The sequence below is a fragment of the Triticum aestivum genome, chromosome 5D (assembly GCF_018294505.1).
Source record: "Triticum aestivum cultivar Chinese Spring chromosome 5D, IWGSC CS RefSeq v2.1, whole genome shotgun sequence".
NCBI lineage: Eukaryota > Viridiplantae > Streptophyta > Magnoliopsida > Poales > Poaceae > Triticum > Triticum aestivum.
Genome location: NC_057808.1, coordinates 185694260 through 185766348, shown reverse-complemented (window position 1 = coordinate 185766348; position 72089 = coordinate 185694260). Strand labels below are relative to the sequence as shown.

Below are 72089 nucleotides of genomic sequence, written 5' to 3'. Positions count from 1 at the left end.
AGTTCACCCTATAAGTCCATACAGAGCTTAAAGAAGATGTTTGATGCTACAGTTGCCGTCTTAAGAGGTATAGCAAGTGACCATTTAGTCTCAAAATAGTCTCATGGAGATGCCGTTGGATCCCTTAAAATTTTCATATCATTTGATTTCGTGTTCATTCTACATCTCATCAAAAAGATTATGAAGATCACTGATGTGTTGTGTCAGAAACTCCAATACAAATCTTTGGATATTTTAAATGCAATGGATTCTGTTTCTAACACAAAGGTCCTACTTGGTGAGCTAAGGTAACATGGTTGGGACTCTCTTTTAGAGGAGGTCAAATCTTTTTGTGTGAAGCACGAGATTGATATCCCAGATTTGGACCGCAAGTATGTTTTTCTACTTTCTAATTTACTTAACTTATATTAAGTTACATCTTGGTTGCTTTTTATCTTGAGAATTTAGCTGACTTTGTAATCAAATTAATAGGTATGTTGATGTTACCAAATCTCGAAATAAGCACGACAACACAACAACGCTCCACCACTACAAAGAGGATGTTTTCAGTGTTGCAATTGATCAACAACTGAGTGAACTGAATGATCGATTCAGTACACAAGCAACTGAGCTCCTTACTCTCTGTTCATCACTGGATCCAAGGCATGGATCTTTTGATATCCCAAAGATAAGCACTCTTGCAGAAAAATTCTATCCTGCTGATTTTTCAAGTCAAGAATTAGCTCAGTTGGAAAGTCAGGTACCTCATTTTCAGCTAGATGTGTGCAACCATCCAGAACTGATGACCTTGCCATCTATTGCTTGTTTAACAAAAGGGCTAGTTAAAACTGCAAAAGCTTCTTCATATCCAATGGTTGAAAGGTTGCCGCGACTAGTTATCACTCTCCCAGTCTCAACGGCAACTGCAGAGTGGGCTTTTTCGGCTATGAAAATTGTCAAGACACATCTTCGAAGTAAAATGGGAGATGATTTGCTTTGCCATTGCATGATAATTTACATAGAAAAATTAGCAGCTAAGATATCTTCTAAAATTATTAATATTTTTGATCTTATTGGCAATCGTAGAGGCCACTTTAAATTAATAGGAATGTAATGATATTTTTATGTCACTTCAGCAAAACCTTGTTCCATATGATTATTTTTGTACTGGATATTTTTTTCTTTGCTTGGGGGGCTGGCCCCCACCCCCATATCCAAATCCTGGCTCCGCCCCTGCGTGGAGTGTAATCCGTGTTTCAACTATTACTAGAATTGTAGTACTAGCACTTGCATCACCAATTTTCACGTGACGAAGGGTAGACAATCCCATCACATGTGGGATTCCTTTGAACTGCTCCACTCATCGTGAGAGCTTTGGTTGGGCCTGCCAGCGTCCACACGTGTGCCTCCTGCCGCCCGCGACCAATGCATGCACATATCAAATCGACCTAGGCGAGGCGTCTTTGGACAGCTGCATGCTGCTAATCCCGATATATTGACTTCGGTTCTTTCTGTCGGTTTCAATCTAGAACACATCTGCGAAGAAAATTACGCAAACTAACAAAGAATAATTTACAAAGAATTTGATATATACAAAACAGATCTAGCTGGAAAATATCACCTGTTCATCCCATTGATCCGTGATGAACACCGAGCAGGCTCTCAATGGAAGCACTAATGTCGGTTCTAGATCCAGCATATCTAGTAGTAGGGGTCCTAACCTAGGCGTCTTGGAGAGATGGTAACATGGACACATGATTTTACCCAGGTTCGGGCTCTCTCGAAGAGATAATACCCTACGTCCTGCTTTTGACTGTATCCATATGGGGGATAATACAGAGTACATGTATCTACCACGAGATTGTTCTAATGAATATGAGTTGATCTATTGACTAGCCTGGCCTCGGTTTATATAATGCACCGGAGGCCTGGGATAACAGGAGACCTCATCTTGTGCGCCAACTTTTATGGAGTCTTCCTTGTATATGTCATGGGCTGCCCGAAGAAGCCCATTATTGAAACGCCATGGGGGTCCTCGGCTCGACCCACCTGGTCGGGAGACGACGTGGTGAGTACCCTCTACTCTAGGACACCATCAGGCCTTTAATGGGTCCAAAACCATTTACTAATCTTGATGGGCCAGAAGCACCATGAGCCGTTAAGGGGCCAAGAGATACAAAAGGCCTTATATGGGCCGAAAGATGTCACAACCACACATGGGCCAAAAGTATCACCAGTCCGGAACCATATTGGATGGCCCACATGACCTTAATGGTCTGAATTCACACAGGCCATAAGGGGTCGTATGTACCCGGACCGTAAATGGGCTATATGCAAACAAGCTGTTAACATGCTTTCAATGGGTCGACCCGCTAAGTTTTGACCAATTGGGCCTTAAGTAGGCTTTAGAGTGGGCCTTTCATAGGCGCATCTCGTCCATTGGTGTCACATCCCTAGTTCTGGTATGCACTAGGCTAGCCCTTCATGTGTGCATCATGTTTAAATTTCTCAGAAACTTGAAATGGGGATGACAGAACCCCCAGCACCCCCTAAAACAACTAGGGTTTACTAAAATCATTTTCAATGAACCTGAAATGCCCTTCTAAAATGTCCATCATTTTTGTCTTGGGTTAGAACCTCTGACAAAATTGGTTCACAATTTTCTAGGTCATCTTAAGGTCACTGAATTAAATCATATGCTATTTGCATTTGGGCATTTAAATGCTATATAATATTTTAAATGTCAAAATATTCATGAACTAAAATGTTTACTGTTGGACTTATTCCAAACAGTAGCCTTGAGCAGTTTCATGAATTTTGAGATTGTTTTGGTATTTTTAATAAAGCCCTAAAGTTACAGAATAATAGAAAACAGAAACAAATAAAAGAAGAGAGAGAGAGAGAGAGAGACCCACCTGACTTACCTGGCAGCCCACCTGGCCCACCTCCTCCAGCCGGCCCAGCCCACTGGCAACTGCCAGTCGTCTCCCACCTCTGCCAGAAGGCAGAGGCGTGTCGCCCGCGCGCGCACCGGACGCCACCTCCTGCTTCCACCTCCTGCTTCCTCCCCCGCCCTCGACCGAGCGCCTGGAGGCGCCACGCAGCCCCCTGGTCCCTCTCGCTCACTCCCTCGAGTTCATCCCCCTCCTCTGTTCTCTCTCCCGCACGCACCCGAGAGCGACCGCCGCTGCCGTTCGCTGCCACCGTGCCCAGAGCCACCCCCTCACCCTTCCGCCATGCCCAAAGGCTCCGCCTCGACGCCAAGGAGCTCCAAGACGAAGCACGCGCCCGCGGGATGCCCGAAGCGACTCCATCATCTTCATCTTCGTCGTCGGCCGCCGGAGATCCTCCTCGCCCCTCGCTCAGCTCCGACCCCCTCCAAGCCCGCCGTCTGCTTCACTGCATCCGCCGTGAGCCACTGACCATCTTCCCCCTCTATGTTCCCTCTACCACTCGCCGTAGACGCCGCACCAAGCACACCCGCACGCGCCGCTGTCTGAGCTCGCCGCCGACGTGGCTCCGGCCACGCAACGGCCCAGCCGTCCTGTCCACTGACCTCGCCGCATCGCGTAGGGCCCGTAGATGCCTCGCACGCGCTGACTCGTCCGCCGTAGCCTCGACCCCGAGCTCACCCGAGCTCCAGCAACCGCTGAGGTCATCTTCGGCGACAACTCCGGCCACCCCAAGCCCAACCGCCACCACTAATCGATGCGGACGTGTGTCCGCATCACGTAGATGCCCTCCGTCGACCGTTTGGTCGCCGTAGACGCAAACGCGCAGCTCTCCGCCGCGTCTGCCCTCGCCGGCGTCGAGTCGCCGGCAGGTTTTGACCCAGTTGGCCCAGGTTTGACCATCGTTTGACCCCACTGGGTACTGACGTGTGGGCCCGCCCTGCTAATTAACCTAGGATTAGGACTAACTAAAATTAGTTAGTCTAATGACACTGACACGCGGGACCCACTGGTCAGGTTTGACCTGGACCGTCCCCGTTGACTGCTGACGTCACCCTGACGCAATGAATCATTTACTAGATTTATTCTTATACAGGAAATTCCAGAAAATATTATAAACTTAAAAAATTCATAGAAATTAATCTGTAACTCCAAATGCAAAGATTTATATATGAAAATTGATCAGAAAAATCCAATCTTTCCACCTGTAATGGTTTCATGCATGTCAGAACATTTTAACCTTGCTGTTTAAGTGAAACAAGCTAATGCATTAATATGACTTCATATCATGGGCTTAGATTCAAATGGACTCAAACCAACCTGTTTTAGAATGCATTAGCCAAAACATACCCATATTGCCATGTCATAGCATGCATCATATTGTTGCATATTGCCATGTCATAGCATGCATCATATTGTTGCATATTGCCATGTGATGATTGTGTTCCGATGTGTCTTTCGTGGTAGGTTCTGCCTCCGAGGATACCCACGAATATCCGACTGAAGGGCAGTATCCTACTACCACTCCGTCAGGCAAGCAAAACCCCCCTTGTTCATTCCGATACAATCCCACTCTCTCGCTCCTGCTCTCTATTACTGCATTAGGACAACAACGATCCAACTGTTACATGCTGCGGTAGTTGAACCCCTTTCCTCTGCATGACCTGTCATTGCCACAGTAAATAGATGAAACCCACTAGCATGAGTAGGAGTTGTTTGAGCCCTGATGTGCCTACTAATTCATGCTTGTTTGTCATGCCTGCTACTGCTTAGACTTGAGTCGGGTCTGATTCATCGGGAATGAATTGGAATGGTGATGAACATCTCCTACTCTGTGTGAGCTAAGTGTGTGAACACGATTTGGTAAAGGTAGCGGTGAGAGGCCATGTAGGAGTACATGGTGGGTTGTCTCATTGAAACTGTCCTCAGGAACTGAGTTCTGTGTTTGTGATCCATGAACAATTACTACCACACATTGGGTTTTGGTAACTCGACCCCTCTCGGCTTCTTAACCACCCTTGTCCTCTGTCCAGGAGTTGCAAGTAGTTTCTGGTGTTTGTAGTATGCTGGAGGCCGTGCGCAGCGCTGATCGGAGGGGTGGGCTGTGACGCGGTACGCACGTGGCCGGGTATGCCGCGCGCCCGTTTGGTGTCGCGGAACCCTGTACACATCGTTCGGGGCCGTATGTGGAATCCTCGGTCGGACTCCCTGCGGATGGAACCTGAATAGGCGATAAACCTGGACTAGAGACTTGAGTGTTTAGGTAGGCCGTGGCCGATACCCTCGTTGGACTTCGTCTTGAAGGTTGCCGAGTACATGTCGTGTAAACGGCGGTAAGTGGTGAGAGCGTGTGTGAAGAAGTATACCCCAGCAGGGTTAACATCATCTATTCGAATAGCCGTGTCCGCGGTAAAGGACTTCTGGGTTGCCTCTACAGTTCATAGGCAAGTGAAAGTGGATACTCTAAAATCCGCAAGATAAGCGTGAGTGCTATGGATGGCATTCTCGTAGGGAGACGGGAGTGGATCCATAGTGGTGTATTGATATGGTGAATATGTGGACTCGTGTGCGCCACCTCAAAAGAGTTATTTGCAGTCGTAGTTCAGGATAGCCACCGAGTCAAAGCTGGCTTGCTGCAGTCAAACTCCACCACCCCTTTATTGATACCAATGCATATGTAGCTAGTTCTGATGTAAGTCTTGCTGGGTACATTTGTACTCACGTTTGCTTATTTTATGTTTTGCAGAGAGACTTCAGTCTCACTAGTAGTTCCGGGTGGACTTCGACGTTTAGCTTGATACCTCAGCTACGATCTTGTACCCTTGGGAGGGTCTTGTAGATAGTCAGGCTTCTCAGCCTTTTTCATTTGTAGTTGTCTGTACTCAGACATGGTTATGCTTCTGCTTGATGCTTGTATGCTCTGTATGTTGGGTCATGAGACCCATGTTTGTGATACTTGGCTCCTCGGAGCCTAATGAATAATACTCTGAGTCGTAGAGTCTTGTTGTGATGCCATGTTGTATTTGCACATATCGAGCATATTGTGTGTACGATTGAAATGCTTGGTATGTGTGGGATCCGACAATCTAGTTGTTTATCCTTGGTAGCCTCTCTTATGGGGAAATGTAGTCTGGTGCTTCCACTGAGTCTTGGTAGTCCGCTACGGCCCGGATTACCGGAGTCCTGCTAGCCCAGCACTACTGCTCCGGAACACCTAGACTGGCCGGCATGTGATACACTTCGTTCCTGTGTCTGTCCCTTCGGGGAAATGTCACACGGTGACATCCGGAGTCCTGCTAGCCTGCTACAGCCCGGGTTCCTGGAGTCCTGTTAGCCCAGTTGCTACAACCCGGATTCACACGCTGCTGACCGACATGCTCGATGTTGTTTCATGTATGCTTGCCCCGTAAGTTAATGCCACTTTGGGTTCACGACTAGTCATGTCGGCCCAGGTTCTCTGTCATATGGATGCTAGAGACACTATCATATACGTGAGCCAAAAGGCGCAAACGGTCCCGGGCCAGGTAAGGCAACACCAGTGGGAATACCATCCGTGAGGCCGCAAAGTGATATGAGGTGTTACATGCTAGATCGTTGTGACTTAGAATCGGGGTCCTGACAGCGTTGGTATCAGAGCCTGACTGCCTTTAGGATTACCAAGCCAAACTGGTCAAAGTCGAGTCTAGAAATGCTTTAGTTATATAAGGGAATTGATTGTGGAAGGGTGATACGTTGGAATAATTTTTGATTGCTCCATGCTATATTATCTTCTGTTTTGGACATTATTGGGCTTTATTATTCACTTTTATATTATTTTTGGGACTAACCTATTAACCGAAGGTCCAGCCCAGAATTGTTGTCTTTGCCTATTTCAGAGTTTCGCAGAAAAAGAATATCAAACGGAGTCCAAACGGAATGAAACCTTCGGGAACGTGATTTTTGGAACGAACGTGATCCAGAGGACTTGGACCCTACGTCAAGAAATCAACCAGGAAGGCACGAGGTAGGGGGGCGCGCCTACCCCCCCCCCAAGCGCGCCCTCCACCCTCGTGGGCCCCCTGTTGCTCCACCGACGTACTCCTTCCTCCTATATATACCTACGTACCCCCAAACGATCAGATACAGAGCCAAAAACCTAATTCCACCGCCGCAACCTTCTGTACCCACGAGATCCCATCTTGGGGCCTATTCCGGAGCTCTGCTGGAGGGGGCATCAATCACGGAGGGCTTCTACATCAACACCATAGCCTCTCCGATGAAGTGTGAGTAGTTTACCTCAGACCTTCGGGTCCATAGTTATTAGCTAGATGGCTTCTTCTCTCTTTTTGGATCTCAATACAATGTTCTCCCCCTCTCTTGTGGAGATCTATTCGATGTAATCTTCTTTTGCGGTGTGTTTGTTGAGACCGATGAATTGTGGGTTTATGATCAAGTTTATCTATGAACAATATTTGAATCTTCTGAATTCTTTTATGTATGATTGGTTATCTTTGCAAGTCTCTTCGAATTATCAGTTTGGTTTGGCCTACTAGATTGATCTTTCTTGCAATGGGAGAAGTGCTTAGCTTTGGGTTCAATCTTGCGGTGTCCTTTCCCAGTGACAGAAGGGGCAGCAAGGCATGTATTGTATTGCTGCCATCGAGGATAACAAGATGGGGCTTAGCAAAGGGAACGTAAGGCTTCTTTTACTTCTTATACCCTATGCCCTTCTGATCTGAGTCACCCTCTTCTTTTCTGCGGGGATTAAGAACTAGGCTTTCTCATCTTCTATCAGGATCACGTGTTACTAATCTGTAGATTTATATGATTGTTTGTTTCAAGCCCGAGTTCAGCTTCTCCTACTTCCGTGTGTTCATAGTTGGTCTCGGAACCTTGATATTGTGCTTCTGAGTAGTTATGCCACCATTTTTGCAGGATGTCTCAAATCTTTTTGAGCATTTCCAGCCATTATGCTGTCCGAGTCATCCCATATTTCTAAATAGTCTGATGCATTTGCAAATCCCTTCTTTCCGTTCCCGATGTTTCTTTGGGCCAGTTTAACCACACTAATCGGAGAGTTGAGGTACTCTGTTGCCTCGACATATATGTTGGAGCTATTATTATGACCCTAGGTGTCAGGATCACCTAGTAATCTACCATGTTTTGTGTTCCCCGTGTGATGATTCTGGCCCATTCTCGAAAGCATCCCGTGATGCCATTTAGTTAGTAGGCCTTCTATTTCTGGGTTCTTAAGCCCAAGATTCACTCTACTTACCTCGTGTTGATAGTGTTGCTCGTACCTTTAGGATATTAGTAACCTTTGCGATAGTCCTCAAGGTCCGTGGTATCTCATTCCTCCAATACCATGAACCATCATGGCAGAAGTTCTTTTGAACCAAAAGATCACAACCAGGGTGCTCTTGAGGAGTACTCCATTCATATTGTGACTCTGCCAGTCCTTCCTTTTTGCATGGGTTATCCGGAAGAATTATGTTTAACTTTGCTCGACATACTGATCTATGCATCCACAACTCAGAAAGTTATATGTTCCTTTGGGTTGTCCCTCTTTAGTTATTTTCTGGCCCTCGTCTGTCAATTGATAGTCAAGAGTATATGTGCATTCGTTCATCGATACCTATTACTCTTGTGGTCCGTCAAGCCATTCTATTTCAGAATGACTAGGAGAAACAAACTCCAGTACCTCATCCATATCTAGGATTGGCCAAAGCAATTGTATTCCGCAGATTAAGAATGCCAATCCAGCTTCTATTCTGTTCTACCTGGAGTATTACCCCCTTTATATCAGAATGTCATGGGAATTGCACCACCTCCTATGAACTTTTGATATAGTAATACCTCTCGCCGTCATTGTTCATTTCTTGGTCTCCGTGTTGTTGAAGCCGGAATGTCGACAAGTGAACCGTGATGTGTGAAATCGATACTCCTAGCAACTCCGTTGCTCGGTAGTTAATGGACAATAATTTCATTCTTAGCGTGTTGGTACTGAACCATCATTCTAAGATGGGTCGTGCTACCTAGTCCATATTTCCTGGTGCACTCATCGATCAATGAGTTAGGATTGTGACAATCCCTCGCTCATTGATCATATCGTCTTGCCCTGAAAGCAAGATTTTTCTCGAGCTTAGCAACATATCGGTGGTTCGTGATTTTCCAAATATCTTCTCGGAAGTATTACCAGGTTGTCACCTGACCGCTATGTTGAGTTCGTGATCAAGTTGGTTTTTCCATAAACCACTCCTTCTCTAAGAATCTGTGTTGGATACCCCTGAGCTAGTTTGATGAGAGCACGACCTCGAACGCGCCGCTAATTTGGCCCGATCTTTCACGATGCAACCACCTCGAGCAAATTCCACCGACGAAAACTCCCAATTATGCGAGCGATACACGCAACCTAAAGCTGTGGTAACAACAACTGACAAGCAATGACTCGGTTGACAAGGCACCTCCTGTCGGAGTAGAAGTAACCGGCACGTAATCCGTCGTCGCCGACGGACCTCAAGCCAATAGCTAGCAAATCCTCAATCACGAGGATCCTCTCGCCAAAGTGTAATCTTCTTAATAACAGAAAATTTCACAAAGATAAACAAGACGAACGCCCAGAGGGCCGCTTCATAGTCGATACACGACGTTGTCTAAACTCTAGAAAATAGTCTCATCTCTAAAAATCTCAATAGTAAATAATATATATATAGCCTAGGATACAAACCGACTCATACTTGGTCGGCCAAAAAAAAGGCACGCATGACATATTACGTAATTAAGTTAACCTCCGTTGCGTGATTTGTTGCACCGCAGCTGATCTCCTTGGCGTGTACGTTCTGATCTTCTATTTTTATTTTCCTTTTCCAAACGTACATAGTTGGTTGACTTGGAAACTTATCTGCTGCATGTACGTGAATACTGCTCCTCTTCCTATTTTTCCTCCATGGTTTCCACGTCCCATTATTTCTCCAAAGACATCCATGATATTCTTTTGCATGTTGGTCAGGAAACAAACTACTCTTTCCTACTTTTGTGCGTGCATGCACTTGCATGGACTCCTTTAAACTAGCGACGCTCTCACATTTAACATGCACTCTCTCTTTTTGTATAATTGGCATAAATCCTGGACCACATAGAATACACAAGGTTCCATCTTTTTCTTTGCTAAGATGTGTCATCTCCTTCATAATTTGTTCATCCTCGTTTCTATAAACTTTCTTTCCAACATCCGCCTCATCCACATGCATTGTAGCCGCCTCATCCATAATATCCTCTGTTTGCACCCCTTTGTCGACGACTGCCGAAGTCACCTGCAACCCTTTGTCCTTGACCGACGTACTCACCATGACCTATGTACTAGTCATGTTTGCGGTAGGGCATGCCACATCATCCTCCCTCTCTTGAAAGGAAACCGTCCCCGGTTTCGAGCTGTCCTTCAAAACTCTCTCTTTCTGTACTGCCAGCATGACATCTGAGCAAATCGATGTCTCTTCCATTGGCTTTAGTGTCATCTCTTTCCCACCATGAACAAAAGTACATCCTCCCAGCATGTGTTGCATTGCGGTCGTACTGCCATGGCCGTCCAAGCAATAAAACACAAACTTCTAATGGCAAAACGTCGCATTCCACCTCATCAACATACTGTCCAACTTTAAATGGACATGCACTTTATGTGCAATTTTGAGCTGCCCACAATTATTCAACCATTCCAAATGATGTGGTTCATCATATCGCCATGTGGACAAGCCAAGTTTCTCCACCAACATCTTGCTGATTCCATTGGTGCAACTACCTCCATCAATTATCAATTGACACGTTGTTCCCTTGATGTCGCACTGAGTCTGAAACAAACTCCAGCGCTGCCCTGTGTCCACCTTATTAGTGCTGCCATCAGGTAACCTCTTGAGTTGTACGTTCAGCTCACTCATTGGTGATGCCGCTTCCTCTTTTATTACCATGTCCACATGCGCCTCTGGAACCTTGTGAACACTAGGTACTGTTTGTTTCTTCTCATTTGGAGTAACCACCATTACAGTTGACTTGTTGACCCCCGTCACCACCACCTTATTGATTTTTGCATTGTGCTCCATGACCTTAATTTTCTGTGTACATGCCTCCACTGGAGCTGCCACCATGGTCGGCACACGGGGCACCACAATACTGTCATGACGAGAAGGTAAAAATTCTGCCCTTAAAAAGTTTCGGAAATCCTTCCAAATAGTCGTCGAGTAATGTAACTTTTTGTCACGTGTCTCCTTACGCCACAACTCATACAACTCATCATCCACACACTCCAGTGCAAGATCCAAAGCAATAAACTCATTAAAATTAGAATCCTGTGAAGCACGCTTGTCAAACGCATGTTCCATCCTATTTTCCCATGATTGGTACTCTCGTGATGTAGCATCACTGTCCAACCACCCTGTGATTTTTGGCGTCTTCAACTTTTCATTATGGGACTTGTAGCCATAATAGTCAGGGTCGCCGTACATCCTCAAACAAGAAAAACAAATAATGCACCGTGAGAAACCCAGTAATCTGATACCACCTGACAAGAGCACGACCTCAAACGCGCCGCTAATTTGGCCCGATCTTTCACGATGCAACCACCTCGAGCAAATTCCACCGACGAAAACTCCCAATTATGCGAGCGATACACGCAACCTAAAGCTGTGGTAACAACAACTGACAAGCAATGACTCGGTTGACAAGGCACCTCCTGTCGGAGTAGAAGTAACCGGCACGTAATCCGTCGTCGCCGACGGACCTCAAGCCAATAGCTAGCAAATCCTCAATCACGAGGATCCTCTCGCCAAAGTGTAATCTTCTTAATAACAGAAAATTTCACAAAGATAAACAAGACGAACGCCCAGAGGGCCGCTTCATAGTCGATACACGACATTGTCTAAACTCTAGAAAATAATCTCATCTCTAAAAATCTCAATAGTAAATAATATATATAGCCTAGGATACAAACTGACTCATACTTGGTCGGCCAAAAAAAAGGCACGCAGGACATATTACGTAATTAAGTTAACCTCCGTTGCGTCATTTGTTGCACCGTAGCTGATCTCCTTGGCGTGTACGTTCTGATCTTCTATTTTTATTTTCCTTTTCCAAACATACATAGTTGGTTGACTTGGAAACTTAACTGCTGCATGTACGTGAATATTGCTCCTCTTCCTATTTTTCCTCCATGGTTTCCACGTCCCATTATTTCTCCAAAGACATCCATGATATTCTTTTGCATGTTGGTCAGGAAACAAACTACTCTTTCCTACTTTTGTGCGTGCATGCACTTGCATGGACTCCTTTAAACTAGCAATTCTCTCACATTTAACATGCACTCTTTCTTTTTGTATAATTGGCATAAATCCTGGACCACATAGAATACGCAAGGTTCCATCTTTTCCTTTGCTAAGATGTGTCATCTCCTTCATAATTTGTTCATCCTCATTTCTATAAACTTTATTTCCAACATCCGCCTCATCCACATGCATTGTAGCCGCCTCATCCATAATATCCTCTGTTTGCACCCCATTGTCGACGACTGCCGAAGTCACCTGCAACCCTTTGTCCTTGACCGACGTACTCACCATGACCTGTGTACTAGTCATGTTTGCGGTAGAGCATGCCACATCATAGTTGGTTAAGCCAAACAACAACTAGGAGAGTTGGAAGATAAAAAGCTTTGCCGAATTTGGTTCTTTCTGAAGGGATATCTTTGTGTTTGTGTGTGTGTTGAAGAAAGATGATATCTTCACCAATTGGTCCTCGTGATCAATTGTTGGATCTATTGCGTTGTCAAAACTTTGACTTGAGTATGGGCTATCGTCAAGTCAAATCAGAACCAACGATGTTCGTAATGTTGTCTTACTCGTGGTAGATCCCTCGAGCATACACCATTACATCTTTTGGTCTGACCAATGCTATCATCGTGTTCACCTAATGGTGGGAGTCCAGTGATATGGAAATTCCGATGAGTTGCTATTGAGTCCATCAGCAGCATTTTGTCCCCTCCATGAATCATGTTGAACATTAAGCTAGTGTTGGAAACTTTTATAAGCATTATATTCATGTCCCGTTCATGAAGCATATGTTGGATGAAAGAAGTGACTCCCTCTCATTCATGTGCATTCGATGCAAGTTGCCGTCGTGAATTTCAGAAAGTTAGTTTTGCTTCCCCTGGAATCGTCCCAAGTCAGTCATGCATGTGCGAAGTATTCTGTGGTTTGGTAGATTAATTACCTCCACTCCATATGTGTTTCCTAGCACACCAAGCCACTGATTGACTTGTTCAAGGAAAAGAAGTCTATGCTTGGGATCTAATCCATGGACTTGCGTAAGACTTCAAAATCCTTGATGATGGATCCTAACCAGAATTCGATAGTGTTCTATTGTAAGACTACCATGTGGTCATGCTAGTCTGGGATAGCGTGTTCACATGTGTGTAGCAGAACCGGCTCATGTTTTGGAGCTTGCTATCGTAGTTCATCTCCCGAGAATCTCGCAATGTCATCTCATCGGTTGTGTTGCAAACTTTCCTTTTCAGGCACATGTATGTCTGAAATATCCCTTTACCAACCAGATCTGAATCTCAGGCAGATATGATGGTTGGAACATTTCCATCATTTGCATTTTGTTCCCAGCTTGCACCACCATTGTGCCATCCTTTCGTACCCCGCCAAACGATTGTTGGTGAATTGCCTCAGGTTGGTATGGAGAATTTCAATGATCTCTGAATCAAAAGTAATTCTTTTTGCCACCTCAGGTAATGATTCTACGAGTCACCTCCTCCAACATGTCTCGTTAGGGTATCATGGCAACTCAACTCCTCGCTACGTTGACAATCGTTCACCACCTTCTTAAGTGTGGAATTGTTGCCTACCTAGTGAACCTTCGTCATCCATTTCACTCCATTCCTTTGTATGTATGTTTCATGTCTCAGCTCGAGGGATGTTTCAATGTCTCACTCCATGAGCTGATCCTGAATTGTTCGATCCTCGAGAAGATCGATTCTTGTAGAGTTTTCCTTTTTCTCTTGTGTTGTGTTGGTTGAAGTTTCCGAAGCAAGACGTCGAGACAAAGATGGTGTCGAATCAACGTTCCTATGAAGTACAACCTGGATCGTGCAGATTGTGGAACCTAGTATCCCCTTGGTCTTCTTACCTCATGTCTTGAATCTCGGGACGAGATTCTTGTTTAGTAGGGGTGAGTTGTCACATCCCTAGTTCTGGTATGCACTAGGCTAGCCCTTCATGTGTGCATCATGTTTAAATTTCTCATAAACTTGAAATGGGGATGACAGAACCCCCAGCACCCCCCTAAAACAACTAGGGTTTACTAAAATCATTTTCAATGAACCTGAAATGCCCTTCTAAAATGTCCATCATTTTTGTCTTGGGTTAGAACCTCTGACAAAATTGGTTCACAATTTTCTAGGTCATCTTAAGGTCACTGAATTAAATCATATGCTATTTGCATTTGGGCATTTAAATGCTATATAATATTTTAAATGTCCAAATATTCATGAACTAAAATGTCTACTGTTGGAATTATTCCAAACAGTAGCCTTGAGCAGTTTTATGAATTTTGAGATTGTTTTGGTATTTTTAATAAAGCCCTAAAGTTATAGAATAATAGAAAACATAAACAAATAAAAGAAGAGAGAGACCCACCTGGCTTACCTGGCAGCCCACCTGGCCCAGCTCCTCCAGCCGGCCCAGCCCACTGGCAACTGCCAGTCGTCTCCCAGCTCTGCCAGAAGGCAGAGGCGTGTCGCCCACGCGCGCACCGGATGCCACCTCCTGCTTCCACCTCCTGCTTCCTCCCCCGCCCTCGACCGAGCGCTTGGAGGCGCCACCCAGCCCCCCTGGTCCCTCTCACTCACTCCCTCGAGTTCATCCCCCTCCTCTGTTCTCTCTCTCGCACGCACCAGAGAGCGACCGCCGCCGCCGTTCGCTGCCACCGTGCCCAGAGCCACCCCCTCACCCTTCCGCCATGCCCAAAGGCTCTGCCTCGACGCCACGGAGCTCCAAGACGAAGCACGCGCCCGCGGGACGCCTGAAGCGACTCCATCATCTTCATCTTCGTCGTCGGCCTCCAGAGATCCCCCTCGCCGCCTCGCTCAGCTCCGACCCCCTTCAAGCCCGCCTTCTGCTTCACTGCATCCGCCGTAAGCCACTGACCATCTTCCCCCTCTCCGTTCCCTCTGCCACTCGCCGTAGAGGCTGCACCAAGCACGCCCGCACGCGCCGCCGTCTGAGCTCGCCGCCGACGTGGCTCCGGCCACGCAACGGCCCAGCCGTCCTGTCCACTGACCTCGCCGCGTCTCGTAGGGCCCGTAGATGCCTCGCACGCGCCGACTCGTCCGCCGTAACCTCGACCCCGAGCTCACCCGGGCTCCGGCAACCGCTGTGGTCATCGCCGGCGACAACTCCAGCCACCCCAAGCCCAACCGCCACCACTAATCGATGCGGACGTGTGTCCGCATCACGTAGATGCCCTCCGCCGACCGTTTGGTCGCCAGAGATCCAAACCCGCAGCTCTCCGCCGCGCCTGACCTCGCCGGTGTCGAGTCGCCGGCAGGTTTTGACCCAGTTGACCCGGGTTTGACCACCGTTTGACCCCAGTGGGTACTGACGTGTGGGCCCGTCCTGCTAATTAACCTAGGATTGGGACTAACTAAAATTAGTTAGTCTAATGACACTGACATGCGGGACCCTCTAGTCAGGTTTGACCTGGACCGTCCCCATTGACTGCTGACGTCACCCTGACGCAATGCTGACGCAATAAATCATTTACTGGATTTATTCTTATATAGGAAATTCCAGAAAATATTACAAACTTCAAAATTCATAGAAATTAATCTGTAACTCCAAATGCAAAGATTTATATATGAAAATTCATCAAAAAAATCCAATCTTTCCATCTGTAATGGTTTCATGCATGTCAGAACACTTTAACCTTGCTGTTTAAGTGAAACAAGCTAATGCATTAATATGACTTCATATCATGGGCTTTCATTTGAATCTTTGATTCAAATGGACTCAAACCAACCTGTTTTAGAATGCATTAGCCAAAACACACCCATATTGCCATGTCATAGCATGCATCATATTGTTGCATATTGCCATGTGAGGATTGTGTTCCGGTGTGTCTTTCGTGGTAGGTTCTGCCTCCGAGGATACCCACGAATATCCGATTGAAGGGCAGTATCCTACTACCACTCCATCAGGCAAGCAAAACCCCCCTTGTCCATTCCGATACAATCTCACTCTCTCGCTCCTGCTATCTTTTACTGCATTAGGACAACAACGATTCAACTGTTACATGCTGCGGTAGTTGAACCCCTTTCCTCTGCGTGACCTGTCATTGCCACAGTAAATAGATGAAACCCACTAGCATGAGTAGGAGTTGTTTGAGCCCTGATGTGCCTACTCATTCATGCTTGTTTGTCATGCCTGCTACTGCTTAGAGTTGAGTCGGGTCTGATTCATCGGGAATGAATTGGAATGGTGATGAACATGTTCTAATGTGTGTGAGCTAAGTGTGTGAACACGATTTGGTAAAGGTAGCGGTGAGAGGCCATGTAGGAGTACATGGTGGGTTGTCTCATTGAAACCGTCCTCAGGAACTGAGTTCTGTGTTTGTGATCCATGAACCGTTACTACCACACATTGGGTTTTGGTAACTCGACCCCTCTCGGCTTCTTAACCACCCTTGTCCTCTGTCCAGGAGTTGCAAGTAGTTTCTGGTGTTTGTAGTATGCTAGAGGCCGTGCGCAGCGCTGACCCGAGGGGTGGGCTGTGATGCGGTAGGCACGTGGCCGGGTATGCCGGGCGCCCGTTTGGTTTTGCGGAACCCTGTACACATCGTTCGGGGCCGTATGTGGAAACCTCGGCCGCACTCCCTGCGGATGGAACATGAATAGGCGATAAACCTGCACTAGAGACTTGAGTGTTTAGGTAGGCCGTGGCCGACACCCTCATTGGGCTTCCGCTTGAAGGTTGCCGAGTACATGTCGTGTAAACGGCGGTAAGTGGTGAGAGCCTGTGTGAAGAAGTACACCCCTGCAGGGTTAACATCATCTATTCGAATAGCCGTGTCCGCGGTAAAGGACTTCTGGGTTGCCTGTACAGTTCATAGACAAGTGAAAGTGGATACTCTAAAATGCGCAAGATAAGCATGAGTGCTATGGATGGCGTTCTCGTAGGGAGATGGGAGCGGATCCATAGTGGTGTATTGACATGCTGAATATGTGGACACGTGTGCGCCACCTCAAAAGTGTTATTTGCAGTCGTAGTTCAGGATAGCCACCGAGTCAAAGCTGGCTTGCTGCAGTCAAACTCCACCACCCCTTTATTGATACCGATGCATATGTAGCTAGTTCTGATGTAAGTCTTGCTGGGTACATTTGTACTCACGTTTGCTTATTTTATGTTTTGCAGAGGGACTTCAGTCTCACTAGTAGTTCCGGGCGGACTTCGACGTTTAGCTTGATACCTCAGCTACGTTCTTGTACCCTTGGGAGGGTCTTGTAGATAGTCAGGCTTCTCAGCCTTTTTCATTTGTAGTTGTCTGTACTCAGACATGGTTATGCTTCCGCTTGATGCTTGTATGCTCTGTATGTTGGGTCATGAGACCCATGTTTGTATACTTTGTTCCTCGGAGCCTAATGAATAATACTCTGAGTCGTAGAGTCTTGTTGTGATGCCATGTTGTATTTGCACATATCGAGCATATTGTGTGTCTGATTGAAATGCTTGGTATGTGTGGGATCCAACAATCTAGTTGTTTATCCTTAGTAGCCTCTCTTATGGGGAAATGTAGTCTGGTGCTTCCACTGAGCCTTGGTAGTCCGCTACGGCCCGGTTTATCGGAGTCCTGCTAGCCCAGCACTACTGCTCCGGAACACCTAGACTGGCCGGCATGTGATACACTTTGTTCCTGTGTCTGTCCCTTCGGGGAAATGTCACGCGGTGACATCTGGAGTCCTGCTAACCTGCTACAGCCCGGGTTCCCTGAGTCCTGTTAGCCCTGTTGCTACAGCCCGGATTCACACGCTGCTGACCGACATGCTTGATGTTGTTTCATGTATGCCTGTCCCCGTAAGTTAGTGCCACTTTGGGTTCATGACTAGTCATGTCGGCCCGGGTTCTCTGTCATATGGATGCTAGCGACACTATCATATATGTGAGCCAAAAGGCGCAAACGGTCCCGGGCCAGGTAAGGCGACACCCGTGGGAATACCGTGCGTGAGGCCGCAAAGTGATATGAGGTGTTACATGCTAGATCTGTGTGACTTAGAATCGGGGTCCTGACAGCGTTGGTTTCAAAGCCTGACTGCATGTAGTATTACCAAGCCAAACTGGTCGAAGTCGAGTCTAGAAATGCTTTAGTTACATAAGGGAATTGATTGTGGAAGGGAACGTAAGGCTCTTTTTACTTCTTATACCCTATGCCCTTCTGATCTGAGTCACCCTCTTCTTTTCCGTGGGGATTAAGAACTAGGCTTTCTCATCTTCTATCAGGATCACGCGTTACTAATCTGTAGATTTATATGATTGTTGGTTTCAAGCCCGAGTTCAGCTTCTACTACTTCCGTGTGTTCATAGTTGGTCTCGGAACCTTGATATTGTGCTTTTGAGTAGTTATGCCACCATTTTTGCAGGATGTCTCAAATCTTTTTGAGCATTTCCAGCCGTTATGTTGTCCGAGTCATCCCAGATTTCTAAATAGTCTGATGCATTTGCAAATCCCTTCTTTCCGTTCCCGATGTTTCTTTGGGCCAGTTTAACCACACTAATCGGAGAGTTGAGGTACTCTGTTGCCTTGACATATATGTTGGAGCTATTTTTATGACCCTAGGTGTCAGGATCACCTAGTAATCTAGCATGTTTTGTGTTCCCCGTGTGATGATTCTGGCCCATTCTCGAAAGCATCCCGTGATGCCATTTAGTTAGTAGGCCTTCTATTTCTGGGTTCTTAAGCCCAAGATTCACTCTACTTACCTCGTGTTGATAGTGTTGCTCGTACCTTTAGGATATTAGTAACCTTTGCGATAGTCCTCAAGGTCCGTGGTATCTCATTCTTCCAATACCATGAACCATCATGGCAGAAGTTCTTTTGAACCAAAAGATCACAACCAGGGTGCTCTTGAGGAGTACTCCATTCATATTGTGACTCTGCCAGTCCTTCCTTTTTTTAATGGGTTATCCGAAAGAATTATGTTGAACTTTGCTCGACATACTGATCTATGCATCCACAACTCAGAAAGTTATATGTTCCTTTGGGTTGTCCCTCTTTAGTTATTTTCTGACCCTCGCCTGTCAATTGATAGTCAAGAGTATATGTGCATTCGTTCATCGATACCTATTACTCTTGTGGTTCGTCAAGCCATTCTATTTCAGAATGACTAGGAGAAACAAACTCCAGTACCTCATCCTTATCTAGGATTGGGTCAAAGCAATTGTATTCCGCAGATTAAGAATGCCAATCCAGCTTCTATTCTGTTCTACCTGGAGTATTACCCCCTTTATATCAGAATGTCATGGGAATTGCACCACCTCCTATGAACTTTTGATACAGTGATACCTCTCGCCGTCATTGTTCATTTCTTGGTCTCCGTGTTGTTGAAGCCGGAATGTCGACAAGTGAAACGTGATGTGTGAAATCGATACTCCAAGCAACTCCGTTGCTCGGTAGTTAATGGACAATAATTTCATTCTTAGCGTGTTGGTACTGAACCATCATTCTAACATGGGTCGTGCTACCTAGTCCATATTTCCTGGTGCACTCATCGATCAATGAGTTAGGATTGTGACAATCCCTCGCTCCTTGATCATATCGTCTTGCCCTGAAAGCAAGATTGTTCTCGAGCTTAGCAACATATCGGTGGTTCGTGATTTTCCGAATATCTTGTCGGAAGTATTACCAGGTTGTCACCTGACCGCTATGTTGAGTTCGTGATCAAGGTGGTTTTTCCATAAACCACTTCTCTAAGAATCTGTGTTGGATACCCCTGAGCTAGTTGGTTAAGCCAAACAACAACTTGGATAGTTGGGAGATAAAAAGCTTTGCCGAATTTGGTTCTTTCTGAAGGGATATCTTTGTGTTTGTGTGTGTGTTGAAGAAAGATGATATCTTCACCAATTGGTCCTCGTGATCAGTTGTTGGATTTATTGCCTTGTCAAAACTTTGACTTGAGTATGGGCTATCGTTAAGTCAAATCAGAACCAACGATGTTCGTAATGTTGTCTTACTCGTGGTAGATCCCTCGAGCATACACCATTACATCTTTTGGTCTGACCAATGCTATCACCGTGTTCACCTAATGGTGGGAGTCCAGCGATATGGAAATTCCAATGAGTTGCTATTGAGTCCATCAGCAGCATTTTGTCCCCTCCATGAATCATGTTGAACATTGAGCTAGTGTTGGAAACTTTTATAAGCATTATCTTCATGTCCCGTTCGTGAAGCATATGTTGGATGAAAGAAGTGACTCCCTCTCATTCATGTGCATTTGATGCAAGTTGCCGCCGTGAATTTGAGAAAGTTAGTTTTGCTTCCCCTGGAATCGTCCCAAGTCAGTCATGCATGTGCGATGTATTCTGTGGTTTGGTAGATTAATTACCTCCACTCCATATGTGTTTCCTAGCACACCAAGCCACTGATTGACTTGTTCAAGGAAAAGAAGTCTATGCTTGGGATCTAATCCATGGACTTGCGTAAGACTTCAAAATCCTTGATGATGGATCCTAACCAGAATTCGATAGTGTTCTATTGTAAGACTACCATGTGGTCATGCTTGTCTGGGACAGCGTGTTCACATGTGTGTAGCAGAACTGGCTCATGTTTTGGAGCTTGCTATCGTAGTTCATCTCCCGAGAATCTCGCAACGTCATCTCATCGGTTGTGTTGCAAACTTTCCTTTTCAGGCACGTGGATGTCTAAAATATCCCTTTACCAACCAGATCTGAATCTCAGGCAGATATGATGGTTGGTACATTTCCATCATTTGCATTTTGTTCCCGGCTTGCACCACCATTGTGCCATCCTTTCGTACCCCGCCAAACGATTGTTGGTGAATTGCCTTAGGTTGGTATAGAGAATTTCAATGATCTCTGAATCAAAAGTAATTCTTTTTGCCACCTCAGGTAATGATTCTACGAGTCACCTCCTCCAACATGTCTCGTTAGGGTATCATGGCAACTCAACTCCTCGCTACGTTGACAACCGTTCACCACCTTCTTAAGTGTGGAATTGTTGCCTACCTAGTGAACCTTCGTCACCCATTTCACTCCATTCCTTTGGATGTATGTTTCATGTCTCAGCTCGAGGGATGTTTCAATGTCTCACTCCATGAGCTGATCCTGAATTGTTCGATCCTCGAGAAGATCGATTCTTGTAGAGTTTTCCTTTTTCTCTTGTGTTGTGTTGGTTGAAGTTTCCGAAGCAAGACGTCGAGACAAAGATGGTGTTGAATCAACGTTCCTATGAAGTGCAACCTGGATCGTGCAGATTGTGGAACCTAGTATCCCCTTGGTCTTCTTACCTCACGTCTCGAATCTCAGGACGAGATTCTTGTTTAGCAGGGGTGAGTTGTCACATCCCTAGTTCTGGTATGCACTAGGCTAGCCCTTCATGTGTGCATCATGTTTAAATTTCTCATAAACTTGAAATGGGGTTGACAGAACCCCCAACACCCCCCTAAAACAACTAGGGTTTACTAAAATCATTTTCAATGAACCTGAAATGCCCTTCTAAAATGTCCATCATTTTTGTCTTGGGTTAGAACCTCTGACAAAATTGGTTCACAATTTTCTAGGTCATCTTAAGGTCACTGAATTAAATCATATGCTATTTGCATTTGGGCATTTAAATGCTACATAATATTTTAAATGTCCAAATATTCATGAACTAAAATGTTTACTGTTGGAATTATTCCAAACAGTAGCCTTGAGCAGTTTTATGAATTTTGAGATTGTTTTGGTATTTTTAATAAAGCCCTAAAGTTACAGAATAATAGAAAACAGAAACAAATAAAAGAAGAGAGAGACCCACCTGGCTTACCTGGCAGCCCACCTGGCCCAGCTCCTCCAGCCGGCCCAGCCCATTGGCAACTGCCAGTCGTCTCCCAGCTCTGCCAGAAGGCAGAGGCGTGTCACCCACGCGCGCACCGGATGCCACCTCCTGCTTCCTCCCCCGCCCTCGACCGAGCGCCTGGAGGCGCCACGCAGCCCCCCTGGTCCCTCCCGCTCACTCCCTCGACTTCATCCCCCTCCTCTGTTCTCTCTCTCTCGCACGCACCCGAGAGCGACCGCCGCCGCCGTTCGCTGCCACCGTGCCCAGAGCCACCCCCTCACCCTTCCGCCATGCCCAAAGGCTCCGCCTCGATGCCACGGAGCTCCAAGACGAAGCACGCGCCCGCGGGACGCCCGAAGCGACTCCATCATCTTCATCTTCGCCGTCGGCCGCCGGAGATCCCCCTCGCCGCCTCGCTCAGCTCCGACCCCCTTCAAGCCCGCCGTCTGCTTCACTGCATCCACCGTGAGCCACTGACCATCTTCCCCCTCTCCGTTCCCTCCGCCACTCGTCGTAGACGCCGCACCAAGCACACCCGCACGCGCTGCCGTCTGAGCTCGCCGCCGACGTGGCTCCGGCTACGCAACGGCCCAGCCGTCCTATCCACTGACCTCGCCGCGTCGCGTAGGGCCCGTAGATGCCTCGCACGCGCCGACTCGTCCGCCGTAGCCTCGACCCCGAGCTTACCCGAGCTCCAGCAACCGCTGAGGTCATCGCCGGCGACAACTCCGGCCACCCCAAGCCCAACCGCCACCACTAATCGATGTGGACGTGTGTCCGCATCACATAGATGCCCTCCGCCGACAGTTTGGTCGCCGGAGACGCAAACCCGCAGCTCGCCGCCGCGTCTGGCCTCGCCGGTGTCGAGTCGCCGGCAGGTTTTGACCCAGTTCACCCGGGATTGACCACCATTTGACCCCAGTGGGTACTGACGTGTGGGCCCGTCTTGCTAATTAACCTAGGATTAGGACTAACTAAAATTAGTTAGTCTAATGACATTGACACGGGGGACCCACTGGTCAGGTTTGACCTGGACCGTCCCCGTTGACTGCTGACATCACCCTGACGCAATGCTGACGCAATAAGTCATTTACTGGATTTATTCTTATACAGGAAATTCCAGAAAATATTATAAACTTCAAAAATTCATAGAAATTAATCTGTAACTCCAAATGCAAAGATTTATATATGAAAACTGATCAGAAAAATCCAATCTTTCCATCTGTAATGGTTTCATGCATGTCAGAACAATTTAACCTTACTGTTTAAGTGAAACAATCTAATGCATTAATATGACTTCATATCATGGGCTTTCATTTGAATCTTTGATTCAAATGGACTCAAACCAACCTGTTTTAGAATGCATTAGCCAAAACACACCCATATGGCCATGTCATAGCATGCATCATATTGTTGCATATTGCCATGTGATGATTGTGTTCTGATGTGTCTTTCGTGGTAGGTTCTGCCTCCGAGGATACCCATGAATATCCGACTGAAGGGCAGTATCCTACTACCACTCCATTAGGCAATCAAAACCCCCCTTGTTCATTCCGATACAATCCCACTCTCTCGCTCCTGCTATCTTTTACTGCATTAGGACAACAACGATTCAACTGTTACATGCTGCGGTAGTTGAACTCCTTTCCTCTGCATGACCTGTCAGTGCCATAGTAAATAGATGAAACCCACTAGCATGAGTAGGAGTTGTTTGAGCCCTGATGTGCCTACTAATTCATGCTTGTTTGTCTTGCCTGCTACTGCTTAGAGTTGAGTCAGGTCTGATTCGTCGGGAATGAATTGGAATGGTGACGAACATGTTCTACTGTGTGAGCTAAGTGTGTGAACACGATTTGGTAAAGGTAGCGGTGAGAGGCCATGCAGGAGTACATGGTGGGTTGTCTCATTGAAACCGTCCTCAGGAACTGAGTTCCGTGTTTTTGATCCATGAACCGTTACTACCACACATTGGGTTTTGGTAACTCGACCCCTCTCGGCTTCTTAACCACCCTTGTCCTCTGTCCAGGAGTTGCAAGTAGTTTCTGGTGTTTGTAGTATGCTGGAGGCCGTGCACAGCGCTGGCCCGAGGGGTGGGCTGTGATGAGGTAGGCACGTGGCCGGGTATGCTGGGCGCCCGTTTGGTGTTGCGGAACCCTGTAGACATCGTTCGGGGCCGTATGTGGAAACCTCGGCCGGACTCCCTGCGAATGGAACCTGAATAGGCGATAAACCTGGACTAGAGACTTGAGTGTTTAGGTAGGCTGTGGCCGACACCCTCGTTCGGCTTTCGCTTGAAGGTTGCCGAGTATATGTCGTGTAAACGGCAGTAACTGGTGAGAGCGTGTCTGAAGAAGTACACCCCTGCAGGGTTAACATCATCTATTCGAATAGCCGTGTCCGCGGTAAAGGACTTCTGGGTTGCCTGTACAGTTCATAGAGAAGTGAAAGTGGATACTCTAAAATGCGCAAGATAAGCGTGAGTGCTATGGATGGCGGTCTCGTAGGGAGACGGGAGCGGATCCATAGTGGTGTATTGATATGGTGAATATGTGGACTCGTGTGTGCCACCTCAAAAGTGTTATTTGCAGTCGTAGTTCAGGATAGACACCGAGTCAACGCTGGCTTGCTACAGTCAAACTCCACCACCCCTTTATTGATACCGATGCATATGTAGCTAGTTCTGATGTAAGTCTTGCTGGGTACATTTGTACTCATGTTTGCTTATTTTATGTTTTGCAGAGAGACTTCAATCTCACTAGTAGTTCCGGGTGGACTTCGACGTTTAGCTTGATACCTCAGCTACGATCTTGTATCCTTGGGAGGGTCTTGTAGATAGTCAGGCTTCTCAGCCTTTTTCATTTGTAGTTGTCTGTACTCAGACGTGGTTATGCTTCCGCTTGATGCTTGTATGCTCTGTATGTTGGGTCATGAGACCCATGTTTGTGATACTTGGCTCCTCGGAGCCTAATGAATAATACTCTGAGTCGTAGAGTCTTGTTGTGATGCCATGTTGTATTTGCACATATCGAGCATATTGTGTGTATGATTGAAATGCTTGGTATGTGTGGGATCCGACAATCTAGTTGTTTATCCTTAGTAGCCTCTCTTATGGGGAAATGTAGTCTGGTGCTTCCACTGAGCCTTAGTAGTCCGCTACGGCCCGGTTTACCGGAGTCCTGCTAGCCCAGCACTACTGCTCCGGAACACCTAGACTGGCCGGCATGTGATACACTTCGTTCCTGTGTCTGTCCCTTCGGGGAAATGTCACACGGTGACATCCGGAGTCCTGCTAGCCTGCTATAGCCCGGGTTCCCGGAGTCCTGTTAGCCCAGTTGCTACAGCCGGATTCATACGCTGCTGACCGACATGCTTGATGTTGTTTCATGTATGCCTGTCCCCGTAAGTTAGTGCCACTTTGGGTTCATGACTAGTCATGTCGGCCCGGGTTCTCTGACATATGGATGCTAGTGACACTATCATATACGTGAGCCAAAAGGCGCAAACGGTCCCGTGCCAGGTAAGGCGACACCCGTGGGAATACCGTGCGTGAGGCCGCAAAGTGATATGAGGTGTTACATGCTAGATCGGTGTGACTTAGAATCGGGGTCCTGAGAATTGGATGGTTGGCACCTGTCACTAAGCAGAGATGACACGTGGTTCCGTTGGCGAATGAGAATTTGGCACATGAAAAATCATGATTGGTCGAGGTTGTTAACATGTATCAGATCCAAAACCTGCACCCAATAGCTTAACGACAACCCGTTACATTGGCTGCCACATGTTGGTTACCCTTGACGAAAACACTCCCATGAGGCGCCAATTATCATCATGAAGGTGGACACTTTTGTGATGATAAATGGATTATTGTCATGGAACACTTCTACGACAACACATGCATGACTATCTTGATTCTGTTATAAAATCGTCATGGATGTACATGTGTGACAGAAAACGTGACCTACTGTGACAAATGCATATAATCACAAATGTGTCTTTTTGTAGTGTATGCTCAAATTCAACAGAGAACAACAAAGATTCTTCTCCTCAAGTAACTAGAAAAAAAGCAACATTTTTTCTTCAGACTTAACTCCTAAGCATGGTAATAAATGAAGTTCAATTATATATAGTATAACATTCATCAACAAAATGATTGCATTAATCATATAGCTACAGAGAAATATTAACTGCATGTAGTAATTAAATCTAACATCTATATCTGAACTAATTAGTTCCAATTTAACTGAAATCAACAACAAACATGGCATAATGTCAACCAACTAAACAACACATTTTCTACTATTTTAACATCAATTTAAGGACTAATTCTACACACCTGGATTGGCAGGGTTAATACAACCAGTACAAAAAAAAACTAATTGAACCCGCAAATCCTAAATCATGATGACCCACCATAAATCGTCCAACCCTAACATAAAAAAGGAGCATAATGTTCCTCGAGTCTATTGAACCAAAAAAACTACAACCTTTCCGTCCAGAACATGAAGATCACCAGGTGATCAACTAGTATAGAAAAGCCTAGGGAAAAGGGTGTTGTCGCGGAGAGAACAGGCACATGCCATACTCAGGAGGGAACAAACTAGGTTCTCGAAGGAGTGGCTCCATGTCGTGTCGATCACCGGCGAAGAGGTCCATGACGACGATGGAGAACGACCACGTTGGAGGCCTCGAGGTAGCGGCTACGTCGAAGGCCTCAAGACAGAACGCGAGGGGTTTGCAACTACCATTGATGAGGACATCAATACCCTTGTTACACCCACAACCCCTACTGTTACATATAATGGACCAATTACTAGAGCTCGCGCACGCCAATTAAATTACTAGGTACTTTCGTTTCTTGGTAATGATTCTAATGTTCATGAGAATATGATGCTGCCTAAATTGGATACATTTGTTTTGCTTACAAATGAAGGGCCTAGCTTGGAGAAGGATGAACATTGGAGCAAGAACAAGCATGGAGTTGATGGCATGCGCAAGGGGAACAAGAACGGAGTTACAAGTGATGATTTCAGGACTTTGAAGCCACCATAAGGAGTGAATGAAGCCTTGGGCTGAATATACAAGATGCCACTTCATAAATTTCGTCCAGAGGCTATTCTAGGTGTTGCGTCACCGTATTATTGGGCCAGGCCCATGTAATTTTGAAATACATAAGTATAGGTTGTTTTTAGAGTCCGTATGTGTGGGGAAACAAGAGATAGGGTTGGTTTCGGACCCCTTCCCCAAGGGCAACGAAATTCCCCCCTCTTCCTCCATATATACAGCCCTTAGGGCACCGTTTAGACTTTGGGTGTTGTTTAGATTAAAAGTTCGCCATAGCTGCAACTTCGCGTACTTCGTTTGTGTTCAACGACCAGACCAAGGCGTCACAGAACCCCACCTTCATTAATAAAGCTTTCCTCTTATATTCGCAATATCCAGATTGCAATATTAGTTTCTTGCTTGTTCTTCGTTTGCTCGCAGGAAACAGGCCCTCGTGGTCAGGTTGATCGTGCTCCGGCGTGGTCAATAACCCTCGGAAGTTGGTTTAGCGATTGCTAAGGCGCGACGTCTCGCACGTTCGTAGTCGGATCATCAAGGTCGACTCCCATAGAAAACGATAGCCACCATCTCATTGAAACATCGGGGCACCTTTGTCTCTATCAAGTGGTATCAGATTTCCAGGTTGCTCGGTGAGATTTTACAGTTTTTCGTAGTTTAGATCGAGTCTATTCTTCATACCTATAGTCCACGAAAAAGCCACAAAAAATAGGGTTAGTTCATCATATTCCGAACCAGTCTGAGCCTTTGCATAGTCTTTTCAGTATTTTGCTTTGTTGAATTTGTGGTTGCATTGTCGTGTCAAGTTGCTGGTCTTAGCGTCTAGTTTCCCTTAGAGTTTCGAGTTCTGTTCACAAGTTGTCACGCCGCTGCCGCACCATCGTCATCGCTCCTACCATCTACCACCACCACTTATCCGCCACCAATCCGTATCCATATACCACCACCAATCTGTATCCATATACTACCACCACCGCTGCCATATACCACCATCGCTGTCATATACCACCACCGCTGTCATATCTTACCATCATATATCCACCACCAATCCGAGTTCTTCTCATATTAGGTTTGTTTTTGAGATCCGTCTAATTTCCGATTCGTGTTTCCTTGCCTGAGTAGGTTTCGGAAAAAAAAAGTCTGGAGACCCCCGGGCAGTTTTTTGGCCAAAATTTTGGCAGCCGAAAATATTTTTTCCCTATCCTGTTTTTAGGCTTTTCTGAGTCTTTTGAGCCACGTGCCATCATAGTGATTTTTCGTCACACTTCTTCGTCGTCGCTGCCCTGATTTCCAAAAAAAAGTCAAAAAAAATTATGCCCATCCTGTCAGTTTGACGTGGGAAGAGTTTTGAGACACTCGCCATTATAGTGATTTTTCGCAAAAAAAGGGCGATTTTTTTTAGTGTGCTTTTCCCTTGTTTACGTGCAGCGCCGTGATTTTGTTAGTGTTCTAGGCTCGCGTCTCTAGCACGGTCTAGCCTAGGACCAGCACAGTACCGTCGTTGAGCGTTTATTCAACTTTGCATATCTGAATTGATTATTGCTGACCCTTTTTGCTACCATATTATAAGCCTTCCCAGCTCCACATACATCTACGTCGTGCGTTTGACTCTCCCTGGTAATCGCTCTGTCCAAGCTTTGAGAGTTTTGACTACAACGGTTGCTGGTCACCACCTGCTGCTTGGTAAGAACTGGTAAGAATTTGAAATTTGCTTGACGGATTTGTGACACCCACCACCACCACCACTTGTTAGTAGTCTATAGGATCATATTCTTGTGTGTTTCTATTGCTGCTAACCATGCCAGGATCACAAGCCGATGAGATTGACTGGGAGAATTTAACGAACAAGGAGCTTCATGATAAGTTTCAGCAAATGATGACTGAACAGGTGCAAGATGTGCTGAACAATTTTGAAGAGGCCATGGAGAAGATCACTGGCCTTGAGAAGACGTTCAAAACAAAGCTCGATAACAGATTTAATGAACTACTTGCGCGTCTTCCACCACCGGCTGCACCTGCCGCACCTCCACAACAACAACGACTACCTACACGTCACGAAACAGCCTTCCGCCGAGCGAGCCATGTCCTTCTTCAGCCTGGCCAAACTGTTGGTGCTGCTGTTGATACATCTGTGGCTCCTGCTGCTGATGAGGCGGAGCATGATTATGCGGGAGATTACGAGGATGAGGTTGATCAAAATCAGAACTACGTGCAACCACCAGCACCACAACCACCAGGTCGTCCACATGCAAATAATGGCAATGTTAGGGCTCCCCCTCAGGTACGAGATCATGACCATCTCCCTAAACTGAAATTGAATATTCCACCATTTGAGGGTAGATATGTTCCTGATATATATCTTACTTGGGAGTTAGAAACTGAACAACGATTTACATGTTTACAATATCCTGAGGAGAGACGTGTTCCTCCTGCTGTTTGTGCTTTCACTAGCTTTGCATGTGTTTGGTGGTCTGAACATTGTAGATTATAATGTTCCAGCTACTTGGGCTGCTTTGAAAACTGCTATGCGTACTCGTTGGGTTCCACCACAAGGAAAAAATTTTGTAGAAGAATATAATCAGGAATTACAAACTGGCTTGATTAGATGTGGTATTGTTGAGGAGAATGAAGCTATGCTTGCACGTTTTGTGGGTGGATTAAGTAGAGAGATTCAGACCATTCTAGAGTATAAGGATTATAATAATATCACTCGTTTATTCCATCTTGCTTGTAAAGCTGAACGTGAAGTGCAGGATCGACAGGCATTGGCGCGAACTAACTTTTCTGCAGGTCGACCTTCATCATGGACACCACGTGCATCATCTACTTCCACTGCACCATCACCTCCTTCAGGTGCCACCTCCAACCGTGATACAAGAAAGCAGGCACAACCACCACTATCTGCCAAGAGCACACCTGTCGGGCCTGCACAGAGCTCTTCTTCTTCCATGGCGTCAACAGGGCACACAAGTGATATTATTTGTCGTCGTTGTAAGGGAAGAGGACATTTTGCGAGAGAATGCAAATCTCAGCGTGTGATGATTGCTACTTAGGATGGTGGGTATGAGTCCGCTAGTGACTATGATGAGGAGACTTTGGCTCTTATTACACATGAAGAACACGGTGGAGATGATTCTGATCATGAGACGCAATACATGGCTGCTGAAGATGCTGACAGGTATGAATGTTTAGTTGCTCAACGTGTTTTGAGTGTGCAGGTTACACAAGCTGAGCAAAATCAGAGGCATAATTTGTTCCATACAAAGGGAGTTGTGAAGGAACGTTCTATTCGCGTCATCATAGATGGAGGGAGCTGCAACAACTTGGCTATCATGGAGATGGTGGAGAAGCTATCTCTCACCACAAGACCACATCCACATCCTTACTACATCCAATGGTTCAACAACAGCGGCAAGGTTAAGGTTACACGTACTATTCGTGTGCATTTTAGTATCTCTACATATGCTGATTATGTTGATTGTGATGTGGTACCTATGCAAGCATGTTCCTTATTACTTGGTAGACCATGGCAATTTGATAAAAATTCTGTACACCATGGTAGAAACAATCAGTATACTCTTATTCATAAGGATACAAATATTACTTTGCTTCCTATGACTCCTAATTCCATTTTGAAAGATGATATTCATAGAGCTAATAAAGCAAAACAGGAGAAAAATAAGAGTGAAAATCAGATTGTGGCAAAAGAATTTGAGCAACAAATGAAGCCTAATAATAAACCATCTAGTGTTGCTTCTGAAATTAAACTGAAAAGTGCATGTTTACTTGCCACCAAATCTGATATTGATGAGCTAGTTTTTAGCAAATCTGTTTGCTATGCTTTTGTATGCAAAGAGGCATTATTATCATTCGAGGACGTGCCTTCCTCTTTGCCCCCTGCAGTCACTAACATTTTGCAGGAGTTCCCTGACGTCTTCCCACAAGACGTGCTACCGGGATTACCACCTATTCGAGGGATTGAGCATCAAATTGACTTAATTCCCGGTGCATCGCTACCCAACCGTGCACCATACCGTACCAATCCAGAGGAGACGAAGGAGATTATGCGTCAAGTACAGGAGTTGCTCGACAAAGGTTATATTCGCGAATCCCTTAGTCCTTGTGTTGTTCCTATTATTCTAGTGCCGAAAAAGGATGGTACGTCGCGTATGTGTGTTGATTGTAGAGGTATTAATAATATTACTATTCGTTATCGTCATCCTATTCCTAGGCTAGATGATATGCTTGATGAATTGAGTGGCTCTACAATATTCTCCAAAGTTGATTTGCGTAGTGGATACCATCAAATTCGTATGAAATTGGGAGATGAATGGAAAACAGCTTTTAAAACTAAGTTTGGTTTATATGAGTGGTTAGTCATGCCTTTTGGGTTAATAATGCACCTAGTACTTTCATGAGACTAATGAACGAAGTTTTACGTGCTTTCATTGGACGATTTGTGGTAGTCTATTTTGATGATATACTGATTTATAGCAGATCTTTGGAAGAACATTTGGAACATTTACGTGCTGTTTTTATTGCTCTACGTGATGCACGTTTGTTTGGTAACCTTGGGAAGTGCACCTTTTGCACCGACCGAGTATCTTTTCTGGGCTATGTTGTTACTCCACAGGGAATTGAAGTTGATAAAGCCAAGATTGAAGCTATTGAGAGTTGGCCGCAGCCCAAAACGGTCACACAAGTGCGCAGTTTTCTTGGACTCGCTGGTTTCTATAGGCGTTTTGTGAGAGATTTTAGCACCATTGCTGCACCTCTCAACGAGCTTACAAAGAAGGATGTGCCTTTTGTTTGGGGTACCGCACAGGAAGAAGCCTCCACGGTATTGAAAGATAAGTTGACACATGCTCCTGTACTCCAACTTCCTGATTTTAATAAGACTTTTGAGCTTGAATGTGATGCTAGTGGAATTGGATTAGGAGGTGTGTTATTACAAGATGGTAAACCTCTTGCATACTTTTCTGAAAAATTGAGTGGGCCTAGTCTGAATTATTCTACTTATGATAAAGAACTATATGCTCTTGTTCGGACTTTAGAAACATGGCAACATTATTTATGGCCCAAAGAATTTGTTATACATTCATGAATCTTTGAAACATATTAAAAGTCAAGCTAAACTGAATCGTAGACATGCTAAATGGGTTGAATTCATTGAAACTTTCCCTTATGTCATTAAACACAAGAAGGGTAAAGAAAATGTTATTGCTGATGCATTGTCTCGTCGCTATACTATGCTTCACAACTTGACTTCAAAATATTTGGTTTGGAGACCATCAAAGATCAATATGTGCATGATGCTGATTTTAAAGATGTTTTGCAGAATTGTAAAGAAGGAAGAACCTGGAACAAGTTTGTCGTTAATGATGGATTTGTGTTCCGTGCTAACAAGCTATGCATTCCAGCAAGCTCTCTTCGTCTTTTGTTGTTGCAGGAGGCGCATGGAGGAGGATTAATGGGACACTTTGGCGTGAAGAAGACGGAGGACGTACTTGCTACACATTTCTTTTGGCCAAAGATGAGACGGGATGTTGAGCGTTTTGTTGCTCACTGCACTACATGTCAAAAAGCTAAGTCACGACTCAATCCTCATGGTTTATATATGCCTTTGCCTGTACCGAGTGTTCCTTGGGAGAATATATCTATGGACTTTGTTTTAGGTTTACCTCGAACAAAGAAGGGGAGGGATAGCATATTTGTTGTCGTGGATAGATTCTCAAAAATGGCACACTTTATACCATGTCATAAAAGCGATGATGCTGTTAAGGTTGCTGATTTGTTCTTCCGTGAAATTATTCGTTTGCATGGTGTGGCAAATACTATTGTTTCAGATCGTGATACTAAATTTCTTAGCCACTTTTGGAGATGTTTATGGGCTAAGTTGGGGACTAAACTGCTTTTTAGTACTACTTGTCACCCCCAAACTGATGGACAAACTGAAGTAGTCAATAGAACATTGTCTACTATGCTTAGGGCTGTTTTGAAGAATAATAAGAAAATGTGGGAAGAATGCTTGCCTCATATTGAATTTGCTTATAATCGTTCGTTGCATTCTACTACTAAGATGTGCCCTTTTGAAATTGTGTATGGTTTCCTACCTCGTGCACCTATTGATTTGTTGCCTCTTCCAACTTCGGAGAAGGTTAATTTTGATGCTAAACAACATGCTGAATTGATTTTAAAAATGCATGAGTTAACTAAGGAAAACATTGAGCGTATGAATGCTAGATATAAACTTGAGGGAGATAAGGGTAGAAAACATGTTGTGTTTGCACCTGGAGATCTGGTTTGGTTACATTTGCGTAAGGATAGATTTCCCAATTTGCGCAAATCAAAGCTAATGCCACGTGCTGCTGGTCCTTTTAAGGTGTTAGAGAAAATAAATGATAATGCATATAAACTTGAGCTACCTGCAGATTTTGGGGTTAGTCCTACTTTTAACATTGCAGATTTGAAGCCTTATTTGGGTGAGGAAGACGAGCTTCCGTCGAGGACGACTTCATTTCAAGAAGGGGAGGATGATGAGGACATCAATACCATTGTTACACCCACAGCCACTACTGTTACATATAATGGACCAATTACTAGAGCTCACGCACGCCAATTAAATTACCAGGTACTTCCGTTTCTTGGTAATGATTCTAATGTTCATGAGAATATGATGCTGCCTAAATTGGATACATTTGTTTTGCTTACAAATGAAGGGCCTAGCTTGGAGAAGGATGAACATTGGAGCAAGAACAAGCAGGGAGTTGATGGCATGCGCAAGGGGAACAAGAACGGAGTTACAAGTGATGATTTCAGGACTTTGAAGCCACCATAAGGAGTGAATGAAGCCTTGCACGAAATATACAAGATGCCACTTCATAAATTTCGTCCAGAGGCTATTCTAGGTGCTGCGTCACCTTATTATTGGGCCAGGCCCATGTAATTTCGAAATACATAAGTATAGGCTGTTTTTAGAGTCCGTATGTGTGGGGAAACAAGAGATAGGGTTGGTTTCGGACCCCTTCCCCAAGGGCCACGAAATTCCCCCCTCTTCCTCCATATATACAACCCTTAGGGCACCGTTTAGACTTTGGGTTTTGTTTAGATTAAAAGTTCGCCATAGCTGCAACTTCGCGTACTTCGTTTGTGTTCAACGACCAGACCAAGGCATCATAGAACCCCACCTTCATTAATAAAGCTTTCCTCTTATATTCGCAATATCCAGATTGCAATCTTAGTTTCTTGCTTGTTCTTCGTTTGCTCGCAGGAAACAGTCCCTCGTGGTCAGGTCGATCGTGCTCCGGCGTGGTCAATAACCCTCGGAAGTTGGTTTAGCGATTGCTAAGGCGCGACGTCTCACACGTTCGTAGTCGGATCGTCAAGGTCGACTCCCACAGAAAACGATAGCCACCATCTCATCGAAACATCGGGACACCTTTGTCTCTATCAACCATGATACTAATACAACAAGTCAGGGGGCTTTTCGCATAACACCATGCAGCAACGAACGTGAGGACCGCGTAAAGCAAATACCGCACTACTCATGTTTATTTCGCAAACTCTCCAGATGAGGGCGCGTGCCCGTTTGTACGTGGCAGCCGACCCATCTCGATTCAGACTCTTTTGTATGTATATGTTACAACACTAGAGTTGGTGTACCATTTTAAGGGGTTTTATTGTTCCTGTATGAATTCATTATGGCGACGCAAGATTGTGTACCCCAGATAATTAACTTTTTTGGGAAACGTTAAACAAGGGCGAGCCGGTCAAACATTTTGCTTGTCGCTTCGTGCTAGCTATGGTTCATTGCATGTCGCATGTCCCGTGGACCCTCTCCATGGCTTTTCTCCCTCATCCTTATCTCTTTCTCTCCGGCCTCTACCACTCGTTCCTTCACCCATCGTCATCTCCTCAACATCTTCTCCATCTCACAACACATAACGACCACCACCGTTGCCCCTGTCGCCGGCGCCTCCCCCAAATACCACCACTGCCCTGCGAAACTCATCAAATGTTGCGCCCATCTAGACAGAAGTTGCAACCGCCACGCAGGGAGCTGCGCCTCAAGTCTAGTGAGCTGCAAAACTTCCAGGCACGACGACCTTTTTTGATGTGTGGGGATGCTGCGACCAACGATGGCCAAAGCCACGACAACGACCGACGAGCACTGTGACGGTGAGAGCAGATGCTGGAGATGGAGGCAATCTCTGATGGCGACCATGGGTGGCGAGAAGCTACAACCGACATTCATGGTGCTACAATGGGCACCACTAGAAGCTAGAACTAGGTACTGGTGCGCCATATTTTGCATTTTTACTACCATGTTTTTGTGGTTTGCTGGAACCAACATCAAATTTTGCTACCACCGCATTTTTGTTTTTTCTAGAACTATGCTCAATTTTGCATTTTTCATACCACTAGGGTTTTTGTTTGCTGGAACAAGCTCCAATTTTTGCTACCACAAGGGTTTTTGGTTTGTTGGAACAACGCCGATTTTCCAATTTTGCTACCAACGTTATTTGGTATTTGATAGAATCGTCATGAATTTTTCGCCACAATCAGCAGAATATTTTGCTGTGATCAGCAAATTGAGGGTGAGGTATAACGTGATCTCAACGACGGGTGCTGCGGCCGGCGGTCGTCGCCACTGGAGATACTACCATCTCCGTCGGATTTGCAACAGTGGGTGCACCATGCACATTGTTGCATGCATGAAGCCGGCGAGAAACACATGTCATGACGGCAGCGGCCATTGCTTTGTGTTTCCCTCTGCTTTTGTTGGATGTGATGTTTTTAAAGAAAATGATTCAAGACCATGACCTGACCGCCAGACGTGATCAAATCGGACGCCTGCACGGTGACCGGCTGAAAATTGGGTCGGCCGACCGACGCCTACCAGTCACTTTTTTTGCTCCTCCCAGCTCGAGGCGGCTAAATTTCATGTTTTGACCCTTTTCGTGTACTTTAGCAGGATATGACCCTGGTCTGGAAAATTTCGGGACTTGACCCTTTTGCTACCTCCGCCGACCCTGGCGGTAGCGTTACACAGGCTACCGCCGCCCACCCTGGCGGTAGGTGCCCTTGACGGCGTCTGCCAGTTAACGGCCACTGACATGGCAAAGGGACCTACCTACGCTGACCCTGGCGGTAGGCTCTAACATCCTACCGCCGGGGCCCCTGGCGGTAGGGTCCTGGATAAGGTTGTGCGGGGTGGGGGATGTGCTTCCCCACCCACTCATTCACCCCCATTCCCATTCTCCCTCTTTCGAGCTGAAGCTCTCTCCCCTCTTCTCACCCACCAAAGCACCCACTAGATCCCCCTGCATTGCTTGAGATTTTTCCAGTGGATCTGGGGCATTTGCATCACCCAAGGTACCTCTCCCACCCCCCTTCATTTGGTTGGTTGAAATCATGCATTTTGCTCATTTTGTTGGAAACCCTAGTTCATGGTTTTGTTGTCGTGAAATCAATGTATATGATGCATTTAGGGTAATGTTTGTGCTTTGACAATGTATTGTGTGACTAGCATTGTTTGGGTACTAAGAACTATCATTTAGGTTTTGTTAGGGTTAGGTTTAATGTTATGGCTAGGGTTAAGGTTATGGTTAGGGTTATGTTTAAGTAAATGCTTATGACAAACGTTATAGTAGTTACCTCTCAAATTGTAGCTTGATCTAGTCCTAGGGTTATAGTTTTTGTCAAGAGACGGTTAGGATTTTTGCCTTGGATGACCGTTATAATAATCCCTCGACTTGTAGGATGGGATCGATCATCTTTGTTGAGACTTTTGAGGAGGCGGTAGCGAAGCATGAACATGCAGTCATTGAGGAAAAGATGGACCCGTGGGTCGAAGCCGTTGATGCGTTGAATGCGGCTTGTAGAGAATTTTCAGAGTATTATGTGTCCAAGTGCGATGATGACAAAGTCAAGTTATACCAAGCTAAAGAGAAAAACATAAGCAATCTCAAGAAGGAAGAGAAATTTCATAGACGTCCTCTTGCAAGGCAAATTGCATTGTGCGGATCAAGGGATGAAGTGCATGAGATGGACTTAAAAAACCCTAGCCAGATCATTGACTAGCTAGTTAGGCAACCATCATCGGCGATACCTAGTCGGGCATCTCATTGGTCTTGGGTCCGTGAAAGAAATGATGTAATTTGTTGCAACACGGGGTCGTACGACAAAGATGTCGTGTTGATGGACGAATAGAGGGGGTTGAAACACATGATGTTGTAGTGTCATTGGGACTATAATGGCATGTACCCTTATCATTTACGTAACCTATGTCATTTGAACCAGTGAGAACTTTGTGTCTTAGGCCATTCTAAATAAGTTATGCTTTGTGTTTGTCTTGTATCATTTAATTTAAGTTTTGGTTTGTTCCATTTCATGTAGCATGGAAAAAAGGACCCCGGCGGTGCAGATAGCATATGAGAAGTGTGAAGGAGAACGACGCCGTAGGATGCTGACGGAGCTTAGAAATTGGATTAAGAGTTGTGAAGAGGCAAACGCGGCTATGAGTGATTTCAACAAGTATGTGTTCTGTGAGTTCCCTGAAGAGCTCGAGGGAGAAAATGGGAAGATAGTTAATGAGTTGTAGGAGAAGGAAGATGAGTGTAGATGGACTTTGGCAATGGAGATAGGGTTCTCTGTAAGCATTGATGAATTCGAGGAGGTGGACATGGCAAAGCCAGGGCAGATCATTGGATGGGAAATTAAACAAGGAGTGTTGGAAATCCAACCCGACATGCTCGATTGGCCTGGTTCCACGAGGAAAAGGGTTCGATGATCCATTGGGCGCATTCTGCCGAGTATGAATCGAAGCCTAATCGAAAGCGTGCAGAACAAATCAAACGTATTAAGGCCATTAGGGCCTACTTTCCAACTTATTAGGGGCTCCTTTCCAGGTAGATGTCATTTGATAATGTTCAGGAGCTATTTCCCGGTGTAGAACACCATTTGAAAATTCGGCATTTGAACCTCTAAGTGAGTTAAATTTGGTAGATGGAACTTGATGTAACGAACTTGATGTTGTGATGTTATTTATGCATTTCCGTGGTATTTGATAATGTCAGTTGAACTTCATGTTAATTGAATATTTGGTATTTGGACAAATGCTCTAAGTCATTTCCGTAGTAACAATGTAATGTCATTACATTGTATGGCTAAAAAAGAAAGGTAAATACCAAGGGCCAAAAAAGAAAGGGAAGGGAAGTGGCAGGTTGGGTGGCCACCCTACCGCCATCAACCATGGTGGTAGGGTGACCAACCATATCGCCCAAAAAGGGAGCGAATTGGTCAAAGAACAGGCGGTCACCCTACCGCCATGAACCTCGTTGGTAGGGTGACCAACCCTATCGCATAAAATGGAGCTGAATCGGTCACAGTACATGTGGGCACCTTACCGCCATGGTACCTGGCGGTAGGGTGGCCAACCCTACCGTAGAACATAGGAGCGATCCCGTCACAGAACAGTTCGGCACCCTACCGCCAAGATGTCTGGCGGTAGGTCTTCATATCCTACCGCCAAGACATCTGGTGGTAGGGGTGCAAAGCAGAGTTTTCTCTGTTTTTCATCATTTTCATCATTTCAGACAGGCCAAACAAGTCACAGCAATAGCACAACAAATGTATTGACATAGTTTCATCACAAGTTTCACAAAACAAAGAGTAGTTCATGACATGTTTCACAAATAAAGTACATAGGTCATCACAAGTTTCACAATTCAAAGACATAGTTCATCACAGGTTTCTTGAATCGAAGGCATAGTTCATGACAAGTTTCTCGAAACGAAGGCCTTATTGGGTCACACGAGGCCATTTTCCTTTCTTGTCGCGTGCCTCATCCTCCTCTTGGGCTTCACGAGCCCTTGCAAGCTTTCTTGCTCTCTCCTCTTCACGAGCAATCTTCTCCTTGCGTGCCCTCTCCTCCCCACGCTTCTTTCGCTCCATCTTCTACTTTTCACGACGCTCTTCATCCAAGCCTCTCTGAAATGCTTCTTCAAACGACCGCTGCCTCCTTAGACAATCTCGATGTTGATCTTTTTTAACATCTTCTGGCACATCTTGATCTATCCATGTGAGGTACTTACAAAGTGGAGGCGGCGACTACGTAGGAAGAAAGAACAAATTTGGTCATTAGTAAGATAGGTTCAAGTTGAAGCAACGGTTGAATACACTTTGAACTTTAATAACTTACCGGCAGTACATCATAGGCGTGAGTTGGACGAGGACGATCATAGGCATAGTTGGGACAAACAAAGTGTCTTCTTCCTTCTGTCCATGATTTCTTGCGGTCGGTGGATACCTTAACTTTGCAAACATCGCCACACTAGCATGATGGAGTTCTCATATCTTTGTCCTTCACCTTATCCAACTTGGCGTCTGTCCACTTGTCCGACATGTCCTAGCACATGGGGGCGTCGTCATGGAACCGGAAGGCGCCATGCCTACAAAGAAAAATTTGGTTGTTAGTAAAGTAAATAAACTTGTCATGAACTATGCTTTCTTGTCCTACGACCACGGCCACCAGCTCCTCTAAGAGTCGACCGTCCTCCACGCCCTTCAATAGTGCCTCCTCGTCCACTACCGCCAAGATTCGTCCGTCCTCCATGCGCACCAATACTGACTCCTCGTCCACTACCACCAAGATTCATCCGTCCTCCGCGGCCACCACTCCTACCTCTTCGTGTGCCACCGGAACCTCCTCTTCACGCACCCGTTTGACTAGTGGGATCCGGAGTGTTGGCATCAGTCCGTGGCTTTTTGGTGCATTTCCTAACATTGTGTCCCAGCTCGTCACATTGACCACAACTACTGATGTCTGGTGCCTCCATGAAATGGCCGCTACCAAATTGTTTCATTCCGGTGTATCCAGCTAGATCATCCATGTCACCCCTAAACCTCTTCTTTCTCCTTCTTCTTCTTCTTCCCTTTGTAGGCACCATGAGTTCGGGGTCGGGGACGATGTGTGGCCCAACACACTCAGGCCACTATGACTGATCGAGGAAGGGATGAAACCTAGGAGCCCATGTCAACCTCGTTTGTTCCAATGTGAACTCATGCAACCGCACGGTGGTACCATCAGATACGTTCAAGTTTCTGAACCTTGCTGCGGTCATCACGTGCGAGCAAGGCCAATGATACCTGTGAGGTCTCGCACACTGACACCACCGGGTCTTGAGGCGCACCTCATACGCAACTCCACCGTACGTCACGCCGTCCCTTGTTGTGCCACCCGGCTCATCGACTTGGTATATTTGTTCTTTTTCATTGGAAGTAATGATTTTTTGACGCGAGGACTTGCACACTTGATGCTTCAACCAATCCTCAACTTTGAAGGAGTGGTCCATTTTCTCACCTATCCATTTGGCGGTGACTTTGGAATGCCTTAGAAAATACTCGTTAAGCTTGAAGAAAATATATTTCACTATTGCAATCGCCGGCAAGGAACGGACACCCTTGAGCACATTGTTGAAGCATTCCACCATGTTACTTGTCATGTCTCCATATCGGAAACCTCCTTCGTCGTAAGCACATGAGCACTTATGCTTCTCCGAAAGATGCCTTGTCAAGAATTCTCTCCCTCCTTTGTTCTTCTCCAACGCCTTGAATAGTTTATCATAACGGCTTTGGAATGTGTCCTTGTTGAATGCCACACAAACATGGGTAAGATCCTTGCAAAACTCCTTACTCTTGCATGGCCGATAAAAGTTTGCCACGAAATGCCTCATGCACCAACTGTATCGGAGCTTTGGATAGCCTGGAATATCAACTTCTATTGCTTTGAGAATCCCATGATGGCGATCTGATATGATGCACACCTCTCTTTTGGGGCCAATCACCTTCGTCCTCACATGATTCATAAACCACTCCCAATTATCATCGTGCCCGGAAGGCACCAACGCAAATGCCACCGGCAACACATTGTCATTGAACGAGTGGGCCATTGCCACCATCAACGTGCCCTTGTACTTGCCGGTCAAGAACGTGCCATCAATTGACAAGACGGGGCAGCAATACCTAAATGCATCGATGCATTGCCTAAAGCTCCAAAAAGCTCGATGAAACACTCCCTCAATTGACTCGACCCTATGGCGCATGCCCGGGTTCCGATGAGCAATGGCTCCCAACATTCTCGAAAGAATATTGTACGCGGCGACATAATCACCATGCAACATCCTTATAGCGTTTGCCTTGGCCATCCACACCTTTCCATACTTGACCTCGTACCCGAATCGTTCGATGACCGAACTCATGAGGAACTTCACCTTCACGGTTGGATCATGGAATATCTCATTCAACAATTTGTAGCCTAGATACTCGGACGTGAGTTGGACGGTGTCCCTTGCTTCGGTCCGCTTTGTCCGGTGGTATGCACTCGTGGGTGGCCACACAACTCTTCAACTCCCATTGCCCGGTTTCGTTGATCTTTCTTCCACGGACCTTCCATGGGCAACCTTCTTTGTCACATTTGATGGTGTAGCGCACATTTTGGTTGGAATGGCCAACAACGAACGGCCTATAGTTCCGAATGGCGTAGTCACTCAACCATATCTTGAACTCTTGCAAACAACTAAACTTGATCCCTTTCTTCAAATGAGCATTCTCGTCCTCATCTGGTGGCCTTGGATCACCCATCCTCGGGCAAGTTGATGGTTCGACCAAGCACAACCTCATGCCACCATCAACAACGGCCTTGTCGGCAGACTAAGATCACGAAACAAAGAGGGTCCTCTTTCCTTGCCATTGACCTTCTTGTAGACTTGATTTTCTTGCGCCGTGAATCCATCCTCATCCAATTCTTCCGGTGGACCCTCATCATCCGAGTCATACCTACACATACGGCTATAAGGGAGGTTACGGTCCATGTCTTATTGATGCACAATGACATCCAAGTCACCAATGGGATTGTAATGAATCTCTTCTCGTTCCGCATACACATCATCTTGAGCAATAACATCTTCATCAACATGAGCAATGGCATCTTCATCAACACGAACAATTGCATGTTCATCAACATGAGCAGTGGCCTCATCTCCAACATGATCATCACCTAGAAGAACTATGGCTCTAACATTGATGTCCTCTTCATTTGGTTGGCTACTTGGTGGTTGGCTACCCGTATTGTGGTCATACACCACCACACCATCATGTATTGGGGAGGACACATTCCGGTTCAAGTCGAGTAGTAGCCGAGGAATCAACCTTTGTGGCAAATAACTCAATTGACTTGTCTTGTGATCCCTTAACTTTATCCTTATACACATCCCAATGCAATTCAGAGGTGATGGACATACTCTTTAATCGAGACTTTACTCCCACTCCCACATCATACCTCCCAATAAGCTTCACACAATCACTTGGGTTAATCCAATTGAGTACGCTTCTCACTTTTACGACAATATCAGCATAGCTCGGGCTTGTGTCAAAAACCATGTCCTCCTCCCCTTCATCGGCATTTCCATCCATGAAAGCCGCCTTGTCCAAATAATGCACATTCACTAGTTTATCCATCTAAAAACAATGGAACAAAATTGAGTCATCCATGGACCGGCCATTTCATATGGATGAACCATCTAAAATATGCATACTTTGAATCAAACAACTAGTATACCTTAATCATAGCATTAACCCTAACCCCTAACCCTTCCCTAACTAAACCACTAACCCTAACACTTAAGATAGCTTGCCACAACAAGGATTGACACAAATACTTAGGCAAACCATAAATGCAAAACTTGAGCAAAAACTAGGGTTTGCAAAACTACTTGATTCGAACAAAACTAGATGATTTCAACCAACCAAATGAAGGGGGGGAGGGGGAGAGGTGCCTTGGGTGATGCAAATGCCCGGATCCACCGGACAAATCTCAAGCAATGAAGGGGGATCTAGTGGGTGCTTTGGTGGGGAGAAGAGGGGGAGAGAGCTTGAGCTCGAGGAAGAAGATGAGTGGAGTGGGTGGGTGGCGAGTGGGCTCCACAAAGCTTATCCTCCAGGACCCTACCGCCAAAGTGCACGGTGGTAAGATGTTAGAGCCTACCGCTGAAGTCTGCGACGGTAGGTCCCTTTGCCACGTCAGCGGCTGTTAACGGCCAGGCAGCTGTCAAGGGAACCTACCACCAGGGTGGGCGGCGATAGACTGTGTAATGCTATCGCCAAGATTTGCAGCGGTAGCCAAAAGGATCAAATCCCGAAATTTATCCAGACCGAGATCAGATCGTGCAGGGCTCCGTAGACAATCTTCAGGAGCTAAAGAACATATTGGCTAGATATGAAGCGGCATCGGGACAAAAAATCAATCTCCAAAAGTCTTCAATTTTCTTTGGGAAAGGTTGTGAACAGCAGCAAAAGGAGGTTCTGAAGCACACTGTTGGCATTGAACAAGAGGCGCTCAGTGAGAGATATTTGGGTCTACCAACACTGGTTGGGAGATCTAAGGACGGGACTTTCAAATATCTAACGAAATGTTGTAAGGGAAAGGTAACGGGATGGAAAGGACAAGGACTGTCGAAGAAAGCAAGAGAGGTATTAGTTAAGTCTGGGCTACAGGCAACACCAACTTTCACCATGAGTTGTTTTCACCTACCAAAGAAGATGTGCCGAAAATTGACTTCAATCTCTTCGAAATTCTGGTGGGGTGCAATAAACGGTGAAAGGAAAGTGCACTGGATCGCATGGGATAAAATGTGCCACTCAAAACACACTGGAGGGATGGGCTTTAGGGACCATGAAGCTTTCAACCAGGCGCTATTGGCGAAGCAAGCATGGAGGATTGTGCAGGTACCGGACTCCCTCTGTGCTAGGGTACTTCGTGCGAGATACTTTAAAGACAGCTCAATTATGAGTGCAACATGTCCGTCTGGTGGATCATACACCTTCAAAAGCATCCTCCATGGGCGTGACCTACTTCGGGAGGGTATTATTTGGAGGATAGGAGATGGATCGTCAGTGAACATCCACCATGACCCGTGGATTCCACGCCAAGGAAGCCTGCTACCACTGGGTGCAGTGTTCCAACAGGGAGTGGTGCTGGACCATATTGGTACTGCATGGGATAACCGTAGGATTGAGGACATGTTCTCACTGGATGATGCAGAGGATATAAAACAGATTGCAGTGGGTGGCCCGGGAGTTAATGACTATATTGCATGGAATTATACTAGGGACGAGAAATTCACAGTGCGCTCTGCCTATCACCTGAAGATGAGCCTGAATGCAGCGAGGGCCGGACGGGCGGGGCCATCCTCGAATGCCTTTACTCACAGGGGCTGGCTGTCTATGTGGGACACGGCCGCACCGGGCAAGGCAAAAGTACACATGTGGCGACTGATGAGGAACAGCCTGGCTACAGGTACAGAGTTGCTGCGCCGGCGCATCAAGGCTGGAGTGTTTTGCATAACATGTGGACGGGAAGAAGATGGATATCACAGGTTTTGGGGATGCCCGCACTCCCTATGTTTTTGGATAAAGCCGAGCTCGGAGTTGGGAATCTCGGTGGCAACTCCACCACGCAACATTGATTCCCAGAGCAAGCTAGAGAAGTGGTTGCTGGAATGGTTCGCTAGGCGGAGGACATGGAGAAATCGGTCATGGTGCAGGCTGTATATACTCTTTGGCTAGCGAGAAATGAGGCTAGAGATGGACGCAAGATTACAGAACCTCACGAACTATCAACCAGGGTAGCTACTTATCTCAATGAATGGGCCGAGGTGCATAAGAAGGAGGCGAGGCAAAGGGAAGCAACGGTGCAACAAGTCTGGGAGACGCCGGAGGACGGCTGGACTAAGGCCAATGTTGATGGCTCTTTGTGCAAACACAGGCAAAAGGGAGGCGTGGGGGTGGTGCTGCGTGATCATCAAGGTACGTTCAGAGCGGCCTCTTGCCAGTTTCTCGGTGCGATGGTTGATCCGGAGAGAGTGGAGTTACTCGCATGCAAGGCGGCAGTATAACTGGCGACAAGCGTGGGAACGACACAGCTTCATCTGGAGAGCGACTCGGTTCGAGCCGTCGCGATGCTAAAGAAGGAGGAGAAGAATCTGTCTACCCTGGGACCGATTGTGGAAGAGGTTAAAGCTATGCTAGGTGCTTTCGCTTCTTTCCGTGTTTCGTGGGTGCGACGTAGTGCAAATGCCGCCGCAGATAGGTTAGCTAAGGTGGGAATGGGAGATGAACTTTCTCAAGTATGGCTCTCTTCCCCGCCAGAATGCATTTTGGACATTGTATCAGATGAGATTCCGAGTTTCATTTCATAAGTAAATAAAGCGGCGAGAGTTCCCATATAAAAAAAAAGATCAGATCGTGCTAAAGTACGTGAAAAGGGTAAAAAAACGAAATTTAGCCACTCCAGGAGGGCCGGCATCTTATGTCGCGAGTGCTTTTTCTTCCCCCACCCACCGACAGCTACTACTGCGTGCCCACGAACTCAATCACGCAGCCAATCATTCCAACGTGAGCAGCTCCTCCCTTTTCTTCTCTATATATCCCTCTTTCTCTCTTTCCATCAATCGCTTTCGGCTCCTTGTATTGCGTTTGGATCCCCCCTGGTAGATTCAGGTGCTTGCGCGCGCGCTCTATCTCTATATACCTCTTCGGTTGATTTGTTTGATTTCTTACTATTACCTAGTTTTCTTACCGAACTTGGTGTTGACACATTTTAGCATTTAATTTGCATTCTTGTTTTTGGGAAATTTAATATGCATTCAATGCTGTCGTACCGAGGAGTAATTTGGTAGCGGGGTTGTAGCTTGTGTTTATTTTGCTTCTAGAGCGCTTATACTTCGATCTAGGTGTTACTGTAGATAAATTTCCCGTCTTTTCTACCTTGAAAAGGCGCCCATTTCTCCATACGGTTCCTTGATGCTTCTTTGTCCAACTTGTTTTTCGCGAACCCGTCTCTTTATGTTACCAGCTAAATGTTGAAACTTTGAACATGGGGTGCTTGCCACAGTTTGGTCAAAGCCATATCCTTTCTCAGATCTCACCGTGCTGGTAGCACCCCCCTCCCCCTCCTTTTATCTGATTTTATTGTAGTATAGTTAAATTATTGTGATTTGGAACGCGAAATGCATTGTGTTTCTGTCGTCTAATATTGCGCCGTTTTTGTTTCCTCCGTCAATCGTTGTCTTGTTTGATTAGTACGTATTCTGTTTTAGGGGTCTTGGCAAAAGTGCAGTTTTAGAGATCTTGCTTAAAATGCCGTTTTAGGGTGGCTTCTACAGTTTTTACCTAAATCTTGATCGCCTGGTGTTATTCCCGTGATACAGTGTTGCAAACTAGTTTTTCTTGTAATGTCATTTCTCATAAATTTTGACTGATTGCATATAATTTCACATGCATCTTTTGTCGATTTTCCACAGAGAATATATTCATCATCAGCATAACAGATTCTTTGTCTTTTATTTATGGTGCCATCAGTTGTATTTATGAGAGGTTTTCATCTTCAGATACCATCCATAAGCTCCATCAGGTTCTAGTGTTTGAGCAATGGTGCTGGGCCTCCGTACTAAGACAAAGAAGGATGCTGCCATCCATGTAGACTTCAACATCTTCATCCAGGAGATAAGCCCATGGCCCCCTTCTGAATCCCTCAAGTCTTTGCGTTCTGCGGTTCTTTTTTGGGAAAATGATGAGCGCAATTCAGGGAAGACAAACACCGTTGCACCTTCAGTCTGCTCAGGTTCCACAGCGGGGAAGATCGAATTTAACGAGTTCATAAGCATACAGGTTGTTTTTCAGAACGAGGGCTCATCGAAAAGTGGAAAGTGGCAAAAGAACTTGCTTGAGTTGAATTTATATGAACCAAGGAGGGATAAGCTGAAGGGGCAACATTTGGGAACTGCAACACTAGACTTGGCAGAACATGCACTGTTTCTTGAGGACACTGCTGTTCTGGTGCCTCTCAACTCGAAGAGGAGCTTTAAAAGTAATGCACATCCTATGGTTTATCTTCGAATCCAGCCATTGGATGGGGACAGCTCAAGCGTTTCCTCGAGAGATGCATTACCAAAAGAGGCATCAGTTGATAAGGATCCAAAGGACTTCATGTCGGCAACAATGAGTGAGGACTACACTGAGGATGCTGGGTTTGCTTCCTTCACCGATGACGATGAGGAAGGAACTCCATATCCGTACCACTCAGATGGAAATGTGCATACAGGTAGTAATAGATCTCAGGACTCTGTGAAGGTAAATACCAAATACAGATCCATATTTAGATGTAGACTGACTCGTGTAATAAACTAGAAACACTTGGGTAGGGCATAGGGAGCTTACTACTACCGTCTTGTTTCCACTTTCCATTACATTTATTAAGTTTTAATTGATATTTAAAGAGGCTTTTTGCAGTACCTTTTACTACTTGCACATCCTATGATATTTAAAGAGGTTTATAAGGCTTGCGTGTATCTCTAGGTTGACAAATAGACCAACATAACACTTATATGTCACAAAAAATATATCATTAGAAAGTTCAAGTCGTATGCTTTCTAACGGTATAATTTTTAGACTATACAACTCATCTTATGTTGGTCAAATTATAGATCTAGGGATACGCACAAGCTTTATAAACCGGAAAGGAGGTACTCGTTGATTTCCAATGGTATTTTGTAGACCTTTTGAGTAGGAAATTGTTATTTGTGGCACTCGTTGCCCCAGTCAGTATGGCATTTAATTAACCTTGAACCCTGATAACTGATTCTGAATTCCCTTCTTCTACGGCCATTCCTTTCTTTCCTTTACCATATTAAATTTTGGCAGAACAGATCGATTATGATTACAATCAGAGTACCATCTCCCTAGACATGTCAAGCTCTGAACTAACTGAACTAGAATTTGTACTGAAAGACTGAATTTAACAGCAAGTAGTGAACTTTAGGGGCATGTTTGGTTGCCTGCACCAATTTTAGCCTCCTTGCATCTGTGGCCCAGTAGAGCCTGGCTGAGTAAAAACAGGCTCTGGGCCATGTTCGGCACCATGTTTGGTTGCCTGCATTAGGGCAGCAACTTTCCCGCAGGCGTTTAGTTGCCCACGTTCGTGATTTTTGGCTGGGCTGATGCAGCTGTTAGACCTTTCAGCCTGAGCATTTCATAGTTGTGGATGACACTAGGAGAGTTGGGACAATTTTCGTTGGTTTATTTCTCACACAAATGCCATGCCAACCTGAGGGGTTGGGGATACATACTTATAGGCTGCTAGCCAGCCAAGCATATGCTAAGATGCTAGTCTAAGATGCTGCTAAGATGCCAGTCTAAGATGCTAGTCTAAGATGCTATCCTAACTGCCAGTCCTTAATGGTCAGGGATTCTATCCTAACTGCCACAAGGACCATGTGCTGCAGCCAAAGGACCATGTGCTGCAGCCCCACAAAGACCTTAGTACATAGACTTATCCATCAGCAGCAGGCTGTGTTTGGTTACACGCATTCGGCCCGATGTCATGATCTTGCACCCCAATGTGGTGAGCTTACCAGCTACCACCCTAACCAGTGTTACGTACAATCACAGATAACAACAACACCACAATGACGATGAATTGGATGAAGATTATCAAGTTCTTCAGCCCACTTAACCCGATTTGATCTGCGCCCTTGCGTACTTCATGATTGCTCTTCTCTTTGAAGACGGACTTGGAGTAATCATTCTCTGCCTCCTCCCTATTCTTAACCCTTTGTAGCAGCTGTTTTTGTAACCGTTCACTTGTTCATGGCATGTCTGCAATGCCATGAACCATAGACTCCTGGAACCCTCTATGAGTACACCACATAACACTTCATCTACCAAGACAGAAGAACAAGATTTCAACAAGCAGGAAAAGTAACACAAGTGGAGAAGCACACATGGAACATAAAGAACATAAAAATGCATGATTCATATACCAAAAACCATCACAAGTTCATCCTATCTACTATGGTGTCATTCTACCACCACATAAAAAGAGGGTGTAATCCTACCACCGCAAGTTCACCATCACCATGAGGGGTGTATATATCACCTCATGAAAATATGTAGGCCATCAACAATTTTCAAGCCCTACCACAAAATATACATCATCATCATCATGCATGCATGCCATCACCACCAGACCTTTGCACTAGTAGTAGTGCTTGCCCAGCCAAGTCCTAAGCTAGAGGATCCTATGTTACGCTTCCATCCCAATAAACCCAATACCCTATGCCCTATTGTCCAGGAGGTGGCTAAGCGTCACCATCGGAGCCTCACTGAAACCAAATGATGTCCATGACAGCGCTGTAGCGGGAAGGGTGGACGTCGATGTGCTTGCTCTCCCTAATGGCAGATGCCACCTCCTTGACTACATTGATCATGATGCTAAAGACGCTCAACTCCTCCTCCATCAAGGGGCCCCTCTTCCTCTTCCTCTCACGAGCAAGACCGTGGTCACCAACAGCAACCTTCCCAGGGCCATCAAGGATGATGGTCTACAATTCCTGGGCATCTGGATACTCAGACATAGGCGAACCAAGAGGCTCGCTAGAGCCCATGGCATGCTTGCCGGTACCCAGACCCCAGGAGAAGATGATCCGCGTCTGAGAGTAGTTCTGCGTGGGCCTGTTGAGCTACTCAGCATCCTTGGGCATCCTAAGAAAGGAAGACAACATTGTTAGTTGTGATTGGCATGCTTGATCAAGTGAAACAAGTGGTAGGTTAGCTATCCGCGATGTGGTGAAGGTGTCCTGATCCCACTGTGCGCACTAAGGTCTCTAAGATTGGACACTTGGAATCATCCCGCTCTCCACTTCCTAAGATGGTTATACACCTGTGTTGAGGTCACCTATGTGCCACAAAACTCAAAATTTTGCTTGGCAACAACGTTCAGGTGCATCTCCTTGAGCCCTTATTAGTCCTCAAGCCACTCGCGATGTCTCACACATATTGTTAAAGACGAAGGTGGACAGGAAGGACTGCATTTCATCATGTCCCCCTTCATTTGATCCCCTCATCTGTGCCTTTCCAGCCTTTAGTGGCCGCCTTAGTAGTTGTCGTAGGCATCAACATTAAAGATGGGCGCACATGCCCCTAAAAAATATCTGAATCAGGAGGCATCAACTGAGATATCGGTTGGGAGTCCTCAACATAGGAGAGAAAGATATGGTTCTCGAACATAACAATGGCCTGACTAAGGTCCTCGGTGGTCATGTCCTACAATGGTTAGCATCAGCACTACTGAACAAAGACAATGCATACTACACATGGACTCATCATCAAGCTTAACACTAGCACATCTAGCAAACTAGCACTGATTGATCATGAAGGTCAACACACTACCACGTCTACCATACTAGCATTAAAACTGACATGGAAAACATGTACATCTACCACAACAGCATGAACATCGTCAGTGCCGAGAAGCAAAACCTACCATGCTACCAAAAGGCACCACTAGCATCTAATCTACCACATCCTCAGACAACATCATGAAGAAACACTTGCAAAGTCTACCATACTACCTACAGATCTACTCCTACCACGGTTAGAGATATAAGGTCTAACGAGTAGGGAGCGATTGAACTTGCAACCATCGGAGGAGCAGGGAGGAGGCAGGGAGCAACTCGGAGAAGAGGAGGACGAAGGATCGCTGCCGCCGATTGGAGAAGACGGCACCTCTTACCTGCTCGTAGGTGAAGGAGAGCTCGAAAGGGGGGGGGGATGGTGGCGGGTGTGCGGGCGGTGAATCGAAGGGGTCTAAATAGGGTGAGGGAATCGGCGGGAGGTGACTCAATTCCTCCTGCCGTTTTTTTGGGGATGCGCGCAAGCTCACATCATCTCCCCTGGCCCCACAGATCAATACTAGTCTTTCCTGCGCACTTTGTCCTCACTAGTGCGCACCGAGGAGCAACTTTCTGGTCGGTCACCCATCCTGAAATTACTCTAAGCTAAGCACGCTTAACTTTGGAGTTCTTTCCGAATGCCCCCCCGGAAAAGAAGGAACTCCTTATTGATAGGAGTAGTCTATCATCCCTATTAAGCCAGGCTATCACATACACCCCCACTCAAAGGAACCGACGTCCTCATCGGGCCATAGGAACATTCCCTCTTGGCACATATGTCTGTGCATCCAGTCCGGCACATGTGCCATGTCGTGTCCCACGACGGGTCACAAACGTCATGCACAACATGACCGCGCACCTGTCCGCAAACATCCGTGTAACCGTGAGGGTCGGCTCTAATACCAACTTGTAACGCCCCGGACACACTCGCCGGCGGTCGTTACTCCTGGCTAGATCTAGACTGGCCCCACAGATCAATACTAGTCCTTCATGCGCACTTTGTCCACACTTGTGCGCACCCGGGAGCAACTTCCCTGTCAGTCACCCATCCTGAAATTACTCCAATCTGAACACGCTTAACTTTGGAGTTCTTTCCGAATGGGCTCCCGGAAAAGAAGGAATTCCTTATTGATATGAGTAGTCTATCATCCCTATTAAGCCAGGCTATCACACTCCAGAAGCAAGGATGGGCAGCCCAGGCCAAGCCCACCCCGACCGGCCCAACCCGACTCTTGTACGCCTGGCTCGACCACCTATATAAGGCAAGCCAGGAACCCTAGATGAGGAGGGGAAGAAAGTTGTAATAGTAGTTACACCTCACCGGAGAGCATTTCGCCTTTGGTGACCCCCCCCCCCCCCCCACCCAAGATAATCTCAATAACAGAAGCAGGAGTAGGGTAATACTACCGACATTTTGAGCACTAGTACAAACTAACCTGAACCTTTACGAAAATAAATGCCCCATAACGATTTGAGGGTACTGTATTAGTCTCTATTTGACATTCCTTTGATTTTGTACACACTGTTACTCTCAAGTCAAGCCATAGCTGTTGGAATTGTTTTATTGTACATTCCATACTCTGTCTCTTGCTTTACTAACTTCATTGAGTAAGCACCGTGTGAACACATCACGAGATTCACATATCTGCCTACTACTTTCAGTAAGAATGGTAGTGGTGTAATTCAGTTCTGCTGTTCATTTTCTCTCCAATTAACTATATAATCTGCTTATTTGCACCATCTCAATGTAGTCTGAATTTTCCAGGGGAAGGATGCCAGGGTATTTGGCAATGAAGGCACCAGCTCATCATTAGATTCCCAGCGTGAAGTGCCATCTTCCAGTACAAAAGTGCGGAGGGAAGAAGTTGAAAAGCATCCAATTCAAATGCAAAAGACAACCATCCATCCAGGGACAGATTTACCGGGAGAAGAATCTCCATCTATTCCACAACACAATGCTCTCAGAACTGGTCGTAAAATGTCTTTTGCTTATGGTATGGCTGACTCCAACCAGAGACAATTTGGCGAGAGAACTTACAGCACTTTAACTAGTGATAGAGCTAAGAATATGAGGTTCAGTATGAGACTTCCAGATATTAATGGAAGCACCATAAGTAAGAAAGTTGATTCCCAGAAGGAAGAAGTGAAGGAAGTTGATTCAGAAGATATCTTGATCGCTCATGATACTAAGAACAGTGCTGTTAATGGAATGCAAGCCCAGGCACCAGTGCGTATTTCGAATAATAGAAGTGACAACAAAATTCGAGAACTTGAACGTAAGGTTGAGTTGCTTGAAACTGAGCTGCAAGAAGCCGCTGCTTCTGAGATAGGCCTTTATTCTGTGGCTGCTGAACATGGTAGCTCGGCAAACAAGGTCCATACACCTGCACGAAGGCTCTCTAGGCATTTTGTTCATGCATTTAAAAACTGTCCGAGAGAAAAGATGGGAAGTGCAGCAAGAAGTGCTTCCTCTGGGCTGGTTTTTGTTGCAAAAGCTTGTGGATATGATGTCGCAAGGTGCATAGGATTTTTCCTCTTATGTTCAGGTCATCATATTTCAAGGAATGGCTACTTTTTGGGGTGGAATATTAGATGAATTGATAACCTTTTGCTTGCACAGCTTTATTCTCTTGCATTATGTAGAGTGCAGTACTACGCTATTACTTCAGTAATTTTATGTATTTTGATATCTGTATTCTTCCATAATTTTTCCGATCAGGCTGAGTTTCTGGTTGTCAAACTGTGTGGTGCTGCGAGCAATTGTTACTGAAACTTCTAAGCAATCGGACATTGGAAATGACATTAATGCTACTGATTATAGTTCAAAAACTGCACCGAGGAGAAATTCTGCATCGATGTGGGAATCGCTTAATCGGAAGAAAGGGAATTTCCTTTCACCTGAGTTTGATAACTGGGAAGATATTGATACATTTATAGCTGCACTAAAGAAGATTGAATCATGGATATTCTCACGGATTGTAGAGTGCATTTGGTGGCAGGTTTGTTTCCTTATTAGTTTGAATCTTTATTGCATGTACTTTTGTCTGTAGGAATTTCTCAAATTTTGTACACTACAAAATCTTACTTTGCAGGCATTTACACCACATATGCAATCTGCTTATATCAGTACTAAATCAAAGACTGGTTTGAATGCAAAGAAATGTTACGGAAGGATTACTGTTGTGGGCAATCAGCAACAAGCAACCTTGTCAATAGACATATGGAAGAAGGCTTTCAAACAGGCATCAGAGAAGATTTGCCCTGTAAGGGCAGCTGGACACGAGTGTGGGTGCCTGCCTATGTTGGCCAAGTTGGTGAGCTTTGTATAATTGATATAACTCGCTCATGTTTCTTGCTTTACATATATAAATGCATATTTCTTGCCTTGGAAGGTACTTGTGATTATCAGATTGGATAATAAATTAGAATCAGAATTTCTGACATTTGTTATGAGATAGTTAGTTTTTAGAGCAGAGAATAAAATAAAAAACTAGCATTTTTTAGTTTCACCACAACTCACGGTAAACAGACTCCAGCTACTGTGTGAGCATCATGTTTATTATCTTCAAACTTTGGATCTTGTCCAATACGTATATGTACATAATTTGACCCTTAAATTCTTATGATGATACTTACTGCTTTTCCAAAAATTGCTAGTTATGCTGTTTATTTTTACATTTCATACTAAATTATTATATTACTGAATTAAATAAAACCACAACTTCACTAGGACCGTTAACCTTTTACCACTTGAACCTTTTTTCATAGAACCATAACTTGTGTTCTAATTAATTCACACAACACCCAAACTACTCTTTTCTTGGAACAAACTGGAATATTGGGCCCAGAAAACTGGAATTGCGACTCGGAAAAAGTCGAGCCTGCAGTTGCGACTAGTGACTCGAGTCGACACTAAGTTAAGTCAACATTTTTTTGTGACTCATCGACTAGTTGATGACTAGTCACGACTAGTCGCGCGACCCGAAAACCATGCACTGGAGCGACCTTTCTCCTGTAGATAATGGAGAAAGGACTCCATGTGTATCTATGCTTGGAGTTGTTGTAGGAGAATTCGGCAAGCGGTGAAGCCAAATGCCATTGTCCCTTCCTTTCTTCAGAAATGCAACGGATCAGATTAGTAGATTACCGAAAGTTTCTTCACCACTTTCGTTTGTCCATCTGTTTGTGGATGGGCAGTGTTAGAAAATTTAAATCAATGTTCAATTGCTTCCACAAGGTGAGATAAAATGGAGCAAGAAACTTGCTATCACGGTCTCAGACGATGGACCTTAGAACTCCATGAAGTCTGGCCACTTCTGGAAAGAATAGGTTTGCCACATGATGGCATCTGTTTTCTTGCGGCATGGAATGAAATGAGCCATTTTAGAGAATTTGTCCATGACCACAAACACAACATCACTCCCTCGAAGCCCATAGAGATATCCCTGTGTTCTGGATCTGGCATTTGCATGTTTGACATATGGGGCATTGCTAAACAAACTTTTCGGCATCTCTCTTTAGTTGTGGCCAAAAGTAACAAGCTTCTAAGTTAGTGATAGTCTCGTCGCCTCTAACATGTCCACTGAGATCACTTGAATGGAGCTCTTTAATCAGTTTGTCACCATCTTGCACCAAATATGCTGCAACAACTCCTTTATGTCACATAGAGAACCTCTTGGGATGTACAAACTATCATTCTTGAAGAGGCACCTAATGGCTGGCCCTATATGTGCTTTACCCAAACATGGCCAATGTCTCTGGCATCCTCATACAACTCCTTTATTTGATACATGCATGGAAGTTAAGCCTCAAAAGAAGTCAAGAGACATGCACGACAACTCAAAGCATCGGCCACTCAGTTGGTTACTCCAAATTTATGCACAATGAGATAGTTAAACCTCTCATATGCCGCACATCTTTCTAGCATGCGATCAACATGCTTTTGGTTTTCAAATGCTTCAAGGATTGATGGTCAGTGTAAAAACGTAATCTTTAGGCAGCAAACACCCAAACTACTCAGGGGTAGCGACTCGGAAAAATTCGAGCCTGCAGTTGCGACTAGTGACTCGAGTCGACAGTAAGTTAAGTCGACATTTTTTGCGACTCATCGATTAGTCGATGACTAGTCACGACTAGTCGCGTGACCCGAAAACCATGCACTGGAGCGACCTTTCTCCTGTAGATAATGGAGAAAGGACTCCATGTGGATCTATGCTTGGAGTTGTTGCAGGAGAATTCGGCAAGCGGTGAAGCCAAATGCCATTGTCCCTTCCTTTCTTCACAAATGCAACGGATCAGATTACCCAAAGTTTCTTCACCACTTTCGTGTGTCCATCTATTTGTGGATGGGCAGTGTTAGAAAATTTAAATCAATGTTCAATTGCTTCCACAAGGTGAGATAAAATGGAGCAAGAAACTTGCTATCACGGTCTCAGACGACGGACCTTAGAACTCCATGAAGTCTGGCCACTTCTGGAAAGAATAGGTTTGCCACATGATGGGCATATGTTTTCTTGGGGCATGGAATAAAATGAGCCATTTTAGAGAATTTTTCCATGACCACAAACACAACATCACTCCCTCGCCTTATTCTTGCGAAACCGAAGACGAAGCTCATAGAGATATCCCTGTGTTCTGGACCTGGCCTTTGCATGTTTGACATATGGGGCACTGCTAAACAAACTTTTCGGCATCTCTCTTTAGTTGTGGCCAAAAGTAACAAGCTTCTAAGTTAGTGATAGTCTTGTCGCGTCTAACATGGCCACTGAGATCACTTGAATGGAGCTCTTTAATCAGTTTGTCACCATCGTTTATGAAGAGATACCCATCTTGCACCAAATATGCTGCAACAACTCCTTTATGTCACATAGAGAACCTCTTGGGATGTACAAACTATCATTCTTGAAGAGGCACCTAATGGCTGGCCCTATATGTGCTTTACCCAAACATGGCCAAAGTCTCCAGCATCCCCATACAACTCCTTTATTTGATACATGCCTGGAAGTTAAGCGTCGAAAGAAGTCAAGAGACATGCACGACAACTCAAAGCATCGGCCACTCAGTTGGTTACTCCAAATTTATGCACAATGAGATAGTTAAACCTCTCATATGCTGCACATCTTTCTAGCATGCAATCAACATGCTTTTGGTTTTAAAATGCTTCAAGGATTGATGGTTAGTGTAAAAACGAAATCTTTAGGCAGCAAATAGACTTCCCAAGTTTTTAAAGCTCGGAAACTGCATATAATTCTTGATGATAAGTACTTCATTTTTGCCTAGCTTTACTTAACTTCTCGCTAAATCAAGCAATTGGCTTTCTTTCTTGAGATAGAACAACCCCAATGCCTACTTCACTTGCATCACACTCCAACTCAAAAGTCTTGTTAAAATTAGGTAGCACCAAAATAGGAGCTTGTGAGAGTTTTTGCTTGATCTCATTGGTACTAATTTCAGCCACTTCTGTCCATTGGAACTTTCCTTCCTTCACACGGTAATTGGTGCCCTGATAGTGTTGAAATTATTCACAAATCGCAAAGTTGCAAAGGCCACGAAAACTTCTTACCTTGGGAATGGTCTTTGGAGCTGGCCATTCTCGGATTGATTCAACCTTAGAATCATCAACATGAATACCGTCACATTTTATGACAAATCCTAGGAATAGAACTTGTTTTTGCAGGAAAACACATTTCTTCAAGTTGTCGTAGAGCTCATTTTTGTTTAGTACTCCTAGCATATTCTGAATGTGAGCAAAGTGTTCATCCTCGTCCTTGCTATAGAACAAAATATGTCATTAAAATAAACCACAACAAAGTGAGATAAAATGGGTCGAAGGACCTGATTCATCAAGTGCATAAAGGTAAATAGTGCATTTGAAAGTCCAACTAGCATGAAAATCCATTCAAAAAAACCCTTACTTTGTCTTGAAGGTTGTTTTCCATTCATCCCCAGGCATGATGCAAATTTGGTGATATCCGCTTCTTAAATATAGCTTGGTGAACACTCTTGCTTCACTAAGCTGATCCAATATATCATCCATGCAGAAAAATAGGAAATTTGTACCTTACAGTGATCTTGTTGATGGCTCTATTGCCCACACAAATGCGCCAAGATCCATCTTTCTTTGGTGTAAGCAGGGCTTGTACAACATATGGGCTAATACTTTCTCGAATGTGCCCCTTTTGCGGCAATTCCTCCACTTTCTTCTTCAATATACCATGCTCTTTTGGGCCCATTCTATAGTGTGGAAGATTAGGAAGACTTGCTCCCTGAATCAAGTCAATTCTGTGTTAAATTGCTCTCATCGGTGGTAGGCCTTGTGGCTCTTCAAGCATGTTCTAAAATTCTGCTAATAAGCCATGTACATTTCCTGGAATTTCGACAGCCGAGTGCTCTTATCCTTTTACAACAATTGCAACACACAAATTTGCCTCCTTCAAGTCTTCCATAAACTCATTAGAGGTGTGGGAGATGGTTAACATACTTTTCCCATCCTTCTTTGAGGTATTACCATTAGCTTTGTATGGTAGAACAATCATATTTCTCTTGTTCCAAATGAAAGAGTATGCATTTTCTTTGCCCTCGTGTGTAGTATCCACATCAAATTGCCAAGGTCTCCCAAGAAGTATATGGTTGGCATCCTTGTCAACCACATCACACTGTTGAAGTGTATATTTGGATTGCCTAGCCCTTTCCATTAGTTCGAACTTTTGGTTGCGTTGGCTAGTGCATGAAGCAACATGGTATCAGAGCCTAAGGTTTTAAGTTCATGTCATGCTTTTGCGGTTTATCCAAAAATTGATGTTGCCCCCCTCTGTGTGCACGTATAGGCCTCTTGAGCCATACGTCTCAGTCTATTCATGGGTTGACTTCTCGCATCACACGTGAGAGGGGGAGTTAAAGTGTCTATGTGTGATAGCCTGGCTTAATACGGATGATATAGACTACTCATATCAATAAGGAATTCCTTCTTTTCCAGCAACCCATTCAGAAAGAACTCCAAAGTTAAGCGTGCTCAGCTTGGAGCAATTTCAGGATGGGTGATTGAATGGGAAGCTGGTCCCAGGTGCGCACAAGTGAGAAGTGCGCATGAAAGACTAGTGTTGATCTGTGGGGCCAGTCTAGATCACGTCAGGAGTAATGGCCAGTAACTGGCCGGTGTGTCTGGGGCACTACAAGTTGGTATCAGAGCCGACCCTTGCGGTTACACGGATGTTTGCGGGTCAGATGCGCGACCATGTTGTGCATGACATTTGTGGCACGTCGTGGCACACGACATGGCACATGTGCCGGATCGGACACACAGACGTATGTGCCACAGGGAACGTTCCTATGGCCCGACGAGGACGTCGGTTCCTTTGAGTGGGGTTGTATGTGATAGCCTGGCTTAATAGGGATGACAGGCTACTCATATCAATAAGGAATTCCTTCTTTTCCGGGAGCCCATTCAGAAAGAACTCCAAAGTTAAGCGTGCTCAGCTTGGAGCAATTTCAGGATGTGTGACCGACTGGGAAGTTGGTCCCAGGTGCGCATGAGTGAGGACAAAGTGAGCAAGAAAGACTAGTGTTGATCTGTGGGGCCAATCTAGATCCCGATAGGAGTAACCGGCCAGTAACCGATGACGGGGTCCCATACCCGGGGTACCTGACGTAAGGGAGCCCGGCCTCAACCTTGAACAGGGCCCACCATGCCCAAGGATACCAGGGAGCCCTAGGGAGGCGAAGACGATACACGTGTTCCCCAAGATGGAGGGTGGCGGCCGAACCAATCTCATCTACCCCCTCATGTGAACCCTAGGCCTCTCCTGTCTATATAAAGGGAGGCCTAGGTCCTCACTCAGAGGGCAATCTCATATCCAACTCTCGGTAGACATCCAGTACACCATTGTAATCCTATGCACGAGGTATCCCCTCACCATGAATAACAAGAAGAAGCAGGATGTAGGGTATTACTCTTTGGAGGCACGAACCTGGGTAAATTGTGCAGACTTCGTCCCGGTACTTTTGATCTCGTCATGAACCCTACCGAGGGATCTGATGGGAATTTACTCCGTCAGTTGACGCGCCAGGCACGGGTGACGTTGATCGGAGAACAAACCCGACACGGAGAATCAAAAGAGACCGGCGATCTCTCGCCAGGCCATTGCCTCACGTTCGGCTCTTTCGAGCTGGTTGCTGATGGACCAGGGCAGTTCCTTGACATCTCGCCTTCTAGCCTCGTCAAACGCGTGTATAATAAACTAGGGCAGGCCCAAGGGTGGGCCCTCAACCTTCAATAGGGTCCACCAGGCCCAAGGGATACCAAGGAGCCCTAGGGAGGCGAAGACGATATGCGTGTTCCCCAAGATGGAGGGCGGCGGCCGAACCAATCTCATCTACCCCCTCATGTAAGCCCTAGGCCTCTCCTGTTTATATAAAGGGAGGCCTAGATCCTCATTCAGAGGGCAATCTCATATCCAACTCTCGGTAGACATCCCGTACACCATTGTAATCCTCTGCACGAGGTATCCCCTCACCATGAATAAGAAGAAGCAGGACCTGGGTAAATTGTGTGTGCAGACTCCGTCTCGGTACTTCCGATCTCGTCATGAACCCTACCGAGCGATCTAACGGGAATTTTCTCGGTCAACCGGCGGGTGTGTCCGGGGCATTACAATATGAGGATTGTCTAGCCCTTTCCATCAGTTCAGACTTTTGGCTGCGTTCGCTAGTGTATGAAGCTTAACACACACTACACATTTGGGTGATAACGCTTGCCCAAAGAAAGTGTCAGGTTGCATTGTTTGGTGATCCTCACGTGTTGATCCACCCAATAGTGTAGGGATTTGGATGATCATGAGTTTCAAGCTTTAAATGGTTCACAAAGTTCTACGAGATAAGATAATCGTAACTACAACTATTAATGACTAATTTTCACACCTTACCATTCACCGTGCATTTGCTCTTAAATATTTTCTTCCGTTGTGTGTCATCAGCTTGTGGTGTGGAACATAAGAGATGCTGAATCACACATACCACCTCTTCCCCTTCTTGACAAACCTCTTGTCCCTTTATGTCTTCAAAATCTTATTCTTCCTCATCGTCTTCACCATCATGGAGTGTTCAACCGTTGGATGTGTCTCTCTTCACCACATTTATAGCATTTTGGGCCTTCATTTCCCTTACCATTGGCTCTAGTTCTCTTAATGATGGGTTGTTCTGACTTTGCTGGAGCGGTATTTTCTTCCGTTCTATTAGTGTGCCCCCTAGACGAGCCTTCGGTATGAGGATATGGAGCCTTAGTTGTCTTCTTTTTTTGAAAAGGAGGAAGACCCCCGGCCTCTGCATCTGGGCGATGCATGCAACCACTTTATTAATTATTCCCAAAAGACCTTACAAAGAAATACAGCAGTAAGTATGAAGCCACCGTCTAGGCAACATCTGTTGCTACTCCTATCCAGTTGATGAAGGGATGCTGATAGTCTGGGCCTAATACCGAACATACCTCGCAGCCAAGCCTAACATCTAAGACATGAGGCCCCAACCAAGCCACTTGCCGGTTTGGGGCACACAACGGTCCGGCGCACACACAGAGGCCGCCGCCGCCAATTGCCACCAATCATCTTCAGAGTTGTACTGACGCATCAACCTTGCCCGGTCTAGCTGCCATCGATGCCACCACGACGCCAGACAACACCACCATCCTGCGCTCGTCCATCAGCACACGCCCAACAGCGAGACCCTGCTGCTCCTTTCCGCTGAGACCCGCCATTGTCGACGTGTCAGATGCAACACCGCTCCTCCTTCGCGAACACCACCTACAGCCACTGGTCCCATCCCCTCCACCTGCAGATCCTCTGTACTCCCATCCGAGCCCCAAGGCCCCGGACGACACCTCCAGGAAGGTCACGACGTGAACAGCGCCGCTGCTGCCAAATCCGAAGAGGATTGAAGGTTTTCACTCGGCAGGAAATCGGGGTGGGTAGATTGGGCTCTCAGTTGTGCCTTCATGAAGGAAAGCGACACTCATGGCGTCTCCGCCGCCGGGCCGGCCAGACCGGCCAAGGTTTCCCCCGGACCCAAGGTACACCACCAGGGCTCACCATCGTTAGAGCCTGCAGCCGCAAACCACCGGGACGACGAGAGAGGCGGCAGGAGAAAGGGTCCAGATCTGACGCCATGACAGCAACCCGCCAGAGGATCACCAGCCACCCGATCCAATCCCCGGCAGCTCACCCGCCCCATCGCGCTCGGACGAGGAGGCCAACCCAGGGCCCCCCGCCGCGGATCCAGGACCCTCCGCCCCAAATCAGGCAGAGCAGAGCCAGCCTGCCGCCACGTCCGCCACTGGGTCACCGGCCGGCCGCCACGCCGCCGCGCTCCAGATGGAGGCCGCCGTGGGCCAGATCGGCGCCGCCGCCATCGATCGGGGCCTCATCCTCGAGATCGGGGATCCCGCGCATCCCGAGCCCGGAGTGAGAGGGCGATCCCTCTGCCGCCGCCGTCACACGCGCGGGCTTAGCCCGGCACCGACCACCGGCGGGGGCGGAGGGGAGAGCGGAAAGGAGGAGGACCGGCGGCGGAGGGTTGGGTCCCCTCGGCCGTCCGCGCGCGGGCGGCGGAGGAGGTGGAGGGGGGAGGGGGAGGGGGGAGCTGTTGTGGGGTCTTGGAGTTTAGTTGTCTTTCTTGTCCTCCTTTAAGGCTAGAGCTTGTGCTTGATTAATGGATCATATTTGTTGCATCATCAATCGATCTTGAATCTGTCAGAATTGCCCTGAATTGTCTGATTTGGGTTCCTATGAATAATTAGCGCATTAGGTGCCGTTTTGTGTAAAAATCCAACAGAGGCAAATTGTTATAACGTCTTGTATTCTTGATCAAAGCTAGAGGCACCGATAATGAGTACATACTGATTTCATAGATCTTTTGTACCTGTACTAATTCCAAACAGTATTGCTATTTGTAGTTGATGGAACAGTGTATAGCTAGATTGGATATAGCAATGTTCAATGCTATTTTGCGGGAGTCGGAAGATGAGATACCGACAGATCCCATTTCTGACCCAATAACTGATCCCAAGGTTCTTCCCATCCCATCTGGGAAGTTTGGCTTCGGTGCTGGGGTCCAACTGAAAAATGCTGTAAGTACAATTATGGGCATATCGAGGTCATACCTAGATCAGTAGTTCTTGTTTATATGATTTATTACTTGCTATCAAGATTCGAGAGCATCAACTTATTTCTGCTATGGTGTTGGTAGATCGGGAGCTGGTCCAGATGCCTTACCGACTTGTTTGGTATGGATATGGACGACTATCCAGAAGTTGAGAATGGGGATGGTGAAAATGGCATTGCTGAAACCTACAGACCCTTCTATCTTCTAAATGCATTAAGTGATCTCCTAATGATCCCTAAGGATGTGCTCATGGAAACCAGTACCAGGAAAGAGGTATGAGTTCATTTGTTATTAAAAAAAATCAATTAATAATAATTTATCTACATGAACAATTTAGTTGTCTGGTCAGTTTGAAGTTATTTTATTATAATGCTATCTTCTATATTTTCACAGATTTGTCCCACCTTTAGTTCATCGATTGTCAGGAACATACTTGTTGGCTTTGTACCAGATGAATTTTGCCCAGACCCAATTCAAGATTCCTTGCTTCAGGCTCTAGAATTGGAGGTTAGTTTGTTGGATCTTTTGATGCAATGAGAATTTAGGACATATGTTGCTAATAAGCCTAGTTACTCAAAAGGTTAAACCATAACTTGCGTTGATTGCCTGCAATCTCACAAAGCTGAAGAAATCATATAAATTACATGACTATAAATCCATCAAGCTCCTATTTTGTGTGGGATAAGCAAACTAAGCAACTGAAGGCCAGAGCCTGACTTTTTAGATTTGGGGGGGGGGGGGGGGGGTCCTTTCATACAACATGTGTACTTTTAAAATACTGACATCGAGCAGAGTTTTGTTACGATGTACCACAGAAAGCCAGAGCCCCCAGAGTCCCAAACAATTTATCCATTTAGCTGAAGCTAACTATGAAAATGAACTCCTTGCAAATTAATATTCTTTTAAAGGGATTGGGAAATAATTTGTGAACTGTAGTTATTTCGGACAATGTAAATATGTTTTGTTTAAGGATGTAGCTTCAGATTATAGGTTACTAGTTTCAGGAGGAACTACAACTAGGTTGGTAATTACCAGCATTGGAAGCATATTTATAACAAACTAAAAATCAACAAACTGTCATCATCATCTCCATTTAGAGTACTGGGCCATTTAAAATAAGCAAACAATCTTTTGTGTTGGCAGGATCATCTGGAGAGCAGTGACAAGGGCATACGGGCGATACCATGCAGTGCTTCACCCATCTTGTACTCTTACCCTGCATCTGGCACAATCCTAAGCATCATTTGTGATCCTAGGAAGAGCGGATTGGCAGTCCTCCGCAAGTCTAACACGAGTGATGACGAGCTCGATGAGCTGAGCTCGCCATTGAGCTTCATCTCCAAGGTGCCAACGAATCCGCTTGCCAAGCTGAAGCAGGTCAGCGGCTCAAACACGGCGAGGTACAGGCTCCTCCATGAGGTGTGGAAGCTAGACGACCAGTACTGACTTCCTCTTATGTCTCGGACGTACATATGTGTAAACTACCTTTTTGCCATTTTTTTTGAAAATGAGGATGACCCCCGGCCTCTGGGAGATGCATGCGGTCATTTTATTAATTATTCTCGAGGACCTTACAAAGTAGAACAATATGCCTGAATCCGTCATCTTGGCAACATCTGCCGCTACTCCTGTCCAAATGATGAAGGGTGCAAGCTAGGCCACATACCCAGACCTCTCGCCTAAGCTTAACATCTAAAGCCGGAGGCTCCGACCGAACCATCTGCTAGGTCTGGGGCTCAAACCAGTCCGACGCACTCACACGTGTCGTCGTCGCCGTCTTCCATTGGTCCATCTTCAGAGTAGATTGAGGTGACAAACTTGGCAGGTCCTTCGTCATCGACGCCATCACGACGCCAAACGACGGCCTTCACCTACGCGAGCCTTGGCAGGTCCTCCGCCATTGATGCCACCACGACGCCAGCCGACGACCGCCGTCGCCCACCACCCAACCCTAAGGTTCCCAAAGCGGCGCCTTCAAGAAGGGAACGGTGCCGTGAGCGCCGCCGCCACCCAACAAAGTTAGGGCTTTCGCCCGGGAGACCTAGGGGAAGGTGAAGTGAGGAGATCAGTCCATACCGACACCTCCAAGGAGGGGAACGGCGCCCTCAGCCGTCGGCGCGGCCGGTCAGGGATTTCGCCCGAACTAGATCCCCGCCACCAGCAGCGCCTCTTGTATAGAACCGACGACCAAGAGGAAGCGGGGCCCGACCAGGCTGGCTCGCACGCCGAACAGGGGAGGAGGAGAGGCGCCAGATCGCGCGCACCGATCGCCGAATCCTGCCGCCCGCGCGGGTGGGACACCAGATCCATCGCCCGCACGGCTGCTAGCCGGTCGTGCCTTGCCAATGGAGCCGCCGCTCCAGATCCACGCAGAAGCAGGGCAACCGAGGCCCCCCCGCCGCTCCAGATCCTTGGCGCCCCGGGCTTGCCCAACGGCTGCCTAAGGCGGTGAGGAGGTGGGCCGACGTGGGGAGGGGGCCGCGGTGGTGCGGCTAGGGTTTCCCCGCCGCCGCCGGGGGAGGCGACGCGGGGGTCGCGAGAGGAGGGGGTCTTTAAAAATCTTTTTTGCCATATTGTATGTGTGATCTTTCACAAGCACCGGAGTGGGTGTGATGGTACTACATTATCAAAATAATTTTGGCGCATCTAGAACACAGTGTTTTTCTTCAAGTAGTAAGCTACCTGTGAACATCAACGATGAATCAGGTATGGTATAACTTACACGCCGGAATTGGCAAAGGTAGCGAGACGTGTGTTTTCTTTGGTCGTGTCGAGTCCATTAAACACCTACTCCCCCCGTTCCTAATATTAAGTCTTTCGTAGAGATTTCAATATGGACTATAGACGGATGTATAGATACATAGTTTAGAGGATAAATTCACTCATTTTGCTCCGTATGTAGTCCATATTGAACTATGTAAAAAGACTTATATTTAGAAACGGAGGGAGTATTATTTTGGCATGTTCTATCTAGATCCTAGCCCCCCTCCCCCCTCCCGCGCGCGTCGGGGGGGGGGGGGGGGGGCTAGCCGCCAGGCCCTTGGCCCCGCCTCCCTATCCTCCTCCCCGTTGCCGCCGGCAGGCGCTGACAGGCAAACCCCGGATGGCGTGGCGGCGGCGGGCCCTTCCTCCTCTGCCCGTGGAAGGTCGGTGCAGGGCGACGATCTCTGGTGCGGTGCTGGGCGGCCGCGGGGCCCAGCGCGCGGTGGCGGGGGCGTGATGCGGTGGCGCGTCCAGCTGCTGGCTGCACGCCGATGCTCTGCTTCCCGAGCGTGGCGCAACGACTACGGAGCTCCTGACTCGGGAGGTGGCGCGCGGTCGGCCTAACTGCGGATCCAGCCGGGTCTGGAGGTGGGGGTCTGTCGGCGGCGCGGATTTGGTAGTTCCCGCGGCGGTGTGCTCTCTGGATGCTGGCTCGAGGAGGGGGGGGCTGGTGTGGGGGGCGACGCGGATGTCCTGGGCGGATCGTGAAGGAAATATGCCCTAGAGGCAATAATAAAGTTGTTATTTATATTTCCTTATATCATGATAAATGTTTATTATTCATGTTAGAATTGTATTAACCGAAAACTTAGTACATGTGTGAATACATAGACAAACAGTGTCACTAGTATGCCTCTACTTGACTAGCTCGTTAATCAAAGATGGTTAAGTTTCCTAGCCATGAACAAAGAGTTGTCATCTGATAAATGGGATCACATCATTAGAGAATGATGTGATTGACTTGACCCATCCGTTAGCTTAGCACGATGATCGTTTAGTTTGTTGCTATTGCTTTCTTCATAACTTATACATGTTCCTATGACTATGAGATTATGCAACTACCGAATACCGGAGGAACACTTAGTGTGCTATCAAACGTCACAACGTAACTGGTGATTATAAAGATGCTCTACAGGTGTCTCCGATGGTGTTTGTTGAGTTGGCATAGATCAAAATTAGGATTTGTCACTCCGAGTATCGGAGAGGTATCTCTGGGTGGTCCTCTCGATAATGCACATCACTATAAGCCTTGCAAGCATTGTGACTAATGAGTTAGTTACGGGATGATGCATTATGGAACGACTAAAGAGACTTGCCGGTAACGAGATTGAACTAGGTATTGATATACCGACGATCGAATCTCGGGCAAGTAACATACCGATGACAAAGGGAACTACGTATGTTGTTGTGCGGTTTGACCGATAAAGATCTTCGTAGAATATGTAGGAACCAATATGAGCATCCAGGTTCAGCTATTGGTTATTGACCGGAGATGAGTCTCGGTCATGTCTACATAGTTCTTGAACCCGTAGGGTCCGCACGCTTAACGTTCGGTGACGATCAGTATTATGAGTTTATGTATTTTGATGTAACGAAGGTTGTTCGGAGTCCTGGATATGACCACGGACATGACGAGGAGTCTCGAAATGGTCGAGACGTAAAGATCGATTTATTGGATGACTATATTTGGACATCGGGATGGTTCCGGGTGAGTTCGGGCATTTCCCGGAGTACCGGGAGGTTACTGGAACCCCCCGGGAAGTATATGGGCCTTATTGGGCCATAGTGGGAGAGAGGAGAAGGGAGCCTAGGAGGGGGCGCGCCCCCCTCAAGCCCAATCCGAATTGGGTGGGGGGCCGGCCCCCCTTTCCTCCCCCCTCTCTCCCCTTCCTCTCCTAATCCAACTAGGGAAGGGGGGGGGGAATCCTACTCCCGGTGGGAGTAGGACTCCCCTTGGGCACGCCATAGAGGGCCGACCCTCCCCCTCCTTCACTCCTTTATATATGGGGGAGGGGGCACCCCATAGACACACAAGTTGACAGTTGTCTTAGCCGTGCGCGGTGCCCCCCTCCATAGATTCCACCTCGGTCATATCGTTGTATTGCTAAGGCGAAGCCCTACGTCGGTAACTTCATCATCACCGTCATCACGCCGTCGTGCTGACGAAGCTCTCCCACGACACTCAGCTGGATCGAGAGTTCGTGGGACGTCACCGAGCCGAACGTGTGCAGATCGTGGAGGTGCCGTACTTTCGGTGCTACGATCGGTCGGATCGTGAAGACGTACGACTACATCAACCGCGTTGTCATAACGCTTCCGCTTACGGTCTACGAGGGTACGTGGACTACACTCTCCCCTCTCGTTGCTATGCATCACCATGATAGATCTTGCGTGTGCGTAGGAAAATTTTGGAAATTACTGTGTTCCCCAACAGTGGCATCCGAGCCAGGTCTGTGCGTAGATGTTATATGCATGAGTAGAACACAAAGAGTTGTGGGCGATGAGGGAGTCCTGGATTAGAGGGTCCTCGGGCGTCCGGCCTATTGGACATGGGCCGGACTGATGGGCTATGAAGATACAAGACCGAAGACTCTCCCCCGTGTCCGGATGGGACTCTCCTTGGCGTGGATGGCAAGCTTGGCGTTTGGATATGAAGATTCCTTTCTCTGTAACCAACTTTGTACAACCCTAGTCCCCTCCGATGTCTATATAAATCGGAGGGTTTAGTCCATAGAGGCAATCACCATCATACAGGCTAGACTTCTAGGGTTTTAGCCATTACGATCTCGTGGTAGATCAACTCTTGTAATACTCATATTCATGAAGATCAATCAAGCAGGAAGTAGGGTATTACCACCATAGAGAGGGCCCGAACCTAGGCAAACATCGTGTCCCCTGTCTCCTGTTACCATCGACCTTAGACGCATAGTTCGGGACCCCCTACCCGAGATCCGCCGGTTTTGACACCGACATTGGTGCTTTCATTGAGAGTTCCGCTGCGTCGTCCTCAAAGAGGTTCGATGGCTCCATCAATCATTTACAACAATGCTGTCCTGGGGGAAGTTTTCCTCCCCGGCCAGATCTTCCTGTTCGGCGGTTTCGCACTGCGGGCCAACTTGTTCGGCCATCTAGAGCAGATCGATAGCTGCGCCCCAGGTCACCTGATTAGTTTTGGAAACCTGGACTATGTCGCTGACGTTCGAGGAGACTTGATCTTCCAAGGATTTGCGACCCCAACTTCCGCTCTGGCCTTAGATCCGGAGCGCGTCGCCATGCCTGAAGACGGGCTTCTTGAGCCCGCCGGACTGTCTGCGGCCACTGAACCCAGTATGGGAGAGCTGGATGAAGCAGCATCGCTGTCAACCATCACCAAGCCAGACCCTTCTCCGGACACTGGCTCCGAACCCTCGGAGTCAGCACCGTGTGAGTTCGGCCGAGGAGTCTTCCTCCCGCCGTACTCCGCGAACTCTTTTCTCTCTGGACAAACCTCGCCTTTAAGCGAGGCTCTGGACTTAATGCGACCCCTTGTCATTACAGAGGAGCAACGTCCGAACTAGGCCCAACTCGAACTAGGGGCTGAGAGCAGGGAATTTTATGCCCCACCCACCACCCACTTCAGTGCCACTGTCGAGGACTTAACCGACATGCTCGATTACGGCTACGTAGACATCGACGGTATGGACGACGATGCCGGAGATGAGCAGGCCCAAAACCCGCCATTTACTGGATGCTGGACTGCCACCTCTTCATATGACGTGTACATGGTGGATACACCCAAAGATGATAACAACGATCACAAAGAAGACCCAGTCGAGGATAAACCTCCTGAGATATAGCCAAAGCACCGGCGTCAGTGGCGCCGCTCTAAATCACGCCGTAGAAAAGACAGCAATAACGGCACAGGAGACAATAACACTTCGGACGGTGCCGAAGACAGAGAAGACCCCGACGAACCAACTGCCGAACAGGACGATCGGGAAGATGGGCAGGTCAGCCCTGAGGAACAGGCGGCAAATGAAGACTCGGAGGACAGTAATTATCTCCCACTCTCCGAGGATGAGGTGAGACTTGGTGACGAAGACTTTATCGTGCCTGAGGAACCTCTCGAGCAGGAGCGCTTTAAGCGCCGGCTAATTGCCACTGCAAGGAGCCTGAAAAAGAAGCAGCAGCAGCTTCAAGCTGATCAAGATCTGCTCAATGACAGATGGACCAATGTCCCGGCAGCCGAGGAATATGGCCTCGAGCGCCCGACCAAAAGTTACCCGAAGCGCAAATTGTTACCTCAATTTGATGACGAGGCACTGGAGCCCGTACCATTAGCGCGTAATGCGGCTGACCGCCCACCACGTGGCGGGACAAAGCGGCGACTCAAGCCGAACACTAGCCCATAATACCTCGCTGTAAAGGCAGAGACTTAACTGCTCGGGGTTATACATATGACCTGCGGCAGGACCTGGACAATAGAGCATGTCAGACAAGATCGATCTACGGATCGCGGGGGCGTGCGCTGACGGCCATCTAGCCGGACGTGACAAACATAACCACGCCCGAGCCGAAAACCGCAGACGAACTCCATCCGAGCTACATCGCGACTTGGCGCGATACAGAGGCGCCGCACACCCCCTTTGCTTCACCGATGAAGTAATGGAACATGAATTCCTAGAAGGGTTTAAACCCGTGAACATCGAATCATATGATGGGACAACAGACCCCGCGGTATGGATCAAGGATTTTCTTCTCCACATTCATATGGCCCGCGGTGATGATCTTCATGCCATCAAATACCTCCCACTAAAACTCAAGGGACCAGCTCGGCACTGGTTGAATAGTCTGCCCGAAAACTCCATTGGCAGCTGGGAGGACCTGGAAGACGCCTTCCTCGACAACTTCCAAGGTACATATGTCCGACCTTCGGATGCTGATGACTTAAGTCACATAGTTCAACAGCCCGGAGAGTCAGCTAGGAAATTCTGGACTAGGTTCTTAACTAAAAAGAACCAGATCGTCGACTGTCTAGATGCCGAAGCCCTAGTGTCCTTTAAACATAGCATCCGCGACGAATGGCTCGCCCGACACCTCGGCCAAGAAAAGCCGAAGTCCATGGCAGCCCTCACGGCGCTTATGACCCGCTTTTGTGCGGGCGAAGATAGCTGGCTAGCCCGTAGCAATAACAATGCAAGCGAACTTGGCACTTCTGAAGCCAGAAATAGCAATGGCAAGCCCCGACACAACAGGCACAAGCGTCGAAGCAACGGTGATAATACCGACGACACGACGGTCAACGCCGGATTCAGTGGCTCCATGTCCGGCCTGCGGAAGAAGCCGTTCAAAAGGAACAATCCGGGCTCATCCAGCTTAGACCACATTCTCGATCGTCCATGTCAGATACATGGCACCCCCGATAAGCCAGCCAATCATACCAACAGAAGCTGTTGGGTCTTTAAGCAAGCCGGCAAGATAAACGCCGAAAACAAGGAGAAGGGGTCGCAAAGTGAGGACGATGACGAGGAGCCCTGTCCACCGAACACAGGGGACAGAAGAAGTTTCCCCCTCAGGTCAAAACGGTGAACATGATATATGCTACCCATATCCCCAAGAGGGAGCGCAAGCACGCGCTCAGGGACGTCTATGCGATAGAGCCAGTCGCCCCAAAATTCAACCCATGGTCATCCTGCCCGATCACTTTCGATCGCAGGGACCACCCGACCAGTATCCGCAACGGCGGTTCAACCGCACTGGTCCTTGACCCAATAATCGATGGATTCCACCTCACACGAGTCCTCATGGACAGGGGCGGCAGCCTCAACCTGCTCTATCAGGATACAGTGCACAAAATGGGCATCGATCCATTAAGGATCAAGCCCATCAAAACTACCTTTAAAGGAGTCATACCAGGTGTAGAGGCCCGCTGTACGGGCTCAATCACATTGGAAGTTGTCTTCGGATCCCCGGACAACTTCAAAAGCGAAGAGTTGATCTTCGACATCGTCCCCTTCCGCAGTGGCTATCACACACTGCTCGGACAAAACACATTCGCTTGATTTAATGCGGTGCCACACTATGCTTATCTCAAGCTCAAGATGCCCGGACCACGCCGTGTCATAACAGTCAATGGAAACACGGAGCGCTCCCTTCGTACCGAGGAGCACACCGCGGCCCTGGCAGCGGAAGTACAGAGTGGCCTTTTAAGGCAGAATTTTAATTCAGCGGCCAAGCTCCCGGACACTGTCAAACAAGTCCGGACTACGCCGCAGCATGACAGTCCGGCTCGTCAGGAGTTAGACTAGCAATTCGGCCTCCATCTCAGTCCTGACCAAATGGCGGCATACGTACCGCGCGTACATAACTACGCACTCAAAACACCATGGGCAGAGACGGAGGTATAACCAGACTGTGGTCCATAATACGGCTCGTCCTTCCTGGACACACATACTTTCACTTTTCCTTTTACCCTTTTCAGTTTTCTTTTCCACAAGCCCCTAGCGGCGGCCTGATCATCGGTCCTTTCGAAGGACGGACACACCAAGGTGGCAAGCACCATAGACGTGTGGGGGAATCTCTAGACGTTCTCTTCGACGATCATCCTACCTGTTTTCGGGACCCGCACGCAGCTCCCCCTTGATCTTGGCATGTTAAATAGCCCGGTTGCTCATCACACTATTTGTACAAATACGCTTTGACGTATTAATTAAATTAAAATGAGAACTGTTTGCGGCCCAACTTATGTGGCACTAGCTTACAATTTCATTTTATCAATGGCACACGTACACTCTGGTACGCTTTAATACGCCAGGGGCTTCATTGCGCCCCATACTATGGCAACAAAGTCCGA

The 72089-nt window shown here is 46.6% G+C and overlaps 1 protein-coding gene across 3 annotated transcripts; it reads left to right on the top strand.

The window, feature by feature from the left end:
* Nucleotides 1-45354: 45354 nt before the first annotated feature.
* Nucleotides 45355-64091, top strand: LOC123120021 (uncharacterized). Of its 3 annotated transcripts, none has more exons than XM_044540027.1 (9): nucleotides 45355-45509; nucleotides 46505-47246; nucleotides 52110-52861; nucleotides 53064-53343; nucleotides 53437-53658; nucleotides 62286-62459; nucleotides 62579-62767; nucleotides 62888-63001; nucleotides 63638-64091. In XM_044540027.1, exons 2-9 carry the CDS (start codon nucleotides 46545-46547, stop codon nucleotides 63938-63940), a joined length of 2736 nt encoding a protein of 911 aa, XP_044395962.1. In that variant the 5' UTR covers nucleotides 45355-45509; nucleotides 46505-46544; the 3' UTR covers nucleotides 63941-64091. The 3 variants fall into 3 exon arrangements, with proteins under 3 accessions (XP_044395962.1, XP_044395961.1, XP_044395963.1); XM_044540026.1 differs by having other exon boundaries at nucleotides 45459-45614; XM_044540028.1 differs by lacking the exon at nucleotides 45355-45509 and adding an exon at nucleotides 45754-46049.
* Nucleotides 64092-72089: the final 7998 nt, after the last annotated feature.

Coding starts and splice junctions, on each gene's coding strand:
- LOC123120021 (XM_044540027.1), top strand. CDS start 46,545: ATGGTGCTGGGCCTCCGTACTAAGACAAAGAAGGATGCTGCCATCCAT. Junction 52,862..53,063: donor TGTGGATATGATGTCGCAAG/GTGCATAGGATT, acceptor TTTTCCGATCAG/GCTGAGTTTCTGGTTGTCAA. Junction 63,002..63,637: donor TTCAGGCTCTAGAATTGGAG/GTTAGTTTGTTG, acceptor TTGTGTTGGCAG/GATCATCTGGAGAGCAGTGA.